Below are 66321 nucleotides of genomic sequence, written 5' to 3'. Positions count from 1 at the left end.
TCACAGAAAACCCTAAAGAATCCATAAACACACAAAGAGCTAATGACTTCATCAAGGTTGCAAGATATAATATCAATATACCCAAATCAGTTGTATTTCTATACAGCAGCAATGAAATGAAAGTGAAATTAAGAAAATTCCATTTACAATAGCATCCCCAAAATTCTTAGGAATAAACAAAAGTGAAAAACTTACACTCTGAAAACTACAAAACACCTAAATAGAGACATCCCATGTTCATGAATTGAAAGACATACTATTGTGAAGATAGCAATACTAACCAAGTTGATCTGCAGATTCAGTGTAATCCTCGTAAAAGCTACCTTTTTTGCTGGAATTGACAAACATTCTAAAATCTGTATGGAAATACAAGGGACTCAGAATAGTCAAAACAATCTTTAAAGCAAACATGATTGTACTAGTAAGGATACTTCTTTTTCTTTCTTTTTTGGCTGCATTTCGCGGCTTGTGGGATCTTAGTTCCCTTACCAGGGACTGAAACTGTGCCCTCTGCAGTGAAAGTGCAGAGTCCTAACCACTGGACCACCAGGGAATTCTCAAGGATAAATACCTTATACTGATCAAAGGAATAAAATAGTCCAGAAATAAAACCTTAAATTTATGGTCAATTGATTTTCAACAAGGGTCCCAAAACCAATGTAGGAAAGAATCTTTTTAAAAATGGCTCTGAGACAGCTGGGTATCTACATGTAAAAACGAAGTTGGACCCTTAACACTATATACAAAATAATTCAAAGTGGTTTCAAGATTTAAATATAAGATCTCAAATTCTTAGAAAAAAATACAGGTGTAAATCGTGACTGAATTAGGTAATAGTTTTTGGATATAACACCACAGGACAAGCAACAAGACCACAGGACAGGCCCACGTACCGCAAAAAAATAAAAAACAGACGACTTGGACTTCATCAAAATTTACAACTTTGTGCTTTAAAGGACACTTTTCTAGAAAGTGAAAAGACCCCAGAGAATGGGAGAAAATATCTGTTAATCTTGAGTATATACAGAAGTCTTAGAACTCAACAACACAAAAACCCCACTTAAAAACCGTAAAGAACCCAAGTAGACATTTCTCCAAAGAAATAAATGGCCAGTATCATAGGAAAAAATGCTTAACATCACTAGTCATTAGGAAAATGCAAATCAGAATTCATGATGCGATATTTCATACATACTAGCATGTCTATAATCAAGAAGGTGCACAATTACAAGTATTGGTGAGGAAGAAGAGAAATTGAAACCCTCATAGTGTTGATACGATGTAAAATGCTTATCTGTTGTGTAAAATTTTGGCAGTTCCTCAAAAGGTAGAAAATAGTGTCACCTAGCAATTCCACTCCCAGATGATGCGTATATCTGAGAGAAATCAAACATATGTCCACACAAGAACTTGTACACAGTTGTTCATACTAGCATTACTATAGCCAAAAGGAGGAAAGGACCCAAATAGCCATCAGTTGATGAATGGATAAACAAAATGTGGTATATCCAAATAATCAGATATTTGGCAATAAGGAATGAAGTACAATTACATGCTACATGTGGATAAGCCTTGAAAACAAGGTGAAAGAAGTCAGACACAGGATTTCATTTACATGAAAGATCTATAATTAGCAAATCAATAGGTTAGGGAACACTGGGCAGGGGTGGGGAGGGAGGAGGGAATGGAGAGGGAGTGCTATTGGGCATAGGGTTTCTGTTGGGCATGATGAAAGTGTTTACCATTAGATAATGGTGATGGTTGAACAGCTTTGTGAATATACTAAAAACTACTTAAGTGTATGTACACTTTAAAATGATGAATTTTATGATATATGAGATTACAAACTTTTTTTTTTGCTGTACGCGGGCCTCTCACTGTTGTGGCCTCTCCCGTTGCGGAGCACAGGCTCCGGACGCGCAGGCTCAGCGGCCATGGCTCCCGGGCCCAGCCGCTCCGCGGCACGTGGGATCCTCCCGGATCGGTGCACGAACCCGTGTACCCTGCATCGGCAGGCGGACTCTCAACCACTGCGCCACCAGGGAAGCCCGAATTTTATGATATATGACTATCTCAATTTTCAGTTTTCTTAAGCCTCAAATTTGTTTAAAGTTCTCTAAAAAGTAACATAAAATGTTTATTAAATACAAATTAAGATCTAGCTATCCCCTTATTATAGGGAAAGTATTCTTCCCCCACTTTGTTTTGCTACCAGCTGCTCATTTGTTTTTTAAATCCCATCACCCTATCAAATAGCCCTAGCTGGTGCGAGTTTGGGTGGGTAGCAGGAGGAATCTTCAGGAGCTTTAGATTGATAACATTTTGTAAATTGAGTTTACTCTCCTCTTAAGTTTCCCACTAAAATAAACCTAACACACATTAACCACAACTAGTAACCTTGGAGCTCACTTACTGGGTGATATTTTCAAAGATGTAATGAATGAATGGGGTTAACACGTGGTCCAGGGGTAGAGTTGGTAAAATGAAAAATTGCACACACTGGAGTCACTATAGATAGCTTGAAATGAGGAGAATCATGCAATTAGCCACTAACAAAACATTACCGGTTGTATTATACCTATGCCTATGTCAGCATATATACTGAGAACTATATATCTGAGATTGGAAAGGAACATTTTAAGTAACTTCCTCATACACTTCCAAAAGTATGTTCTAATTAAGCTCTGATTAATGCTTTCGGTGTGGAAGCTGTGAATGAGTTTATTCTACAGACCAAGGACTCTTAATTCTGGGTCCAGGAGTCCTATGAAACTGCAGTCTTTAGTATATTTTTCATAGCTTTCATCTGAATCTCAAAGGAGTTGTCAAAGTGCTTAAGAACCACTGCTGTTGACCATTAAAGTGAGGACTGGAGAGAGATGGGCTAACATTTATTAAGCACTTGAAAAGTATCTCTGATAAGCACTGTGCTACATTTATCTACATTCTCATATATCCTCCCAGTCACACTGTGAAATAAGTGTTTCTACTTTACAAATGCGGCTAGTTTGTAAGACAAGTGACACATCTAACAGCCACAGCTTCCAATGGAGAGAGTTGGTTTTAAATTCTTTAGTGTTTTCAGAAAAGAAAAAACAGAAGAGAAATAAAGTTTTTTAAAAAAAGAAAAATTCTTCAGTGTTTAAACAAAAGCTACAAATTCATAATAAAAATTTATTATAAACCTATATGAAAATAATTTGATAACTCAAAATCACCTTCTCCTAGACATAATTACTTTTAAGAGTTGAATGCATTATTTCTACGTTTTTTTGTTTTTTTTTTTTTTGGGCGCATCGTGCGGCTTGTGGGATGTTAGTTCCCCAACCAGTGATTGAACCCGAGCCCTTGGCAACGAAAGCACGGAGTCCTAACCACTGGACTGCCAGGAAATTCTCTTCGTATCTTTTTTCTATACATATAATACTTTTTTTGTTTTTGTTTTTGTTGTTTTTGCGGTACGCGGGCCTCTCACTGTTGCGGCCTCTCCCGTTGCGGAGCACAGGCTCCGGACGCGCAGGCTCAGCGGCCATGGCTCACGGGACCAGCCGCTCCGCGGCATGTGGGATCCTCCCGGACCGTGGCATGAACCTGTGTCCCCTGCGCCGGCAGGCGGACTCCCAACCACTGCGCCACCAGGGAAGCCCTATACATATAATACTTTAATGGTTATATCATTGTACAAATATACCAAAATCAACCAATTCTCCAGGAAGTTTTTAGTTACTGAAAGAAATGTTTTTAAAACATTGATGGCAACAGTTTTTGAAGGGGGCTAGAAATAAGTTAGCCTATTTAGAAAACTTGGGGAAAAGGTCCAGCTTTGTGTAAGAGCATGGACTAGTACTGATTGGCAGTGAAATGTTTTCAAGCCATTAATTTGTTAACATGTAATAACATGAGGGATAGGAAGTGATTTAGGGAAAATGTGAAGATTCTGGATGGCCCTGAATAGTATGTACATTTGAACTCTGTTCTATATATAGTCAGTGGTAAATACTGTAACACAAAGTTCCACTACCTATGACAAAATCATTATTAAGGTTTCTCCCTGAATCAGATTAGAATTATAGTATCCTATCCACCACCACCATTCAATGTTTACAACCACTCAGTAGTCCTGGGGATAAAAAGATGTCCTGTAACTGCAAACTACGATTACAGAGTGATTTTTAACTTCCTTTTGAGATTCTGTATTACCGTGTTTTAACAGACTAGAGATTCAGGACTTAGTAATAAATGACTAAACTGCATAAAAGTATTTTGATTCTTTTAATAATATTTCTGACTATAAAATACAGATATAACATCTAGAAGGTACAGAAAGTATAAATTAAAACACCTCGTTTGTCATCTGAACTCTCTGTGAAAAAGGGAAATCTATCCATTGGGTACAAGACTTTTGAATGAGCCAATTCCTCCAGTTTCAAGCAACCTAATCCAATTTTATGTGCCACATCTTTTATTCTTATAAGGGCATAAAATATAAAAACTACTTTAAACTTCCAAAGTCTATGTATTCAAACGACACTCAACGTCCTATTTTCCTTCCAATGGCATTTGGGCACCAATTACGCAGCTATACCTTGGTTAGGGTCTGCAGCCTGCACCTCACTCCCTACCTAAAAGAAGGTCTCGTTAAAAATCTCAAACTGGACTCGAATGTAAATCAAAACTTTAATTATCCTCACTAAGGCCATTCCATAATCACCTGAAATGCAAAGACACTAAATCAAACATCATCCAGCTCTGTCCAGCTTTTGTAAGCAGGACACAAATCTCCAGTTACAACGGGACCATCCTTCTCAATCTCTTAGTAACTCAAATCTACATTTGGAACACCAGATTTAACAAATCTTGAGTCTACACACTTTACCTCATCTTTATTCAGTCTGGTTGCCAAAGCATATGAATACATACTGAATACTCCTGAAATGACTAGTATTTCCAATGGCTCAGAAAAATTCTGGGTTGAGAGCTGCAAGAAACACTACCTAAACTTCACAACTAATTTGTATCCATTCTTAATACTGGGGAGACCGAGTCAATGATTTCCTCAGCCTTTTGACTTTCCTTTAATTTGCGACACACACAAAAGGGAAAGTAAAAAAGAAGTTAGCGACACCATTACAGACGACTTCAAAATTTGAACCTAAGGAACATGAAAGCGCAAAAGCAACCGCAGTGTCTCCCAGCAGAGTCCAAGACCACCGCCCCGTTGTCGAGCTACGCCGGAGCTTCAGCTGAGGCAGGAGGCTCATCCTCCTACCAATGATGATGCCCCAGCGACTGGAAAAGCAAAGGGAGACTTGGCAGCCAGTGACAGGCATACAGCAGCTCTCGGAAAAGCAGAACCTCCGCCCAAGACCAAAGGCCTCAGCTGGCACCGAGAGCCCCCAGGGAGCGGTGAAGCGTCCCATCGTGTCCTACCCCACCCTACCACTTCCCTCCCAACGGGACGACACTCGGCAATTGCTAGGCAAAGCCCACCCGGTCTCCAGAACGCGCTCCAGCAAGCTCATCAGGAGAGCCAAGGCCACCTCCTAGCCCCTGTGGGGAAAATGGCGCCTGTGAACCCTTCTCCCTCCCGGCTAGTCACAAGGACCAGCCTCCCTCCCTCGCTACAAAATGGCGCCTCCTGCTGGGGCCACAGACTCTGCATAATTCACTTGTCAGCGAGGCGGTGTCGCGCTGGGACGAGCCGTTCTGCCAACCAGTCAGAAGCAGAAAACTTTGTTCCGCACTTTGGGTAAGCCACTCAGGCGCTGGCTGTAAGGCCAGGCGAGGCTGACGTCAGGAAAAGGGGCGTGGATAAGGCGGTCTCCTTTCGCGTCGCCTAAATTTGAGCCAATGGCAAGCAGGAAGCGTCCAGTGAGTGACGTAATGAAAGCCCAATGGAGGCTGGGGGCGGGCTTCAGACCCACTATGCTGGTTGCGGGGCTGAGGGGCCGGGCGGCTGTTTCCTGTCCTGGTGCATGGTGGTCGGACGAAGGAATTGTTGGAAAATTTTCTCGGAGGTTCGTATATAAATGTGTTTTTACCCAGTGTGCATTATTCTCCGCCCGGCCGCCGCCCTCAGCGTGGCGGCGCGGGCCCGGTAGGGCCCGGGCTCGGACTCTGGCTCCTCAGCCTCAGCCGCAGGCCTTGCAGATCCTACGGCCGGCCGCGGTAGAGACGCCTGGGCAGAAGCGGAGTTTATTAATAACCCGCGGCCGCCACTCGGGCGGCGGAGCTTTTCTCACTGAGGACGCACCCCCCCCCCCGCCCTTGTCTCTGCGCACTGCGCCCCGCCTGTTCCCCTCAGGGGACTGCCGAGGGGAGGGAGTGAAGGAGGGGAGGGCGGAGCCCTTGGGAGCCCGGCGGCGCTTCTCGGCTTGACCTCCGCGCGGAGCGAGTCCCCTGGCGCCGCCGAGGCGAAGCTCCTCCGGCTGAGACGCTGGACCCCGGTCGGCACCAGGCCCTAGCTGGGGCGCCGGCGGCAGAACTGGCTGAGGGCCCGGTCGGCATCCCGCCTGTAGATCGCACCCAGAATTTCCTCCCACTCTGATCGTGCACAGATTTCTTGTTTCCCTCACTAAAAAAAAAAAAAAAAATTTTTATGGTCATTGAGGCCTAACAGCGAATATTAGAAATTGTCATTTTTATCATTCTCCTTTTTTCTCGGTTTTGGCCAAAGAGTATACGAATGCTTTGGTTGCTTTGTAACATTTTATTGTGGAACGTAAATCAATTTTTCTTCTCTCCCCTTTTGCTTTTTTTAACATTTAAGTTTACGCATTAAGGAAGTTAAATAAAAAGTAGATAAGAATACAATTGCTAAACTGATTATTTGTTTAAGATCAGTTTAAGCCTTTGGAAGTGTTTAATCAGCTGGTATAACCTAGTGGGGATGTGAAAAATTGTAGGTTCGAAGTTGTGGTCGGCTTTGTCCCGAACCTTACTAGAAGATACTTGTGTTTTGCTGTAGTTGACAAAAATCTGTGCAGTATTTAATATATTCTCTTGCTAAGTGCTTAGTTTCAATTCATTGTTGAGTGTTTAGTAAGAGAATAGGTAGTGAGATCATACAAAAAGCTCAGGTAAGACAGGTAACTAATTTATCCAGGTGTATTTTGATTACTTTGGAAATTATGTAGTGTACAAATACTTGAGTGCCTATTTTTTCCATAGCTGTCTTTTATTTTTAAAAAATAATGGCTTTATTGATATAATTTATATACCTTTACAATTCACCCATTTAAAGTATTATAATAATTAGGTAGGTTTAACGTATTCACAGAGTTGTGCCACCATCACCAAAATTTTAAAACATGTTCATCACCCCCCAAGAAACTCTGTACCCACTTAAGTTACTCCCCATTTCCCCATAACACTCCTTCTTCCCCAACCACTAATCTACAGATTTGTCTATTCCCAACATTTCATAAAAATGGAATCACACAGTATGTGGACTTCTGTGACTGGCTTCTTTTATTTAGCATGATATTTGCAAGGTTCATGCATGTTATAGCATATATGAGTACTTCATTTCTTTTTATTGCCAAATATTTTGCTGTATGAACGTAACACCTTTTATTTATGCATTCATCTGTTGATGGACATTTAGGTTGCTTCCACTTTTTTGTCTATGATGCATAATGCTGCCATGAACAGTTACGGAACAAGTTTTTGTGTGGACATTTGTTTTTATTTCTCTTGTGTGTATATATATACCTAGGAGTAGAATTTCTTGGTCATTTGGTCATACGGTAACTCTGTGTTCAATCTTTTGAGGAAGTGGCAAACTTTTCCAAAGTGCGTGTACCATTTTACATTCCTACCAGCAGTGTATGAGAGCTCCCATTTTCCATATCCTTGCCAACACTTGTTGTTATCAGTCTTTTTGATGGTAGCCATCCTAGTGGGTATGAAGTGGTATCTCTTGTGATTTTGATTTGCATTTTCCAATGGCTAATTGTGCTGAGCATTTTTTCATGTGCTTATTGGCCATTTGTATATTTTCTTTTTGGAAATGTCTATTTGGGTCTTTCCCCCATTTTAAAATTGGATTGTTTATCTGTTATTGAGTTCTAAGAGTTTCTTATATAAAGGTCCTTTATCAGATATATGATTTGCAAAATGTCCATTGCCTTTTGCTGCAGGTTGAGATATTGCTGTGAAGTAAGGATTTATCATATTCCTCATGGAAAGATGACCTAGCTGTTTTGGGGAATTGTGCCTCTACTATTACTTTAGCTGTTATTAAATATTTATAATGTAGGTACAGTTTATGATCATGGGAGGAGAACTTTCTGAGTCCTGATGTTCTCATCATTACTTAATTTTGAAGTTTTTATCTAGTTTTTGTTTTTGGTTTTTAATCTGAGGTTTTACCCAGTTCTGAGTCTTTTTGCTCCTGGCTTTATTTCAGGACATAGTGATTTTTTTTTTTTTTTTTTTTTTTGCGGTATGCGGGCCTCTCACTGTTGTGGCCTCTCCCGTTGCGGAGCACAGGCTCCGGACGCGCAGGCTCAGTGGCTGGCTCACGGGCCTAGCCGCTCTGCGGCATGTGGTATCTTCCCGGACTGGGGCACGAACCCGTGTCCCTTGCATTGGCAGGCGGACTCTCAACCACTGCGCCACCAGGGAAGCCCAGGACGTAGTGATTTTTTAAAGAGTTGGGTTGCTTGAGTCATTGCTCTTTGCTTAATTTGCATTTTAAGGGATGGCTTTTGTGAGACAGTGTTTTTTGTTTTTTAATTTATTTATTTTTGGCTGCATTGGGTCTTTGTTGCTTCCGCGGGCTTTCTCTAGTTGCAGCAAGTGGGGGCTACTCTTCATTGTGGTGCGTGGGCTTCTCAGTTCGGTGGCTTCTCTTGTTGCGGAGCATAGGCTCTAGGCGCGTGAGCTTCAGTAGTTGTGGTTCTTGGGTTCTAGAGTGAAGGCTCAGTAGTTGCAGCGCACGGCCTTGGTTGCTCCGCAGCATGTGGGATCTTCCCAGACCAGGGCTTGAACCCGTGTCCCCTGCATTGGCAGGCGGACTCCCAACCCTGCGCCACCAGGGAAGTCCCTGAGACAGTGTTTTAAACTTTACCATACTGTCAAAATCAAAGTGATTTTGTTTTAAAGATGGATTTAGACTGGACAGTGACAAAGGCTGTTCCCTGTGTCTGGACTGCCTTCTCTACTCTTCCTACCCCTAGGAAATGTTTACTTATCTTTCTTATGCCCATATTCACATGTAATCATCTTTGCATACCTGAGGCAGAGTTAGGTGCTCCTTACTTTATTAATGCTTCTGTTTATAGTAACTTTTTTTTTTAAAGTAACTAGTTTTAAAACCATGAAAATAATACATGGTAAATTTCTTTTTAACTTATGGAATGTATACGGTAGAAATTAAAAGGCCCGTCCCCAGTCCACCTTCATCTCCTAGTCCCATTTCTGGGAGGTAATGCTGTAAAAACTTATGTGTGTGGATAGCAAGAGTTAAAGAAGAAAACCAGGAAACGAAAAGATTTGATTTATTAAGCTAGTGGGAAATAATCTTATTAACAAATTTTTCTTACAATATTGTATGCAATGAAAATTCTACTGTTGTACAAGACAAAATAAGATAGTTGGCAGTGTTATTGGAATGGAAGGATGAGAGACTGGAGTAAAGAAAGCAGTAAAGAAGTTATTGCAGTAGTTATTAATATGTGAGGAGTTGGAAAAGAAAGGTTTTGAAGGATAAAAATCATGGAGTTGAAGGGAATGCCCTGGTGGTCCAGTGGGTAAGACTCCACACTCTCATTGCTGAGGGTCTGGGTTCAGTCCCCAGTCCGGGAACTAAGATCCCACAAGCTGGGCAGTGTGGCCAAAAAAAATTAAAAAGATGAAATGCTCTCTGTCATACCAAGTTCCCATATATATGGTTCCATTAAAAAAAAAAATCATGGAGTTGACAATTGCCCTGTTGTGAATTTAAGAATGAGGGTGGGCTTCTCTGGTGGCACAGTGGTTGAGCGTCCGCCTGCTCATGCAGGGGACACGGGTTCGTGCCCCGGTCCGGGAAGATCCCACATGCCATGGAGAGGCTAGGCCTGTGAGCAATGGCCGCAGGCCTGCACATCTGGAGCCTGTGCTCCGCAACGGGAGAGGCCACAACAGTGAGAGGCCCGCGTACTGCAAAAAAAAGAATGAGGGTTTAGTCAAGGATGACTTTTGATCATTTTAATCTGTTGTCTGGGTTTGGTGGAAATAGCCAAGTCCATATGGCAAATTGATTAGAGTGGAAAGATGAATTGGCAAACCTTAATGGTGTATATGGAATGTGTTGTGTTTAATTCAGACAGAAAACAAGATGTATTTTGATATAAAATGAATGACAGGGACTTCCCTGGTGGCACAGTGGTTAGGAATCCGCCTGCCAATGCAGGGGACATGGGTTCGAGCCCTGGTCTGGGAAAATCCCACATGCCGCGGAGCAACTAGGCCCATGTGCCAAAACTGCTGAGCTTATGCTCTAGAGCCTGTGAGCCACAACTGCTGAGCCCATGTGCCACAACTACTGAGGCTTGCACACCTAGAGCCCATGCTCCGCAACAAGAGAAGCCACCGCAATGAGAAGTATGCGCACTGCGGTGAAGAGTAGCCCCCGCTTGCCCCAACTAGAGAAAGCCTGCGTGCAGCAAAGAAGACCCAACAAAGCTAAAAATAAATAAAAATTAAAAAAAAAGAAAGAATGACAACGTGGTACATTCCTAGGAGACCTCCCCACCTACCTATTGGTTAGTGTCTTCCCTTCCCTCTGGCATTTGTCCTTTCAAACAGAAGTGCTGAGAGGAAAAAGAATCACTGGCAGACTTTTGGATGGGGCAGTTTGATTTGAGACCTAGGAATGTATGTAAATGTTTTTAGTTGATGGATTATAGATCTGTGTTTTTAAATGAGGAGTGCATGTTAGATTCAACTGGGGAGCTTTTTATAAGTGGACATGCTTATTGTTGAGAAGATAATATTTAAGGAAAATATACTAGGAGATAAATGTCTGTTATTAAAAGTCAATTATTCAGGGAATTCCCTGGTGGTGAAGTGGCTAGGACTCTGAGCTTCTACTGCAGGGGGCACGGGTTCGATCCCTGGTCAGGGAGCTAAGATCCCACATGTGGCAGCATGGCCAAAAATAAATAAAAATTTTTTAAAAAGTCAATTACTTAAAATCACCTTTATTTTATCTTATTTTAAACATAAATTTATTTGTTTAGTTTTGGCTGTGTTGGGTCTTTGTTGTTGCGTGCCGGCTTTCTCTAGTTGTGGTGAGCCGGGGCTACTCTTCGTTGTGGTACGCGGGTTTCTCATTGTGGTAGCTTCTCTTGTTTCAGAGCATGGGCTCTAGGCATGCGCCCTTCAGTAGTTGTGGCACGAGGGCTTAGTTGTGGCACGTGGGCTTAGTTGCTCCGCGGCATGTGGGATCTTCCTGGACCAGGGCTCGAACCCATGTCCCCTGCATTGGCAGGCAGATTCTTAACCACTGCGCCACCAGGGAAGTCCCTAAAATCACCTTTAGAAATTATTTTTTTTCTTCCTTTTTAGGGGAAAAAGACTTTCAGAAGGAAAAGGAGATTTTTTTTTTTTTACCTTTTTAAAATTGAAGTATAGTTGATTTACATTATTATTCTTTTAAGGTGTACAACATAGTGATTCATTATTTTTATGGATTAAAATTTTTTTTTTAGTTTTTAGTTTTTATTCTTTTATGGAGAAACCTTGAAAACATTATGTATAAGTGAAAGAAGGCAGTCACAAAAGACCACATACTATGATTCCATTTACATGAAGTGTCCAGAATAAGCAAATCTATAGAAATAGAAAGTAGATTAGTGGTTGCCTAGGGCTTTGGAAAGGGGGAGGTAGGGTTTTCTTTTGAAGGGTGATAAAAATATTGTGAATTCAGGTTGTGGTGATGTTTGTACAACTCTGAATATACTAAAGTCATTGAATTGTACACCTTAAATGGGTACATTTTATGATATGTGAATTACATCTCAGTAAAGATATTTTCAAAAAGGAAAAGCATGAACAAGAGGAAAGTTCCTCTTGAATAACACATCTCTGAAACTTTTTTTTTGTCTTCTTTCTCCTCTGGCAATACCCTTTTACAGTAGTAGGAGAAAATAGTGAATAAGACAAGAGATAGAGCTGTACAGTCTCTTCTCATTTAGCTTTAAACTACTGATAAGCATTAATAGCAAACATATATATAATGCCATGTGCTGTTACAAGTGCTTTGTATTTAACACAGATACCTCACAATACCCTCTGTGAAGTACCCTCCTTTTACAGATAGGGAAGCTGTGGCACAGCATGGTTAAGTAACTTGCCCAAGGTCACATAGATAATATGTGGTAAAATGAGATTTTGAAGCAGGCTGTTTTGCTCCAGAGTCCTTATTCTTAAGTATAGTGTTATACTACCGCTCATAAGCATTCCTTCCTAAGTATAACCCATACTTTCCAATCTATCTATAGGGGAATCCTCCTTAGATATGTTTTAGTAGCTGGTTACTGTAAATATACTGCTTCCAGTCTGGAGAAAAACAGGTAATTAAAGTATACTGTGCTAAGTGTTATTATAAGAGTATGGACAGAGTATCTTGGGAAATATATCTAAAGCATTCTGACCCAATTTGGGGAGTCCAGATAAAACTTTCTGGTGGAATCTGAAGAATTTAGCCAAGTAAAGAGAGGAGGAAGAGTATGCTAGAGGGTATGAATAGCAGTGTTCAGAGCCCAGATGCAGGAGACACCTTGGGCTGTTCTGGGAGTGGCAAATAATCCAGCAGCTCATGTAAAAGTTGTTGAGCCAGATGGTTAGAAGGTTGACTTTGCCACTTAGGTTGTGAAGTTAAGGACATCATTTAACCTTTGTGAGCTTCACTTTCTTGGTCTGCAAAATTGTGATAAAATGGTACTTAATTCATAGGATTGCTAGAAGGATTAAATGAATTAGTAGTAATGCCTGGCATATAGTATTTTGGAAGGGTTAGTTATCATTATAATCATTTTTATTTATTAGTATTATTAACATTTTAATTAATATTATTATTAAATGATACCAGTATTATTAACTACTAGAATTTTAAACAGTATTGCTGGAGTGTAGAATGTGAGGTTGTGCTAGAACAAGACTGGAAGATAGAGTGACCAACTTGTCTTGATTTGCCCAAGACTATCCCAGTTTTAAAAGAAAGTGTCCCCCCACCACCAAAAAAAAAAAAAAAAAAGGACTGAGAGTCCCATGACCCGGGAAGCTTCTCAGTCTTGGGCAACGCAGGATGATTGTCCGTCTTATTGGAGAAGTTAGTAGAATCCAGATCATGATATTTGGACTATATGGGGAAATGGGAAAGTTTTGAAGGTTTTGAGACAGAGAAATGCTCTGATTGGATTTGAAAGCACTTGGACTGTGCTATGGAGATTAGATTGGAGGAGGGTAGGAGTGGATTTTAGGAGGCCGATGTAGTAACCCAAGCGGTGATGGTACCCTGAATTAAGACAACCTAATAAGAGAAGCAAATGGATTTGACAGATATTTAGGAGGTAGAGTGATAGTTCTCAGTGATCGGTTGGAGAGTAAGGGGGATTTGACTACTGGGTAGGTGACTGCGTTTATCACTGAGGGAGAAAATACTAAAGTAGAATTTTGTGGCAAACTGTTTTGAGATGGAGGTGACTGTGGACCATGAAGGTCACCAAGGCCAGTAAGCAGCTAGATATATAGATCAGGAGCCCTTAAGAGAAAGGACTAGAGAGATTTTAAAGAGCTTATAAATTCCAGAGATCTTTGAAGCCAACGGAATGGATATGATATTCCAAGAGGAAAAGTGCATAAAATGAAAAAACAAACTAGGATGGAAACTTGTGCGTTCTCAATATTTAGGAACCCATAGGAGAAACGGAAAAGGATTAGCTAGGAAGTTGGAAAAAACCAGGAGCGTGTGGAAGTCACAGAAGCCAAGGTAAGAGAATGTTCTAAGAAGGAGATAAAGGTCAATGATATCAAACCCAATATAAGACAGAAAAGTATCCATCACATTTTTTTTTTCTTTAGCTGCGTTGGGTCTTCGTTGCTGAGTGAGGTCTTTCTGTAGTTGTGGCGAGCGGGGGCTACTCTTCATTGCGGTGAGCGGGCTTCTCATTGCAGTGGCTTCTCTTGTTGCGGAGTACCGGCTCTTGGTGCGCGGGCTTCACTAGTTGTAGCAGGTGGACTCAGTAGTTGCAGCACGCGGGCCCTAGAGTGTGTGTGCTTCAATAGTTGTAGCGCGAAGGCTCTAGGATGAACGGGTTTCAGTAGTTGTGGCGCTCCGCGGCATGTGGGATCTTCCCAGGCCAGGGCTCGATCCCACGTCCCCTGCATTGGCAGGCGGATTCTCAACCACTGCACCACCAGGGAAGCCCCTATCACAGCTTTTTAATCTGTTTTATGATGGACATTTGAGTTCATTCCAGTTTGGAACTATTATGGATAAAGTTGCTATGGACATTCTTGTGTAAGTCTTTTTGTGGATGAATATTTTCATCTCTCATTCATAGGAATGGCCATCGAACTTCATGTTAAAGTGGAGATTAGTGACCAGCCAAAGCAGTTTCAGTACTTAGGGACAGAAACCAGATGGATAGCAGTGGGAAATCAGGAAATAGTCTTAGTAACAACTGTTAGAGAAATCTAGCTGTGATAAGGAGGGAAAGAGAGACTAGTAGCTGAGTCAGAGGCAAGATTTTGTTTTTTAAAATATTTATTATTTTTATTTGGCTGCACGGGGTCTTAGTTGCCATGTGAGGGATCTTCATTGCGGCATGCAGGATCTTTTAGTTGCAGCACGTGGGCTCTTAGTTGCAACATGAGGGATCTAGTTCCCTGACCCCTTGCATCGGGAGCATGGAGTCTTAACCACTGGACCACCAGGGAAGTCCCTGTTTTTGTGTTTTTTTAAGTTATTGATGGGAAAGAGCTGGGAGAGAGAGGGAAATTTTTTACAGGAGAGATCCCTGAGATCCCTAAGGAGGAAAGACAGAGGAAATGCAGAGGACAGGTTGGAAGGATTAGTCTTACCTTGTAGGAAGGTAATATTGTAGGAGAGAAGGAAGAAATGTGTGGAAATGCAGTGAAGTGAGGTTTGTTGGCAGAGAATTCCTCTGGTGACTTCTATATTTTCCGTGAAGTTGGGAGCTGATTAATTTGCTGAAAATGAAGTGGTGAAGGAGACGGGGTGGGAGGATAGCAGGAGAGGGAGTGGGGTAGAAGGTTTGAGGTAAATGGAAAATATTTTAAATAGTCACCATGAAGAAATAAAGACATGTAAGTTTGCTGGACTGCTTTGGGGGTTCAGAAGAGGTTGGAAGAGCCCAAGAACTTTTATGGCCCTTCAGGACTATTCCATCAAATAAGTTATTAGATCTGAAAAATGCTTCGTAAATATGACCTATACAAACAGTTTTTTCTGACTAGAGGTATATGTTTTAACTATCCATGTTTAGTGTCCTATTCAATATACTTTTTTGGACAAAGGATCTATTTTGTTATAGTGTTGTGTTTCAGGAGTGCCGTCTCTCATTTTCAAAATTGTCTCACAATGCTTTGCTTCCCTTACCTATGACAAGATGAGCAATTTGGGTAATAAAATATTAACATACACAGTGTTTATCTTGAGGGAAATAAAGTACAATCTAGCATCATAGTTTTTTTTTTTTGTGGCATCAACATTTTGAAACGACTTTATGCTTTTTTTAATAGAACAGTGTCAGAAGTTGAGTTTGAATATATCAGAACCTTTCTCTTTCTCCTGATGCTTCCTCAGACTCCCTAGTCTCAGTGAAAGCAAGCCAGGGCATGCTTAGCAAACTGAGCTATGCAGGTGTGCCCTTATCACACCCTGTTTTTTGTTTTTTGTTTTTTGTTTTGCGGTATGCGAGCCTCTCACCGTTGTGGCCTCTCCTGCCACGGAGCACAGGCTCCGGACGCGCAGGCTCAGCGTGGCTCACGGACCCAGCCGCTCCGCGGCATGTGGGATCTTCCCGGACTGGGGCATGAACCCGTGTCCCCTGCATTGGCAGGCGGACTCTCAACCACTGTGCCACCAGGGAAGCCCTCAAGCTCTGTTTTTAATGCTACACTGTTGAGGTTTGAGAGAGATTTTTTTTGGTTCTTTTTCACATCAGTGGTTCAGTTAAGAACAAACCATCACCAAAATTGACATTCCTGATGACTAGACCTAGGTGTCCATTTCTCAATTCTTGTCTCTCCTCACCTCTTTTTCTCACAGGTATTTTAGTTTCAGGTCTCCTAGGCCTCATCTCAACTACCTGCCAGTCAGTTTCAAATATTCTATTTCTGAATGGTCCTGGAACTTGGCAAAAAGTTTGAAAGCCTTCAATTTCCAACATTTCACCCATCTGATAGAATATTCTACTTCTTTAAAATAGGTAGTATAAACTCTATCCCTCAGTTTTACCCTTTAGCATTCTGTAGAGCCTATGAAAACTCTACATCATTCACCAGCACATTCTAACTACTCTGTACTTAACTGAATTACATTTCATCAGTGGAACATGCTTATTCCCTGGGTGTATTTAAATAAAATAGAAGGGATTTAAAGATAGTTTTCCACAAATGTTAATCAAAGCAGTGTTACTGGATCAGCATACTGCAAAGGTACAGGATAGCCTGCTTTTTTTTTTTTTGGCGGTACGCGGGCCTCTCACTGATGTGGCCTCTCCCATTGCGGAGCACAGGCTCCGGATGTGCAGACTCAGCGGCCATGGCTCACAGGCCTAGGCGCCCCGCAGCATGTGGGATCTTCCCGGACCTGGGCACGAATCCATGTCCCCAGCATCGGCAGGCGGACTCTCAATCACTGCGCCACCAGGGAAGCCCCTAGCCTGCTATTTTTATGTTGCTGTACCAAGGAACTTCCTCATTCCAGGTTAGGAGATGTCATAAAATGCAGCACAAATGACCATGCTTAAATGGAGAAACACTTTGTATAGTAGTAAATTTATGACGAAAATTTGGAATTGAGACCAGGTAATAGAATGGCATAGCTTCTCTGTTAAGTGTTGAGGTGAAACCAGCCTGAGGTTAGGATCTGAGGTTGACAATTTCTGAAGGCCTGGCTTCTGTGGCTTCATGCAAAAAGACCTCTAAGATTTGTTAATCTAGATTTCTTTTTGTATCATTTCTTACCACAATAAAGGTTACTTGTAGTTGGAGTTCTTTATACCTGGACCATTAGATTTATATTTTCATAATAATTTGTGGTAATAATTGTATCTAACAAATTAGACCAAACTTGAAATATCTAAGGGCTTCACATTTTAAAATATTCGTCTGATGTAGATTCATACCACTGAGGAAACACTGATTCTTTTTTTTAAGGGATGAAGTCAGCTAGTATTTAGTTACTAATTTTAACCATCAATTTTCAGACATTTTTTTCTTCCTGCCAATAATTTTGGATATTTTTCACTTTTAAAATTATGAAATCTATCAAATATAAGGAGGAGTACCTGTATAAGTAATTGAATAAAAGCTTATGTATCCACTTGGTTTTTAACAGATCCTAACATTTTTCCATATGTGTTCAGACCTTTTTCTAAAAATTATGGTTAAAGACCCACAACATAAAATTTACAGTCATAACCATTTTTAAGTGTAGGGTACAGTAGTGTTAACTATATGGACATTGTTGTGTGATAGATCTCTAGAACTTTTTCATCTTGCAAAACTGAAACTATAATCATCAAACAACTCCCCTAGTACTTGTAACTACCATTCTACTTTCTAATTCTAAGAGTTTGACTACTTTAGATAGCTCATATAAGTGGAATCATGCAGTATTTGTCTTTTTTTGACTGGCTTATTTCACTTAGAATAATGTCCTCAGGGTTCATCCATGTTGTAACATATGACAGTATTTCCTTCTTTTTTAAGACTAATATTCCATTCTGTATATATAAATTGCATTTTATTTATCCATTCATCCGTTGATGGACATTTAGGTTGCTTCCACCTCTTGGCTATTGTGAATAATGCTGCAGTGAAGAGGTGTGCAAATCTTTCTTTGAGATTCTGTTTTTAATCCTTTTGGATATGTACCCAGAAGTGGAATTGCTGGATCATATGGTAATTCTATTTGTAATTTTTTGAGGAATCTCCATACTGTTTTTGTTTTATTTTTATTTATTTATTTGGCCGTGCCACGCAGCTTGCAGGATCTTAGTTCCCGGACCAGGGATCAAACCTGGGCCCCCTGCAGTAGAAGTGCAGAGTCTTAACCACTTAGCCAGGGAAGTCCCAATAGTGGGCATTCTAACAGGTGTGAGGTGATATCTCATTATGGTTTTGATTTGCATTTCCTTGACAGTTAGTTATATTGAGCATATTTTCATATGTTTGTTTGGCATTTGTTTATCTTCCTTGGAGAAATTTCTATTCAAGTCCTTTGTCCAATTTTTAATTGGGTTATTAGTTTTTTGATGTTGTGTTGTAGAATTTCTTTATATATTCTGGATATAACATTTGCTACATTTCATAAGTGTGTTTATTCTCTTATGCTAATATCCATCATTATCTTCCAGAAAGGCAGGAACTTTATTTATTACACAGATGTATTCATTTGAGATTCCTGTTGCGCCCCCATGACAGCCTCCTCTGTGTCTGATTTTGGCCCATGATTCATTATTAAAGCACAGGAAGCTGACTACCTTTTGCAAGGTGGCCCTTTCCAAAGGTGTCATGTGTATCTTACATACTTATTTTCACACAACCTGAAAATGTTGGTGTCAGAAATAATCAAGACATGATGGTGGATATGGTATGGGCAACTATAGAGTGTTTGATCTCTAGCTTATTTATTTCATCTATTCATTATCATATTTTCCCCAGTTGATCATTTTCTAACAAAGGGCATTAATTGTATCACAGAGCCTTTTTGAGAATAAGATGGGCTGTGTACTTGCCATCACTTATTATCTCTGGTAATTGTAGTGCCCATATGATCTCTTCTGATTCCTTCACCACCCCATGTATTTGCCAGCAGTTTGTGTCCAGGAATCAGCTGTCTCTTCAAGATGTTTCAGTTAGTGTAGATTTTTTTCCCTTAGGATAGATACTATAGGTCCTGAAGCCTTCCTAAAGAAAGTTAACACTTGACCAGCTTTCAGACAAGAAATAACTTTTATTTATTGCAGATATATCAGTTACCTGTTGATGTAGTTATTTGGAGATTTATAGATAATTCAATGAAAAGGACAGATGCTTGAATTATGGTCAAACCATAGGCATTTCTTAACATCATGACCCAAATTAACTTGTAATCTGCCTTTTTCAAAATTCGTCTTCTAGACGAATGCTGTAAAAATCATAGAGTGCTTTCTACATTTTTATAGGTGTTTTCCCTTCCATTTCCTTGTCTTATTTCTGTTATATAGTGACAGTACTTGTTCTGAAAATTAGCCTGTCCCAATCCTGTACTCATCAGGGGACTTAACAGCAGAGTACCAGTTTTACTTTGAGGCTTCTCTGTTAGCCCTTAGATGTAGCAAGGAAGTATTGAAGTTTCAGTCTGCTTTATGAACAGTTATAGATTAGAAATATTTCAGGAATCCCTGAAAAGTCAGCCCGTGATTGACTTTTATCACAGCACTGATACCTTTCAGCGTCTAAACCATAGTCCCTGGCTTTAATCCAAAGAGGGTGTAGTTTATAGTGTTTATAAAACAAAAATCTTCAAGTAGTCCTAACATAAATATAATTGCAAATTATTACTACTATCTGCATATTGCTCTTTTAAATATTGACACTGAAATCAGATCTTTAGACCTGGAAAGGTCCTCAAGAGATGCTCTGGTATCCAGTTCCCTGGCTCAAGGCAGCTAAATTATCCCAACTCATGTTTGAGACAACTCAAGGCCTACAGAGGTAATGGGACCCGGAGATAGGAAAAGGGAGGAAGGGGGTTGTGGTGATGATTGGTAAAAGAGCCATTCATCCATTTATTCTGCACCAGTTGTGTGTCTGTTGTGTGCCAAGTACTTTTTAGGCACTTTAGTCAGCAATGAGCAAACATAAAAACACCTGTCCATTCTATTTGAGGGAGAAATAGATAAGAAAAAAAACAAGTAAATACATGTAATATGTCAATTTATTAGTACTATGCCAAAATATAAAGGAGGGAAGAGGGCTGGAGTATATCATCATTGTGGGGTTGGAGGTACAGTTTGCAATGAGGTGAATAAGGAAGCTCTCGTTGAGGTGCCATTGAACAAAGACTGGAAGAAGATGAGGGCGTAATAATGAAGATACCAGGAAGAATGTTTCAAGCAGAAGGAACATCAAATGTAAAGGTCCTGAGGCAGCAGAACATCCAGTATGTTTGAGGGAAAGCAAGGGCACCAGTGTGGCTGAAATGGAACGAATGAGACGGAGAGTAGTAGAAATGGGGGCAAGATCATTGGCCTCATAGGCTAGTGTAAGGACTTTTGGCTTTACTCTGATGAGAAATCATCAAAGGGTTTTGAGCAGAAGAGAGATGTGATCTAACTTTTTCATTCAAAAGGACAATCTGACTGTTGTGTTGAGAGGAGATGAGGGAAGTCACAGTAGAAGCAAGGAGACCAGTTAGGATGCTATTGCAGTAACATCTCAGGGTGAGAGATGGTAGTGGCTTGGATCAGGGAGGTAATGGCGAAGCTTGTGAGAAGTGGCCAGGTTCAGCATAGATTTCTGAAGATTGAGTCAACAGGATTAACTCAATCCATTCATGGATTCTAAGTGGGAATCTTCAACCATGTTAAACCCAAAGAACACAAATTATGGGAATTTCAGACATGGTACAGAACTGATGGGCAAGACTTGGGTGTGCTCAGTAGTTTACTGATGAATTATTAAAAGCATGCTCTGGACTTTGGGCAAATACTTTTACCCTGCATATTAAGTGAAATTTCAGCTTATTTCAAACTCTGTTCACTTCCGTAGCAATTTTTTATGGTTCATAAATATTGTTTGTAGATTTTATTTCATATACATCGTTCTTTGTTCTCAATGCCTACATTTTTTTCAAGGTAGAAAATGTTGTTAGCCCAGATAAATCGAGATTCTCAGGGAATGACAGAGTTTCCTGGAGGAGGAATGGAGGCTCAGCATGTTACCTTGTGCCTGACAGAGGCAGTAACTGTGGCAGGTGAGCAATCTTATTTGAAGGGATCATGTGGGTTTGGAAATATTTATCTTAAGGGAGAATGAAAACTTACAATACTGTTTACTTTGTTCCTCCTCCTTTAGCTAAAGGCAACACAAAGCTAAGCCTTTTTATGAGCATTTTTACCCTGGTATGGATGCTGGTATTGTAGGGTGTAGAAATATTTTTTGTAAATGCTATAAGAAATCCCATTTGAGTCTAAGTTAAGCAATCTGCCTTTTGACTAAATTTTATTTTTTAAAAAATTAAACAGCACACACATATGATAGTTACCTAAAGAAAATAACTTTTTTTTTTATAATAGATGGTGACAATTTAGAAAATATGGAAGGCGTAAGCCTGCAAGCAGTAACACTTGCAGATGGTTCTACTGCTTATATACAACACAATTCTAAAGGTATGTGCCTCATATACAGCCCACTGGTTATTACCAGCAATTCATAACCTCAGAGTTGGAACACCTAGCAGTTATACCACTTCCCAATCCCTTCTACAGACACTGTACTACATATGGTAGTAATTTCAGTTTAACTTAAATTTTGTTTTGATAATTTGAGGACACCTTTTGAGATATTTGGAAGATACTCTGGGGTATCAGAATTAGTGAGGAAGAGGGGAGGGGGTAGTGTCCCTGACCTATTTTTAGTAAGACCTTTCTCACTTTTTCCCTTTAAATTATTATTTAATGTTTTTACAAAATATGCGTAAAAGTAGACATTTGGTTTTGCTTTTATAACATTGTTTCTAAATCAGTGTTTACTTTGCTCCAAGAAATAGCCCAGTTCTCAAATTCCTTGCTTTTTTGGAAAGCTACTGAGCATATGTATACATAGTCAAAGGACTTGTAGCCCCCAGGGATGAGAATGACAGCTGGCCTCATGTGCACTGATACATCTTTCTATCTTCCCAGTTTCAGCTTCGCTGGGGTCAGGGTCACGATTCCTAAGTGGCTCTGAAAGGTATATAGAGGTTTGACCCATGTAGCTTGCTCAGATGAGCCACTCTTCCTCTTGAACTTGTCTAATTGAAAATCGGAGGGGAGAAAGGATGGCTGAGGGAGGATTTTCTGCTTTCTGTAGGATCACTGGATGTGTTATTGAATTGCCTCAGAACATTGAGGGAAGAATCAAGATGAACATGATCTTAAGTAGTGTATGTTTTTATAGTTGATATCATTTTGAAATTGTATAAAGTTTAAAATTTTTGCTTGTGCTAATTTATTGGCTTAAATTGTTTGTTCTAGATGGGAAACTCATAGATGGTCAGGTCATTCAGTTGGAGGATGGTTCTGCTGCCTATGTTCAACATGTACCCATACCTAAAAGTAGTAAGTATTTGATATTTACTTACCCTTCTGATTTTCATACTTCAGTATTTGCTGCCTCCAACTGCCTCTTACTACTTAAACTTAGTCCTGATCTCTAGGTCTCCTTCTGAAAGGGGAGATAGGTAGATGTCAAAGAGAGGATCTAAAGACCATTTTAACTTAATTGAGATTTTCTCTCGGAGTTAATGGAAAAGAAATTACTAGACTTTACTCTGGAGATAAATGGGCAAGAGTTCTAAGTGAATATTTCTATTATTTGAGATAAATCCTACACGCCTTCTCATTTTCTTTTTTTTCTTTCTTTCAATTCTCCTATCCCCTGGTAAATATTCCTAAAACAGGTATTCTAATATCTTTTTACCTTTAAACACTTATTCAGAGCAGCTTTGCTGAAATTATTTAAATGTTGAAGGATCCATAAAGGAAGTGTAGGTTTGTATGATGTGTTTAATGGTTTATTGACTCTGTTGTTGTTGAGTTATCAGAATATGCTTGGAAAATATGGGATCTAAATGTAAACGTTGTTCTTGAGCAGGGGACAGTTTGCGTTTAGAGGATGGGCAAGCAGTGCAGTTAGAAGATGGAACTACAGCATTTATTCACCATACCTCCAAAGGTAAATTAGCTTTGAACATTTGAATAAAATAAGGGGGAGGTAGGGTGTGGGAAAAATAAGACCTGCCTTTAGTTGCAGAAATGCTGTTGTCATGTAAAAGAAGGATTGTGCTTGTTCTCTCAAATATAAGATGGTAGATTTTGGCACAGTCTAAGGGAAAACTTTCTAACAATTTGAGTTGTCCAGTAACAGGTTGAAATAGCAAACCCCTGGTCTCTGAAAGACTTTAACTAGAGGCTGCCTTTAAAATATGAAATTAAACACTTGAAAGTTAAATTGTTGATTTTTTTCTTCCTTTTAAATATAATGTCTTTAGCAAGGTCCTTTGCCCCTTGTGTTGGTCTTTAAAACTAAATAAAAATTTTAAAACTATCTGAAGCAAACATGGCAAAATGTTCATGTTTATTAGCTTTGTGTAGGGAGGACCAGGGGTTTGAGGTGGAATGCATAGGAGCAATGAGCACAGCTCTGTAGCCAGACTATCTGGGTTCAAATCTGGGTCTGCTGTCTTTTAGCTGTGTGCCCCTGAGCAAATTATTTAACCTTTTTGTGCTTCAATTTCATCATCTGAAATGAGGATTATGATAAGTATCCACATCATAGGGTAGTTGTGAAGACAAAATGTACAAACATGTAGAGCACTTGGAACAATATTTGTCACATAGTAAATGCTCAATAAATATTAGCTATTGTTATTACTTTATAAAATACTTTATTATAGAATGACTGTAAATGTTTTAAGAGACTATATTTAGTTGTGAAACCAAAGGAAGAAATTTTTAAAAATATAGAATATTTGAATTTGTAAATAAATTTATTTAAAGTTGAGAAAAGTAAACTCTGAAAATTTTTTTTCCTTAGCAGTGGGAGTTGATCACAGGTTCACTGTAATTGGCTAGATTTATTATTTCACAATGCTGTATGTTTCTTAGTATGGTTATTTAGAAGGGGGAAAAAACCATGGAGTCATACTGACATGAGTTCAGATCCTGGTTTCTCTGCATACTGATTTTTTTTTTTTTAGTACTCCTTTTTTATTTAAATAAATTTATTGATTGATTGATTTCTGCATTGGGTCTTCATTGCTGCATGTGGGCTTTCTCTAGTTTTGGAGAGCGGGAGTACTCTTTGTTGCAGTGCACGGGCTTCTCATTGTGGTGTCTTCTCTTGTTGCGGAGCACGGGCTCTAGGCGCGCAGGCTTCAGTAGTTGTGGCACACGGGCCTCAGTAGTTGTGGCTCACGGGCCCTAGAGCGCAGGCTTAGTAGTTGTGGCGCACGGGCTTAGTTGCTCTGTGGCATGTGGGATCTTCTTGGACCAGGGCTCAAACCCATGTCCTCTGCATTTGCAGGTGGATTCTTAACCACTGCGCCACCAGGGAAGCCCTGCATACTGATATTTAACTGTTAATTGTTAGTTTTTTTTATTTCCTGGGTCCTAAGGAAAGTGACTTTACTTCCTCAAGCCTCAGTTTCCCATTCGTACAATAAGGTGGTAAATATACCTGCCTCACAGAATCATTGTGAAGATTGAATGAAATAACATATGTAAAGCACATGGGCCCTGCTCATAGTAAATATTCGATAAAAGTTCATTCCCTTCTTCCTTTAAATATGTAACTGTTTATCAGACTACCTTTAATTTAATGCCATTCTCTTCTACTCCCTCAGATAGTTATGACCAGAGTGCATTACAGGCAGTTCAGCTGGAAGACGGCACCACAGCTTACATCCATCATGCAGTGCAAGTCCCACAGTCTGACACCATTTTGGCAATTCAGGCTGATGGGACAGTGGCAGGTCTACACACTGGGGATGCCACGATTGATCCCGACACCATCAGTGCTTTGGAACAGTATGCAGCAAAGGTACAGCATTTTACAATGTGAAGAACATCCCAGATACAGCTTCTTTATCTTTCACTAAAAGAAAAGAAAGCAAAAAAAAAACAAGAAACTAGGAATTCAGAGTCAAAATCAGACAGCATCAAGGAGAAGATCAGCATTTATCTTAAAAGAAGTGAAGGGTAGAAAGAAACATTTGAAGACAAAAAAAGGAATGGAGTAAAAGCTTATAGAAGAGAAATGGGTGGCAGGTAATTCACACAAAGATATACTCAAGTATGAGTGCCATAAAAGAAACAATGAGGTATAGATGGAACTGCTTATGAATTATAAAGTAGAAACTAGAGTTTGGAAAAGGTGAAGGAAAATCTCAATTAAGTTTTTTTTTTTTTTGCGGTACACGGGCCTCTCACTGTTGTGGCCTCTCCTGCTGCGGAGCACAGGCTCCGGACGCGCAGGCTCAGCGGCCATGGCTCACGGGCCCAGCCGCTCCGCGGCATGTGGGATCTTCCCGGACCGGGGCACGAACCTGTGTCCCCTGCATCGGCAGGTGGACTCTCAACCACTGCGCCACCGGAGAAGCCCCTCAAATCGGCAGGTGGACTCTCAACCACTGCGCCATCGGAGAAGCCCCTCAATTAAGTTTTACCTCAAAAGGGCTGTGTTTTTTTCCCTGCATTGAAATTATATCATTTATATAATTTAAAAGGTTTTTCCCCCATTTTTTATAATGGAAATTTTCAAACACACACAGAAATAAATGATAATGTACCCATGTACTTATCTCCCAGCCTAAACAGTTATCAATATGTGAAAATTTTTTTAAGCTTTATTTTATTCCTGTAGGTGTCCATTGATGGAAGTGAAAGCGTGACAGGTTCAGGAATGATTGGAGAAAATGAGCAAGAGAAAAAAATGCAGGTATGTAAGGCTACTTTTTTATATTAGAATCTCTTTCTCTTAGCATTTCTGAGCCCTTCTAGGGATGAAAGCAAGAACTCACTACCTCCCTAGGAATATCTTACCAATTCAGAAAAACAGTGTATGCATTAGGCAGCAGCTTTCTCAGATTACCTCCTCAGGTCTCAGAATTCATTATATGGATGAAAGTGGCACTAAAGAAATAGAAATATCACAGAGATCCAGATGAAGCTTGTGTTCTGGAGTCCAAAGCAGTTTTGGAGACCAGGCGGTCTTCTGTCTGCCCCACCCTCGGCAGCTTGTGGATCCTTTTTCTGGGCCTTCACCCTTACTGTGACTGACTAACCCTTGCTACTTTGTTTTGTATATGTTTTTGTTTCTTCTGTTTACAACTGATTCCCTCCATACTTTCCTTTTCAACTTCTGGAGAGAAGGTCCAGTCTAGCTAATTGTCATTGTTCCTTCTGGGCAAAGCTGTTTTTACTGCTTCTACCAGACTCCTTCCTGGGCTGCAGATGGCCACGGGTTCGCTGCCCTTGATTCAGATGCTCACCTTGGGTCCAGTCCTTGGCTATCCCTTACCCAAATAACAGCCTAGAGCTGCAGAGCCTCGCCAAGGTTTGTAGTTAAGTACAGAGTAGTCACAGATGCATTCTGGGAGATCTACAAGTCAAATTTCAAGACTCTGTTATGAATTATGTGTTTTTGTGTTTGTTTGAGGGGTTGGTGTTTGTGTGGGTGGATGTTCTTGGAGCTTATATAATCACTGTAGTATATTACTGCTTTAATGCTGCTCCTTTTTTTCTCAGCAATTATCTCTAGTATTTGGCTGACTGCTCCCTCATAGTTTTTTGCAGTCTTCCAAGTGTTTTATCATTTTTAACTCCTAAAGTTATTGCTTCAGGCAATACTTTTTAACTTGAGCATTAGCATCACCACTTAATGCCATTGAGTAGTACTGTTGGGGGTTATCAAGAAGATTTTATATTTATAATAATAATAAATAATAAAAGAGGGCTTCCCTGGTGGCACAGTGGTTGAGAGTCCGCCTGCCGATGCAAGAGACGCGGGTTCGTGCCCCGGTCCGGGAAGATCCCACATGCCGCGGAGCGCCTAGGCCCATAAGCCATGGTCACTGAGCCTGCGTGTCCGGAGCCTGTGCTCCACAACGGGAGAGGCCACAACAGTGAGAGGCCCGCGTACTGCAAAAAATAAATAAATAAAATAATAATAAAAGAAATCACTGGTAAAAATTTGATGCTTTTAAACATTGCTGGATAGCCAGTATTTCTATTTATCACTGAAGTGATGCCATGAAGTAGCAGTAATATAAACACAGTTTGTAAATCATTAAGCCCACCAGCTTTGAAACTACATGATTCTTGGCAAAATTTTCAAGTCTGAATTCATAAAATGAGACTTTAATATTTTTTATACTGCAGTATGTCAAATCTATCAAAGTCAAACTCTACTAAAATGCAAACACAGTGTAAATATATACAAGAGATGTAGGTCAGTGCCTTGGAGTGGCCCAATAGGGTTCTGTCTCTTATTGGTGACTAACAATTAAGTTTTTAAATAATAGAATATTTTTAAAGAAAGACAGTTGTAACTACACTTGTAATAAACTAGAATAGGTCTTACAAAAAATGAGTGAATTTACCATTGGTCCGTATTATAACATTATACTATTAGCATAAAATTCTATTACGATCAGTAATTAATTTCTGCACCCAGAAACATACTAGGAATTCAGAACTGCTGAAACAGAATGTCGTAAAAAGCACGCTTACTCTTTATCTGCAGATATATAACCATTTGGTGTTTGTGCCAATAGACAAAGAAAATGAAGAAAGTTGAATAGGATTTTTGTTCTGACTGTAGCTTTTTCTCCTTTTCCTTGTACCTCTCCTTACAGACTAGATCTATGCTGTCCAAAATGTTGTCGCTACTGAGCACTTGAAATGTGACTAGTCAGAATTGGCATGTGCCGTGAGTGTAAAATACATACCAGAGTTAAAAGACTTACAATGAAAATAAGAATGTAGGGCTTCCCTGGTGGCACAGTGGTTGAGAGTCCACCTGCCGATGCAGGGGACGCGGGTTTGTGCCCTGGTACGGGAAGATCCCACATGCCACGGAGCGGCTGCGCCTGTGAGGCATGGCCGCTGAGCCTGCGCATCCAGAGCCTATGCTCCGCAACGGGAGAGGCCACAACAGTGAGAGGCCCGCATACAGCAAAAAAAAAAAAAAAAAAAAAAAAAAGAATGTAAAATATCTCATTAATAATGTCTCCTGTTGATTACATGTTGAAATGATAATATTTTGGACATACTAGGTAAAATAAAATAATTACTAAAATTAATTTCACCTGTTTCTTTTTCCTTTTAAAATGTAGTTACTAGAACATTTTAAATTATATATGTGGGGACTTCCCTGGTGGTGCAGTGGTTAACAATCTGCCTGCCGGTGCAGGGGACACAGGTTCCATCCCTGGGAAGATCCCGCATGCCACGGAGCAGCTAAGCCCGTGCACAACTACTAAAGCCTGCGTGCCTAGAGCTCGCGAGCCACAACAAGAGAAACCACCTCAATGAGAAGGCTGCGCACCGCAACGAAGAGTAGCCGCTGCTCGCCGCAGCTAGAGAAAGCCTGTGCGCAGCAACGAAGACCCACCACGGCCAAAAAAAAAAATTATATATGTGGCTTGTATTTGTGACTCATATTTCTCTTCATTAAGTGCTAGACCAGAAGTTTCTGAATCTTCTATCCTCCAAAACAATTGAGTACCATAGTTGAGGTTGAGGACCCAATACATGGTATTAAAAAGTCAAAATATCCCAGAAGAACTGCTGCAAATAAGCAGGACCTGTAACATCTTGGTTTGTCTCTTAGTACTCATCCTACTTCTGCCAGAGTTGCTTAAGAAGTTGTAACTCTGTGTCTGGCTGAACTTTGAAGTAAGGAGGTCTATACCTAATGCGATAGATTTTTTTTACAGTCTTGTTTCAAAGCTTTAGATTTTTTTTTCATTGTGATGCTTACAGTTTAGAGCTTTTTCTTTCATCTATAACATAAGCATACTAGTTGTGCTGCTGAGCTGATCTCTTACTTGAAACCAGATTTCATAGAACAAGAAAGACCTAGAGTATCTAAAACTTAATGCGCTCGTGGGAAGGCAGTTTTGCCCCCTGGGGGACATTTGGCAGTGTCTGAAGACAAGTTTGGTCGTCACAATTGGGGACATATTCTGGGTAGATGTCCTGCAAGGCATAGAACAGCCCCACTACAACAAAGAATTATTCTGTTCAAAATGTCAGCAGTACCGAATTTGTTTTGTTTTGTTTTGTTTTTTTGGTGGTACGCGGGCCTCTCACTGTTGTGGCCTCTCCCGTTGCGGAGCACAGGCTCTGGACATGCAGGCTCAGCGGCCATGGCTCACGGGCCCAGCTGCTCCGCGGCATGTGGGATCTTCCCGGACCGGGGCACAAACCTGTGTCACCTGCATCGGCAGGTGGACTCTCAACCACTGCGCCACCAGGGAAGCCCCAGTAGTACCGAATTTGAAAACACTCATCTGAAGTAGTCTGTTTAAGGTTGCCCATGTGTTCAGTTGTAAGAACCATAAGGATGATGGGATATGTGTGTTTCAGGGAGGCTATGACTGTTGTCATTGCCCTTCAGCTACACCACCCTTAGTTAAGCAGAACAGCGTGCTATTAAAGTAACATGTAATTTGTAATAAAAACATCTCAGTCGAGCTTCCATTCTGCTATGTAGTATCTGTGTGACTGTGGGCAAATTACTTAATTTCTCTGGATCTGAGACTTATTAACTAAATGAGAACAATAATCTTTGCCTTACCCATCTCGTGGGGCTATGAAAACCAAATGAGAGTTTCATTTGATTAATATTTTAGGTAACACATGAGAATGTAATTTGTAAACGTGTTAGCATCATGCAGCATTGTTGATGCTTTACATGTTCTGTTAGAATCCAAGGTCCTTTTTCATGGTTTCCATTAGTTTTGACTTCATTAAAAACTAATTTTATTTACATTGGAGATCAAAGTCCTTTGGCTTGGCAGTTTTTTTAAACAATTTATTTTTATTTATTTATTTTTGGCTGCATTGGGTCTTCGTTGCTGCGCAGGCTTTCTCTACTTGTGGTGAGCGGGTGCTACCCTTGGTCGCAGTGCACGTGCTTCTCATTGTGGTGGCTTCTCTTATTGTGGAGCATGGGCTCTAGGTGCATGGGCTCAGTAGTTGTGGCTCACGGCTCTAGAGCTCAGGCTCAGTAGTTGTGGTGCACAGGCTTAGTTGCTCCACGGCATGTGGGATCTTCCTGGACCAGGGCTCGAACCCGTGTCCCCTGCATTGGCAGGCGGATTTTTAACCACTGCGCCACCAGCGAAGTCCCAGAGTCATTTTTGAGCCAAGTATGACAATCTGCACAGATAGGATGTGGCAGCACCATCACCACATGCCCACAGAGTAGAAAGTTATTCTTCAATTTTCATGGTACCTCAATTTCTAAAATAGGTTATAATCTTTAAAAAACCTCTAACATCAGTGCAGTTGTTTAAAGTCTTGTGTTGAGTTCCAGAGAAGTGATCTTCTACTTAACACTATGTAAGTATAGACTAGGATCATATGGATCGTAATGTCTCCCACAGGCGACTCAAATGACCTAACCCCCTCTTTTCCTTTGCTTTTGAAATTGATTTTTACATTGTTTAGAACATATGTCCTAAAATACATATATACATTATAAATATATATATATATACATATACATATATATATATATATATACACACACACACACTTAATTCCCTGGAGTATGTCAAGGAACATCTGCATATAATGCATTGATGGATGCTCCCTGGCTTGACTTTTCTAGAGTGGGAATCGACCTGTGAGCGCTGACTATGCCCCCTTGTGGATCTCCTTTTGACTTCTTCCAGAGCTGCTGACTTCAGCCATGGAACAGAATTAACCTAACTGGCTCAGCATGATAGAATCTTCATAAAATGATGACCTGAGTCTGGAAAACCACATTACAGTTTTATCTTTTTTATCCTGAAAATTGTAATTTCATCTACTTTATTTCTGTATAAATAATTTAAATCATACTTTTCGTTTCATCTAGATTGTCTTACAAGGACATGCAACAAGAGTAACTGCTAAGTCTCAACAGAGTGGAGAGAAGGCCTTTCGATGTGGCTATGACGGATGTGGAAAATTATATACAACAGCTCATCATCTTAAGGTATATATGAAGGAAAGGCTGTGTCTAGTTATGAGAATAGGGCATTAAATGCCAATATAATGTGTTTGTAGTATTCAAACACCATTGTTCTCCCCCACTTATCAAGATACAAATACACTCATACAAAAGCCTCTGCAGATTTTAGAAACTGAACTCTTTGAGGGCTTGGACTATGCTTTTTTCATCTCTGGCTCCCTCAGGTCCAGCATACTATGTGACACATGATAGGGGTACTCTACATATTTGAATACATTTTTCTCAAATGTAAAATTTATGTAATTACATGGGAGATATATGTGTAATCATTCCGTTAACAGTGATTTGCTGAAACGTAGTGAAAGTTGGTGTTAATTTGTCCTGTCTGTCAAATACATAGGCCAGGTATTTTGATTGCAGCTAAACACAACATACCATGACCCATAAAAATAATAGCTAACATTTATTGAATAACTCACAATGTGTCAGGAAGTGTGCATTTAGCATATTTGGAATAACATCCCTAGAGCCCATCTCCACTACTTATCAGTGTTTACATGTTACTTGACCTCTTAAGTACCTCATTTTCCTTATCTATAATATTGGATGATAAAAGTACCTCCCTCAATGAGTGGTTGTGAGAATTAAGTTATTTAATTCCGTACATGTAAAGTACTGAAGAGAATGGCCTGGCATGTGGTAAAGGTTCAGTAAATGTTGGCCATTGTCATGAGTATTCATTTGTCACAGCAGCCCTCTATCGTAGGTACTATTATGTCCCCACTTTACAGAGGGGACTTTGAGGCTGAGAGAAGGCAAGTGCCATGGCCACACCACTAGTCAGCAGTGAAGCCCTGCCTCAGATTGAGGCCCCTCTGCCAGCAGCCTCCACACTCTTAGCCTTATGTTGTGTAGCGTCTCCTTGTACTCCTGCGTCTCACCAGGTACATGTTCCATTCAAACACCTTTGACCACTCTAGAAAAACTCGAACCTCTTATTTTTTAATTTATATATATATATATTTTTTATTTTTGGCTGCGTTGGGTCTCCGTTGCTGCACACAGGCTTTCTCTAGTTGTGGCGAGTGGGCTTCTCATTGTGGTGGCTTCTCTTGTTATGGAGCATGGGCTCTAGGCACGTGGGCTTCGGTAGTTGCAGCATGCGGGCTCAGCAGTTGTGGCACGCAGGCTTCAGTAGTTGTGGCTCACGGGCTCTAGAGTGCAGGCTCAGTAGTTGTGGTGCACGGGCTTAGTTGCTTTGTGTCGTGTGGGATCTTCCCGGACCAGGGATGGAAGCCGTGTCCCCTGCATTGGCAGGCGGATTCTTAACCACTGTGCCACCAGGGAAGTCCCCTGTTCCTTATTTAAAATGAGTACTTCTTAACGTACAACATTTGGTCTATATTGAGAATTATTGACCTGTAGTTTTTGAGAAAAGAAGTTATCTTTTGTTTTTCAAAAATAACATACAAGCAACAACATAATTCAGCAGTGGGGAAATAAAAAAGGTCTCTGTGGAGACCATCCACCTGTGGAGTGCCTCAAGGAAATAAACTCATGCCCGTGTTTTAATAACAGGTGCATGAGCGATCACACACAGGAGACCGGCCTTATCAGTGTGAGCATGCAGGCTGTGGGAAAGCATTTGCAACAGGTAAACACATGATTTTTCTTTGTTTCTTGGTTCCACTTGGGGGTCAAGCAGAGACGGGTCAGAGGCAGGAACTGACCCCTTGCCTTGGTCTGAATTCGTGGGCACACAGTGACTAGTTTTCCAATCTCTCCCTTACTGCATTTTGTCCTGCTTGCTCTGTTCTCTCTCTGTGTTCTCATTTTGCTCCTCAGACCTGTTTCTGCCTACTGTGTTTGTTATTTCACTCCACACTCTGCTTTCTTTTAGCAGGAAAAACAAAAGTCGAGCATTAAAGCTGACACAGAGTTTAACATTAGGACAGACCTTAGGGGGAACCATGGGAAACAGGGGCTTAGCAGTGGGACGGGTTCCTCCCAGGTACACATCCAAGAGGGCCAGGACCGTTGCCAGGCCTCCTGACTTCACCCTATTCCTCATTCCATGTCACGATTCTTTTTGGTTTTGTTTCTCAGGATTTTTTCTTTTTTATTATGAAAATTTACAAACATTTATATAAATGAAAAATGTTAGAGTATACCACCATAAACAGTTCAGCATGCATATCAATATTTGTTTACATTTCTTATTTGAGGTAAAATTTACATACAGTTTACTGTACAAATATTAATTGTAACATTCTATAAGTTTTTTTCCTGTATTCATCCATTTATTCATTTATTTTTAAAAAAATTTTATTGGAGTATAGTTGATTTACAGTGTTGTGATAGTTTCAGGTGTACAGCAAATGAATCAGTTATACATATTCATATATCCATTCTCCCCTTTTTTTTTTTAGATTCTTTTCCCATATAGGCCATTACAGAGTATTGAGTAGAGTTCCCTATGCTATGCAACAGGTTCTTATTAGTTATTTTATATATAGTAGTGTGTATATGTCATTCTGAGTCTCCCAATTTATCCCTCCCACCCCCCACTTATCCCCTGGTGACCGTAAGTTTGTTTTCTACATCGTGACTCTACTTCTGTTTTGTAAATAAGTTCATTTGTACCTTTTTTTTTAGATTCCACATATAAGTGATATCATATGATATCTGTCTTTCTGTGTCTGACTTACTTCACTCAGTATGGCAATCTCTAGGTCCATCCATGTTCCTGCAGATGGCATTATTTTGTTCTTTTTTATGGTTGAGTAATATTCCATTGTATATATGTACATATCTTCTTTATCCATTCCTCTGTTGATGGACGTTTAGGTTGCTTCCATATCCTGGCTATTGTAAATAGTGCTGCAGTGAACATTGGGGTGCATGTATCTTTTTGAATTATGGTTTTCTCCGGGTATCATGTCTTGATTCTACTTCAAGATTTTGGGGTATGAGTTGTAAACATCTAATAAGATTGGGGCACTTTAAAAAAAGAAGCACACAATCTCTTCTAGACAGAGATGAAACTATTGAATTTTCAGCAGGACAGTCCTGAGTTGTCATACTCTTGTACCTTTTTAATAGTTATTCTGTTGTGTTTGCCTAGTATTATATCCTTGGTGTTTACTATATTTTTCAATAACTTAATCTCAATGGGCATGCTTAGAGGGGTCTTGTGTAATTACATTTCTTTTAAATTTTTCTTAAAGGTTATGGATTAAAAAGTCATGTCAGAACTCATACAGGAGAAAAGCCATATCGGTGTTCAGAAGATAATTGTACTAAATCTTTCAAAACTTCAGGAGATCTACAAAAACATATCAGAACTCATACAGGTACTGGTGTGAAGAAATGTCATATCTAGGCCAGGAGTTCTTAATCTGCAGGAAGGGACTTGGGGAAGTAGTTTCTGGAAGCGTTTCAGGGAGTCAACGTCAAGGGCTTCTCTTAAACTCCCAAAACTCCATGCAATTTGCCATTCGTGCATGTGTGCTTCTTTCCAGGATGAGGGCCTGTAACGCTGTTAGATTCTCAAAAGGGTTCATGTTCCAAGAGATTAACAATGGCCCTAGACCACCAACCCTCTCAGTTTTCAGGAATTATCTGAGCAACAGTCTTATTTACCTAGGATTATACATCTACTTAGTAGCCCAACAGAGACCAGAACCTAAGGCACCCAATTACTTCTCAGTTTAGTACTGCTTCTTCTGCATTAAGCTGCTTCTAAAAAAAGTGTCTGAACCCCCTCACAGCCCCACAGAAAGAAAGGCTTGTTACTTCCTTGTGATCATCTCCCCTGTCCTTAAATTCCTTCTCTGCTTTTCCTAAAGGGTACTTTGTTCTTATCTTCCCTCCCCTCCCCTCCTTGTACTTGATTATTTGCAGATTGGTAATATAAAGGTAATTATTTGCTTTGGATCAGAGCTCGAAGAGTTCCAGAAACTGTTGATAAGAGATGCTATTATAAGCTGTTGACTAAGTAGTATAGCATAAGGTCCTTTACTTGGAGATTTTACTGCAGATGTTTTAAACATAGTGTTATCACTTTGTCCCCAAATACTTCTAAGTATTCTGAGATAGTTTAGCAGATTTTCATGGAGGATTCTTCCAGTCATTAAAGTTTAACTTTTAGTTCAAATATGATCCCAAATTGGCTTTACTTTACAGTGTTCAGGAACAAAGCTGTACGTCCCTGCTTCTATTTCATTCGTGCTCTTAGTTTTATCTGTTATATCAGAGGCAAGCGTCTCCAAGCTCCTGAGAATAGTAATATATTCAGCAAGTATTTTTGATTCATATTATGCGTTAGACACTAGATTTTAAAAGGACCAAAAATTCTTTTTCTTCAAGTATTATAGAATAAAGTAGGAGGTAAGCTTTTAGGGGATTCTAGGGTTGTTCTAACTTAATCCTTATTCCAGACTCTATTTTTCTTTTGTATTTCTTTATGATATGTATTTCTTTGTCTTCTTTTCTTAGCTCATTTTTTAATATGCCTTTCTGGGTAATTCCATTTTGGGAAGTCATGTAATCAGTGATGAGTTTTGAATACTATTCATATTTTCCTATGTAAATTTAAGTTTGGAGTAGATGATGCTGTTGACAGAAAAAAAGAGAAAAAAACTCAAAGGGAAGTTCAATACAAAAAGGCTAGAGTCTGAGCATGAATGATCCTAAGCAGAATTGAAGGATAAGACATTTCAATTTTCTGTGTATTTTTGCACCATTTAATGTATTTCCCTTTGTGTTTTCAGGAGAAAGGCCCTTTAAATGTCACTTTGAAGGCTGTGGTCGGTCTTTCACAACATCGAATATCAGAAAAGTGCATATTAGGACACACACAGGAGAAAGACCTTATTACTGCACAGAACCAGGATGTGGGAGGGCATTTGCCAGTGCAACCAATTATAAAAACCATGTGAGGATACACACAGGTAACAGTCTCTAGTTCTTGGTCTTCTGTCTTTCAAGGCTCAATTGAATTCCTGCCTCTCCTATAAACCATTTACAAGTAATCTCTTCCCTCCTTCCTGCCACTTGGCATGGTAGAAATGGATTATGCAACTTGAAAAAACTTCACCTTAGCTTTTTTTTTTTTTTTTTTGCGGTATGCGGGCCTCTCACTGTTGTGGCCTCTCCTGTTGCAGAGCACAGGCTCTGGACATGCAGGCTCAGCGGCCATGCCTCACGGGCCTAGCCGCTCCGCGGCATGTGGGATCTTCCTGGACCGGGGCACGAACCCGTGTCCCCTGCATTGGCAGGCGGACTCTCAACCACTGCGCCCCCAGGGAAGCCCCACCTTAGCATTTTTACATTTATTTATTCAACAATTATTGACCATCTGCTCTTTGTTCCCCTGCCAGGCACCAGAAATACAGAGACAGACAAGATATTTTCCAGGACAGTTGATTTAGGGAGGCATAGTAGACATAATTATTGCAGAGTGTCTATGGATATATATATATATATTTTTTTTTTTGGATATATATTTTTTAACAGCTTTATTGAGATATAATTCACGAACTGTACAATTCATCCATTTAAAGTGTATGATTCAGTGTTTTTTATTATATTCACAGGGTTGTACAACCATCACCAAAATCCAATTTTAGAACATTTTCATCTCACCTGAAAGAAACTCCATACTTGTTAGCAGTCTTCTCCTACCCTACCCCCCAGCCATAAGCAATTATGGATTTTCCCATTCTGAATATTTCATATAGATGTACAGTATATGGTGTTTATTGTCTGGTTTCTTTCCCTTAGCATAATAGTACTGAGGTTCAGCCATGTCATATCAATAGTTCTTTCCTTTTTAATTACTGACTAGTATTCCTTTATATGAATGCATCAAATTTTATTTATCAATTTACCAGTTATTTTCACTTTTTGGCTATTATGAATAATGCTGCTGGAGTATTCATGTACAATTTTTTGTCTGGATGTGTGGTGTTTTTATTTTGGCTGTACCACACAGCTCTTGGGATCTTAGTTCCCTTGCCAGGGATTGAACCTGGGCCCTTGGCAGTGAGAATGCAGAGTCCTAACCACTGGACCACCAGGGAATTCCCTTTTTTTCTTTTTTTTTTTGGATATATGTTTTTATTCCTCTTGGGTATACACCTAGGAGTGGAGTTATTGGATCTTACGATAACTTTGTTTAACATTTTGAGGAACTGCCAAGTTGTTTTCCAAAGTGGCTGCAACATTTTACATTCTCACCAGCAATGTATGAGGGTTCCAATTTCTCCACATCCTAGCAAACAGTTGTTGTTATCTCTCTTTTTGATTATAGCCATCATAGTGTGTGTGAAGTGGTATCTACCTCATTGTGCTTTTGATTTGTATTTTCCTAGTTTGCTAATGATGTTGAGCATCTTTTTATGTGATTATTGGCCATTTGTATGTATTTTGGGGGGAAATGTCTGTTCAGATTCTTAGCCCATTTTTTAAATTGGGTTGTCTTTTTTTTTGTTGGGTTATAAGAATTCTTTATTATATTCTGCATACAAGTCCCTTGTTAGGTATGTGATTTACAGACATTTTTTCCTGTTTTTGTGGGTTTTTTGTTTTCGTTTTTTTTTCAATTTCTTGATGGTGTCATTTGCAGCTCAAAAGTTTTTAATTTTTTTTTTTTTGGCCACGCTTCATGGTTTGCAGGATTCCTCGTTCCCCAACCAGGGATCATACCCGGCCCCCTGCAGTGAAAGCGCCGAGTCCTAACCACTGGACTGCTGGGGAATTACCCAAAACTTTTTAATTTTTTTTTAATTGGAGTATAATTGTTTTACAATGTTGTGTTAGTTTCTGCTGTACAATGAAGTGAATCAGCTATATGTATACCTATATCCCCTCCCTCTTGGACCTCCCTCCCACCCTCCCTCATCCCACCCATCTAGGTCGCCACAGAGCACCGAGCTGAGCTTCCTGTCCTTTATAGCATGTTCCTGCTAGCTATCTGTTTTACGCATGGTAGTGTATATATATCAATCCTAGTCTCCCAGTTTGTCCCACCCTCCTCTTAAAACGTTTTAATTTCAATTCTCCACTTTGTGGTTGTATTTTTTTTATTTGAAGTATGGTTGATTTATAATATTGTGTTAGTTTCAGATGGTTGTTTTTTTTGTTTTTTTTTGCGGTACGCGGGCCTCTCACTCTTGTGGCTTCTCCCATTGCGGAGCACAGGCTCCGGATGCGCAGGCTCAGTGGCCATGGCTCACGGGCCTAGCCGCTCCGCGGCATGTGGGATCTTCCCAGACCAGGGCACGAACCCGTGTCCCCTGCATCGGCAGGCGAACTCTCAACCACTGCACCACCAGGGAAGCCCAGATGGTTGTATTTTTGATGTGAGTGGAAAGGTGAATGAGAGGGAGATTTTTAATATATTGTTTTTATTACTGATATTAAGAGTAAACTTGTGATAATTCAAAATGAAAAGACATTTTTGAAGAATGGAACTTTAGTTGCATAAGTTAGTCTGCATTCTGCAGACCCCTGGATATCTCTGGAAATGTTTTCAGGCATTTACAACAATCCCTTTCCTTTGAAACTGGTACATTAACAAGTTTTGAATACTGCTATGGACAGAGGGGAAGCCTTAAGAGGATTTAAAGAAAATTTGTTTTTTTAGGAAAAAAATCACTCTGTCAATACCATAGAAAGAAGTTAAAGGGAGATGAGACCATAAGCAAGGAGACTGATTAAGAGCCGTTCGAATATTTGAAGTGAGTGAGATGGAGAAGGATAAAAATGAAAGACATTGAAGAGGTATCAGCAAAGGACCTGGTGACCAAGTTAGTCATGAGGAAGGATGTGGAGAAGAGAAAATCCTATTGCACTGTTGGTGGGAATGTAAATTGGTACAGCCACTATGGAAAACAGTATGGAGGTTCCTCAAAAAATTAAAAATAGAACTACCATATGATCCAGCAATTACACTTCTGGGTGTTTTAATGAAGAAAACAAAAACACTAATTCAAAAAGATATATACACCCTTGTGTTCATTGCAGCATTATTTACAGTAGCCGAGATATGGAAGCAACCTAAGTATCCATTGATAGATGAATGGATAAAGATGTGATACACATAGGGACTTCCCTGGTGGTCCAGTGGCTAAGACTCCATGCTCCCAATGCAGGGGGCCCGGGTTCAATCCCTGGTCAGGGAACTAGATCCCACATGCCTCAACTAAGAGTTTGCATGCCGCAATTAAAGATCCTGCATGCCACAACTAAAAGATTGTGCATGCTGCAACTAAAGATCCCACATGCTGCAACTAAAAGATCCCGCATGCCACAACTAAGACCCAGTGCAGCCAAATAAATAAATATTAAAAAAAAAAAGATGTGATACACATACAATGGAATATTAGCCATAAAAAAGAATGAAATCTTGCCATTTGTGACAACATGGATACCTAGAGGATATTAAGCTAAGTGAAATAAGTCAGACAGAGAAAGACAAATACCATATAATTTCACTTATGTGGAGCTTAAAAATAAAACAGACAAACATAAAACAAAAACAGACACATGGATAGAGAAAACAAACCTGGTAGTTGCCAGAGGGGAGGGGCTTGGGGGATGAGTGAAATAGGCGTGGGAGATTAAGAGGTACAAGCTTCCAGGTATAAAATAAATGAGTCATGGGATATACAGCATAGGGAATATAATCAATAATATTGTAATAACTTGGTACGTTGATAAATGGTAACTAGACTTATTGTGGTGATCATTTTGTAATGTATAAAAATATTGAATCAGTATGCTATATACACCTGAAACTAATATTGTAAGTCAATTATACTTCAATTTAAAAAAGTATAATTTCAAGACAAAATCACAAAACCCCCCTCCCACCAAAAATACAAATTCATTTCCATCTTGACTGTGGTTTGGTGCCACCTAGTGGCAGTTTCTCCTCCAGCCTAAATATGAATAGGACTGGTTCTCTGAGTTGGAATTGCCTGACATTTCCCTGCCTGGCCTTGCCCTTGTCATATCTCCCCCACAACCATTCCCCAAGATAAGAACTTTAACCTGCCCTGCTTTGAGAATGCAGGCTGGGCAAAGGACGGAAGCAATCTCAATTACTAATGTCTAAGACATATATTACAGATTACATTAGTGATTTTATATTTGTGGTTGGTTTTACTGGTTCAGAACCATGGAAAAAGATGGAGTTAACCCAAGAAAGGTGTAAAATGAGAACAAACTGGGATATGCATATGTATACACACATAAACACATTTTAGAGAGTATATGAGTTCACACTAGTACATCCAATTCCAGCTCATCTTACAGAGCTCTTTTCTTCCCTCATTCCGTATTTGTATGTCCCTTCTTCCATAGTAAGTGCTCTAGCTTCCAACAACATTGACACATTTATTCATTGCTTAATCCTTTATTACACCTAAAATAGTTTCAGAGTTGTTTTGCCCATAGCACTACAATAAACAAGCCTACCAAGAAGAACTGAAGATTTGTTTGCAGTTTTCCCCACTCCAGCCTAGTCCAAGACTGAGAGCATTAGTCAAATACTGTGTATATGAGTTACTTTAATTAGTTTATTCTCCCCCTGCTACCCCCCACCCTGGCCCTGGCCCCCATACCCCTTCTAAGTGGTTACAAGTATTCATTTAAACTAAGGTTAGGGGGACTTCGCTGGTGGCGCAGTGGTTAAGAATCTGCCTGCCAATGCAGGGGACACAGGTTTCAACCCTGGTCCTGGAAGATGCCACATGCCACAGAGCAACTAAGCCCGTGCGCCACAACTACTGAGCCTGGGATCTAGAGCCCGTGCTGCGCAGCAAGAGAAGCCACCGCAATGAGAAGCCCACACACCACAACGAAGAGTAGCCCCCACTCACTGCAGCTAGAGAAAGCCCAAGCACGCAACGAAGACCCAATGCAGCCAAAAATAAATAAATTTATAAAAGAAAAAAAAACTACAGTTAGGTTAATTTGTTCCAGTTTGCTCTCAGTGTTAGATTCCCCCCACTACATATTAACAGTGTCTAGATATTTTATGATATTAAATAATTATTGTTAATTTTGTTATTTAAGAACATCCATCTTTTATACAATCTGAAATTTATAGATGAGATAGAATGCTATCTGGAGCTGTTTTAGAATAATCCAGGGTGGGAATAGGGGGCAGAAATGTGAATAAATGAAACTATATTGGCCATAAATTGATAGTTGAAGCTAGATGATTGGTACATGGGGGTTTATTGCACTGTTTCTCTATACTTTTGTGTATGTTTGAAATTTTCTATAATGAAAAGTTCTAAAAATATATGTACTGCCTACATTGTTCTCAGACTGTTTCATGGAAAAAGAATTACTTTGTATTGAGTTGTTTTTAGTGAATATTTAATAGCTTTTGATTGGATGCAAGAAGTCGACTGAAGTTAATATAAAATGTGTGTCCTTTTAGATTTACTGAAGTGTCCAAACTATGTCTCATAGACTTTTTAGAAAATCTTTGTTTATTATCCTTATAAAACCCTTAGGGTGGGATTTCCCTGGTGGCACAGTGGTTAAGACCCTGCGCTCCCAGTGCAGGGGGCCTGGTTTCAATCCCTGGTCAGGGAACTAGATCCCACATGCATGCCACAACTAAGAGTTCACATGCCACAGCTAAGGAGCCTGCCTGCCGCAACTAAGGAGCCCTTCTGCCGCAACTAAGGAGCCCATGTGCCACAACTAAGACCCGGTGTAAATAAATAAATATATATATATTTGGGGACTTCCCTGGTAGTGCAGTGGATAAGACTGCGCTCCCAATGCAGGGGGCCTGGGTTCAATCCCTGGTCAGGGAACTAGGTCCCACATGCATGCTGCAGCTAAAAGTTCGCATGCCACACAACTAAGGAGCCCACCTGCTGCAACTAAGGAGCCTTGGAGCCCCAACTAAGGAACCCGCCTTCCACAACTAAGACTTGGCGCAACCAAATAAATAAATAAAAATTTTTAGAAAATAAATAAATATATTTTAAAAAACCCTTAGGGTAAGCTACATTAGTTATACTAATAATTGCATTTATTATTGCCATTATTAGTAAAGTATCACTAATGATATCTAGATTATCTAGTTACAGGTAACAATAACAGTTTCACCAAATCTTAGAGTTAACTGGGCAATAAACATCTCCATCCTTATTTTTCAAATCCCTTGTAATTAAGGGGAAAGTAGTATTCAGGCATGGGATGAGACTCAGGGTGCAGACCACCTTTTGATCCAAGATGAAACCATAGTTAAGGAGTCTTTTCTTGTTCACTGCCTCCTAGCAGGATAGAAAGGGATTTGACAGCTATTTATTTTTGCCACTAGAGGTTCCCTCTCTCTGCCCCCTCCCCCACCCCCCTCCCCCCTCCCCCCACCAGAAGGTATGGAATGATTATGCCTTCGTAGGTAAAAGTTGATTTTTTTGTATGTGTGTGCTGTTCTTAGGGGAAAAGCCATATGTTTGTACAGTCCCTGGGTGTGACAAAAGGTTCACAGAATATTCCAGTTTGTACAAACATCATGTTGTTCACACTCACTCCAAACCGTACAACTGTAACCACTGTGGGAAGACATACAAGCAGATCTCCACGCTGGCCATGCACAAACGGACAGCTCACAATGACACTGAGCCCATCGAGGAGGAGCAGGAAGCCTTCTTTGAGCCTCCCCCAGGTAAGGGTTTTTTCCAGTATGTCTATGTCTGTGTTTGAAAATCAACAGTTATGAACGTAATTTATGACTTAAAGCATTTTCTCAAATCATAAAGTTTTTCAAACAGTCACACAAACATATCATTTACAGCTGTGATAATTGCTATCAAAGAAAGGCGCTTAATGCTCTGGGATATAAGAGGGGAAGTTAGTCTAGTCTCGTAGGTCAGAGAAGGCTCCCCTGAGGAAGTGATTTTTGGAGAGATCTACAGGGTGAATAAGGGTTAACTTGGTGTAGAGTCAGGGATGTGGGGGGGTTGGGGGGGTGGTAAACAGGGAGCAAAGGCAAGAGAACGATCCAAATAGAGGGATTGGCACAAGCGAAAAGCCCTGAGGTGGGAGAGAGCAAAGTAAATCGGAGAGACTGAAAGAAGCCTGGCCAGCATGGCACTTCTGCTTGGGAAGGTGGTATGAAATGAGACTGCACAGCAAAGCAGGGGCAGCCTAGACTATTTGGGTGTATTAAGATGTTGGTCTTAATCGTAAGAGCGGTGAAGCACTCCCAGATAACTCTTAGTTGATTCATGTGCTATTCAGTAGTGTTGTTGTAGACAAAAACACTCATTTCAATAAGGATAAACTCTTGGAAAAAATATTTTAGAGAATTAGATTCTATGATTTCAGTTAAATAAATCAGCATAGTTAAATAGGTAAAATGAAGTAGGTTTTTCTAAAACAAACAAATAAAAAGAAACATATGTTGTCCTGTTTCATTGAGTACCTCCTAAATGGAGTAAATTTGAAAACTAAAACATCTCTACCCATTCTTAACAACTAGGATTGAAGTGTTGAAAAACATTTAGGTAGGAAAAAAATGGTTGGAGAATAAGGAAAAGAACAGATCATTCACTGTCTACTCAGATAATTCCCTGGAGTTCTAATTTGTCTTTTCAGATGTCAGTCATGTGATAGTAAGAAAATAACAATTCCTTCACTCTTCTATTTTTTAGTTTTTTTATTTTTGGCCATGCCACATGGCTTGTGGGATCTTAGTTTCCTGACCAGGGATTGAACCCGGGTCCCTGTTAGTGAAAGTGCCTAACCACTGGACCACCAGGGAATTCCCCCAAATTCCTTCACTCTTGAATGCTATGCTGTTTTCTAGCCAAAGCAGTGTAAGTGTGCATTGTTAGATATCACAACAGCTGCTAAATCGTTGCAATTAGAAAGCAGACTTTCATGATGTCAAACTTAGGTTTAAGACTGTTCCTCTTTTAAGCTTCCTCAGTCTCTTCCTTAAATGTTGATATTTCAGATTGTCAGAATTTCTTGTGTTCTAGAAGATAATCTATAATAATATACATTTTGTTAAAAAGTAAAGTAAGATTGTTTTTCCAAGAATAAGGATGGGTTTATGTTCCTTTTCTCCCATATGGTCCCCTAGGTTTTGAACCCATTGGAATAATGGTATAATAATAAATATAATAAATAGCCATGGAACAGAACAAAAAGAAATGAAGTAATGAGTGTCATAGAGATTACACCATGATGACTATAGCTGTATGAGTGTAGGCATCAACCATAACTTTGAGAAGTACTCATAAATTAGCATATAAGGTCCTTCTTTGAAGGAAAAAAAAATATTTACCCTTTTTCTGGCATCATGAGAGGTGGAAAGCAATAGAAGAGAGGGATCGATAATCTTCCTGGTTGCCAAGTATGGCAGTAATTGACTATTGCTGTTTACTTGCTGGTTCTTTGTGAAATAAAGAAGTGGAGGGGGGCTCCTGTTCTGTTACTTACTAAATGGTTAACCTTAACCCAGATAATATACCATTACGTTGTCTTTACACAATGATGTCACTGTGTACTGATGACTTATAATCAGTCACTTGTGTTAAAAGAGTAAGTAACTTAGTGTTAGTACGTTGTGTTTACATACCATTCTGGTTTTGTGGTTAATGTTTATGAAGGTTGTCTTATCATTTTTAGCAGCTTCTTAAGTGACTGCAAGGACTTAGTGCATACTTGCCATGTTGGAAGGGTTATTTGCCAGTTAGTCTCCCTGTACAGTTCCCCCACTCCCTGCCCCAGCACACATGCATGGTATCACATAATTACTCCAAATAAGAGAATAAGCAAGGTCTCTCAAAATTAAAACAGTTACACTTTATGTGGAAAAGTTTGGTTTGGTCTGCTTTGATTTGGTTTAGCTTTGCAAAAGAGGAGGTGGAGAGATTGGCAGGAGGTGCTGGAAGCCATTTTCATGGTTTAGAATTTAGGGACTTCCCTGGTGGTCCAGTGGTTAAGACTGCACTTCCAATGCAAGGGCCTCGGGTTCAATCCCTAGTCAGGGAACTAAGATGCCACATGGCCAAAGAAAAAAACCATGATGTAGAATTTAATACACATGCCATTTAACTTTTGTCAGTTTTCTCTGTAATATTTAAAATCTCCTCTGTTTTCTAAACAGCTTGGTTGTTTGATCAAATAAATAATTCATTTGTTTTAAACAGGTCAAAGTGAAGATGTTCTTAAAGGGTCCCAGATCACGTATGTTACAGGTGTAGAAGGGGACGATGTTGTGTCTACACAAGTAGCCACAGTAACCCAGTCTGGGTTGAGTCAACAGGTTACACTCATATCCCAGGACGGGACTCAGCATGTAAGTACCCACCAAAAGTCAAACAAGTTAAATAATATTTCTCTGAGCCTGGGCTTGAAAGGCAGGTTGGGTCCCAATTGAGGAAAGCCTTGAATTGGGGCACAGAGTTTGGAGTTTAGCTTGTAGGCAGTGCTGGATCTCCTGGAGGCTTTCTAGTAGCCTGTTGAAAGCGACTACCTGCAGGGAGATTAGTAAAGAGAGAAGGTTTGTGACTCTGTAGAATTCAAATGGTGTTATGGGTATTGTTCAAATGTGAGGTGGTGAAGGTCAGAACCACAGTGAAATTGAGGGCTTAAAAAGTAATAGATCAATATGAAACCCAATTCAGAGAAGGGATAGGATTGAGAAGTCGGCAGAGGTTTGGCTGAGGTGACGAGGACATCATTAAAAGATCCTGGCAAGTCAGTGATGGGCACATCTGTAAAATTTCCAGAGTGTGACTCTCTCCCTACCTGGAATCATGGGAGTTCACTTAACTAGCTTCACAGAATTAATAGAAGAGGTATCTTGATTTCCCCAGGAAAAGCAATATAATGGCTGTTGTTCAATAGTCAAACTTGTCATTGTTTTCTAGATGCCACTAGCATAAAATAATTGACTTGATTTCATTTTTAAGCTCTAGCTAAGGTTGTCTTAATAACTGGTGGAAATAGACATATGGGGTTCTTTATCCTTCTATATCTACCTCTTCCATGGAGAACTCTCTTCTTACCTGTCTCTCTCGGACCTTTACCTCCCATGATTAATTTGCCCTTTGTGTTGATAACTGTTAATGTGCTGATGTTAGCTAGAAGGCAGAACGTATTCAGGATAGGAAAATAAAAAGCACTTGTACCATCCCATTCATTCCTCTTCCCCTTACTTTTGACATCACTAATTCTACACAACACTCTTTGTCTACTGATTGGCATATAAGATTTAACATATTTACTAACACAATTTTAATTCAGCGTCAACCCTAAGCCTTTTTTAAAAATTAGGTCATCACAGATAGGCTCTGTGGATGTCATTTGATCTAACCTCCTTCCCTTCCTATACTGGAGAAATTCCCTCTACAGCAGCCCCCATATAGATGAGGCAGTTTCTCTCTGAAGAGATAGTCTGTTCCATTGCTGGATAATTTGAGGGTTTATCAGACTGGAACTTACCACTGTGTCATCCACTCATGGCTTTTCTCTGACCATATAGAATGAGTCTAATCCCTCTTCATATGTTTTAAAGCAGCTATTTTCCCCATCCCAAAGTTGTATTTTCTCTAGATATAACCTTCCCATTTCCTTTAGGGATTTCTATTCCATTCCTTTGGTCAATTAAAAAACAAACATTTATTGAACCCAATGACAGATATTTTGGTAAAGTTAGTGTGGGGAGTACTGGAAGGGGGGGTATCGTAGTCTAGTAGGAGAGGGATGTTCCTAAAATGAAAAATAATTTCTCGTAATGATGGGTATGTAATCGACAGGTATGTAAAGTGTTGTGGCAACCTGGAGGAAGGGGTAAATGATGCTTCCTGAAGGAATCTTGGAGGCCCTTGTAGAGAATGGCCATTCAGCTGGATCTTGAAGAATTTTTATGAGTTAGCCAGGCAGAGAGTGAAGGAAAGGGCAAAGTCACAAAAATATAACAGAATATGACATTCCCGGGGATGCAAATGATCTGTTGTGGCTGGAGTGCCAGATTTGTGTGCTGGTTTGGAAGTAGTGAAAGATGAGTCTGGAGAAGCTGTTTAAGGCCAGATGATGAAAGGTCATGAGTGCCATGTAAGAAGTCTGAACTGTAGTGATGGGGAGTCACTGGGGATTTGAGCAGGGAGCATAATGAAATTTGTTTGTTTTTTAGAAAGGTGACAAGGTAGAGGATGATTAGGGACGGGTTAGACTAGATATTTGGAAAGACATTGTATTGCAGAAAATTAGATGAGAGAAAAATAGGGGTCTAAATTGGCAGTAGAGATGGAGAGGAGTAAATGCATTTAAGGAATATTCAGTTTTTCCAATAAAGATATTAAAAAAAAAAAGGAATATGCAGTTTTTCTGATGACCTCTTTCCATTGTAAAATGCTTATCTGCTTCCAGAGTAGACTTATACAAGGATTAGGCCTAGCCCTTAATAAAGACTGCCAGATAAAACAAGAAACATTGCCTGATTGTAAAATGCATTGTATTGCAGGTGAACATATCTCAAGCTGACATGCAGGCCATTGGCAATACCATCACAATGGTAACACAGGACGGAACGCCCATCACAGTACCTGCTCATGATGCAGTCATCTCCTCAGCAGGAACACACTCTGTTGCTATGGTTACCGCCGAGGGTACAGAAGGGCAGCAGGTAATTGCTTTTTTCTTTTATATCAGTCAATACGTATGTCAATATCAAAACCGTTACATAGATGTACAGTGTGATATAGTGGTTAAGCACACAAACCTCAGATTGAATCCCAGTTTTACAACTTCTTAGCTACATAACCCTCTGAGTCTCAGTTTTTCCTCATCTGTAAAATAGGAGTGATTATTGCATCTACCCCATGAGGTTAATAGAAGGATTAAGCAAGATAATGCATATAAAGTAGTCAGCCCAAGTATATATTAAGTGTTCATTAGTGGTTGCTCTTCCTATCATCATTATCATCATCAGAGGCTTAGAAAAAAATTCATGTGCAAAAGTTAATCTTTTGAATATGTAATATCTTCACATAATTCAAAAGTCAAAAAGTATATACAGATAGGCAGTGAAAAGTCTTCTTTCCACCCCTGCCCCCGTAGAGAGAATCCACTTTTATCAGTTTCTTGCATAATTTTCCCAACAACTCATTAAGCATATACAAACAAATACAAATAAATAGTCATCTTCCCCTCCTTCCCTTTTTATGATAGTAAATTCTATACTCGTCTTCACCTTTTTTTTTTTTAACCTTAATAATACATCTAGGAAATCTTTCTATTTCATTTTATAGAGAGTTTCCTCTTTTTTTTTTTTTTTTCCTGCCATGCAGCATGGCTTGAGGGATCTTAGTTATCATAGTTCTCCAACCAAGGATTGAACCCGGGCCCCGGCAGAGAAAGCACCGAGTCCTAACCACTGGACTACCAGGGAATTCCCTCCTCATTCTTTTTTTAAGCTATATCATATTCCACTATATTGGACATGCCATAATTTATTTAAAGTCTTTTGCTGTTTCAAACAACACATAACCTTGTGCACATGTGATTTTGCATGTGTGTGAGTACATCTGCTACTAGATAAATCCCTAGAGTGGAATTGCTGGGTGAAAAAACATATGCATTGGTAATTGTGATAGATATTCCCAGACTTCCTTTCTAGGGTTATACCCATCTACATTCCTAGCTGCAGCCTTTGAGAGTGCCTCCTCCCCTTCTGACAGTCAATATAGTGGTAAAACCTTTGGATTTTTGCCAATCTAATGTATCTCTTTGTAGTTTAATTTTTCATTTCTTTTAAAATAAATGATATTGGTTAATAACATTTAAAAACCCTTCTTGTGCTATGCTGAAGGCAGTGCGGGGTTTCACTGCAGCTATCTTACCCTGTTCAGTGAAAAATTCTGTCAGTTAGTAGCTGTCATTCTTCCTAAATTCGGTTATAGATTCAATACCATCACAATAAAAATTCTAGCAGGAATTTTTGAAGATACAGATAATCTGATTCTAAAATTTACATGAAAATACAAAGGACCTAAAACAGCCAAAACAGTTCTGAAAAAACGAACAAAATTGAAGGTTTTCTACACCTTGAATTAGAAAACTCAGAATCATAAAGCTTCTAGAAGAAAAGTGAATGTTTTTGCAACCTTAAGGTAAAGATTTCTTGGACAGGATACAAAATGCACTAATAATAAATTTTTTTCTTTTCTGATAAATTGGACTTCTTCAAAATTAGTTCTGCTCACCAAAGACAATGTGTAGTAAAAGATTAGATAAGCCCCAAACTGGGAAAAAAATATTCACACTATATCTGACAGTGGACTTGTATTGAAAATATATGACAAACTTCTATAAGTCAATAATAAAAAGGTGAATAACCCATTAAAAATGAGCAAATCAGGGGCTTCCCTGGTGGCGCAGTGGTTGAGAGTCCGCCTGCCGATGCAGGGGACACAGGTTCGTGCCCCAGTCTGGGAAGATCCCACATGCTGCGGAGCGGCTGGGCCTGTGAGCCATGGCCGCTGAGCCTGCGTGTCCGGAGCCTGTGCTCCGCAACAGGAGAGCCCACAACAGTGAGAGGCCCGCATACCGCAAAAAAAAAAAAGATCAAATCATCTGATTGCTTATTTGAACGGACCCCTCACAAAAAAAAGCTACATGAAAGGCAATAACACAAAAAAGTGCTCAACATCTTTAATCATCAAAGAAATGCAAGTTAAAATCACAAAGAGACACCATTTCAGACACAGGGAAATGGCTAAAATAAAAAAGACAAACAAAACCAAATGTTGGCAAAGAAATGAAGCAACTAGGACATTGAACACACTAGTGAGAGTATAGAATGTTACAACCATTTTGAAGAACTGTTTGGCAGTTTCTTATGAAGTTGAACATACCTCTACTCTATGACTCAGCAATTCCTTCTAGAATATATACCATATGATTCCACTTACACGAAATCCAAGAACAGACAAGACGATCCATGGCGATAGAAATCAGAAAGTGCTGCTTGGCTGGGGAGGAAATTGATGGAATGAAATATGAAGGAACTATTCTACATCTTGTTTTAAGTGGTGGTTTCACAGTTGTATCTAACTGTCAAAACTCAACAGAACACCTAAGATCCATGCATTTTTATTGTTTCTAATTTTACCTTATGCCAAAACAAACAAAAAACGCAGCCACTAGCTTTCAGGCTGTCTTATGGAATGGTCCCACCTAACCAGTTTGCAGTCATTTCCGTGGCTCTGGGATTCCTGGATGGGTTTATAGCCCAGCTTGGGTAAATACACCTTGTACAGTTGCAGGTCTGGAAAGATAGTGACCCTAAAGCACACATTCTTATGTAGCTTATCTGTAGCCTGTGAGCTAGAAAAGTTCTCAAGAGAGAAGGCTTTGAGGGCTAGAATGAAGCCAGGCAGCTTCCAGCAACTAGGGATATCACAACAGGGATGGGGTTTCACTTAAGGACCTGCTGCTGCTACTGTTCCTTCTGCTGTTAACTACATGTAGGCCATCGGGCAAAAGTTGGCTATCCACTGGGGTGTTTGGGCCCCACCTGTGAATTATCTGTAACACTTAAATTGGTTGTAACCATTTCTTTACATGCATGGGAAGAAAGTAGTCAGTCCTTCCCTAAGTCTTTTTTTTTGTTTTTTGGTTGTTAAGGTAATTGCATTTCTGAGACTCATTTTTCCAGGTGCCTTTGGAAGCCTAGTTAGCAGGTATAGACTAAAGAGTCAGTGCTTTCCATCTATTTTAGTTAGTTAATTTCAGATTACAAAAGTAATACATATTCCCAATGGAATAAAATAGAGAATCTGGAAATAAACCCTCACATATATAGTCAACTAAATTTTGACAGTCAGAATTTGATCTTTCAGTGGGAAAGGGCTTTTCATTTGTCTTTTCAACAAGTGGTGCCGGGAAACCTGTATATCCACATGAGAAAAAATAAAGTTGGACCCTTATCTTATACCATATATAAAAATTAGCTCAAGATGGATTAAAGACCTAAACTTAAGAGCTAAAACTATGAAACTCTTAGAATAAAACATAGGTGAAAATCTTCATGATCTTATTGCTTATGTATGATACCAAATGCACAGGCAGTGAAAGAAAAAATAGATAAATTGGATTAGGAGATTATTTCTTACATATGACACCAAAATGATAAGTGATGAAAGAAAAAAATTAATTGAACTTCTTCAAAACTAAAAACACTTGGAAGTTCCCTGGTGGCCTAGTGGTTAGGATTCCAGGCTTTCACTGCCATTGCCCTGGTTCAATCCATGGTCGGGGAACTGAAATCCCACAAGCCACGGGGAACGGCTAAAAAAAAAAAATTAAAAACACTTGTGCATCAAAAGCCACTACCAAGAAAGTGAAAAGACAATCTACAAAATGAGGGAAAATATTTGCAAATCATACATCTAATAAGGGATTAATATCTAGAATATATATATATATATATATTTTTTTTTTAGGATTTTTTTGATGTAGACCATTTTTAAAGTCTTTATTGAACTTGTTACAATATTGCTTCTGTTTTCTGTTTTGGTTTTTTGGCTGAGAGGACCGTGGGCTCTTAGCTCCCCGACCAGGGATCGAACCCTCACCCTCTGCATTGGAAGGCGAAGTCTTAACCACTGGACTGCCATGGAAGTCCCTAGAATATATTTTAAAATAATAAAATAAAATAATAATATTATGAGGGGGAAAATATCTAGACTATATAAAGAATTCCTATAACTCAACAAGAAAAAAGCAAGCAAACGAATTTAAAAATGAGTGAAGGGGACTTCCCTGGTGGCGCAGTGGTTAAGAATCCGCCTGCCAATGCAGGGAACACAGGTTCGAGCCCTGGGCCAGGAAGATCCCACATGCCGCGGAGCAACTAAGCCCATGCACCACAACTACTGAGCCTGTGCTCTAGAGCCCGCAAGCCACAACTACTGAGCCCGTGTGCCACAACTACTGAAGCCCGCACGCCTACAGCCTGTGCTCAACAACAAGAGAAGCCACCACAATGAGAAGCCCACACACTGCAACGAAGAGTAGCCCCTGCTCGCCGCAACTAGAAAAAGCCCACGCGCAGCAACAAAGACCCAACACAGCCAAAAATAAGTAAATTTTTTAAAAAAATGAGTGAAGGACTTGAATAGACATTTCTCCAAGAAGATTTACAGATGGTCAATTAGCACATGAAAAGATATTCAACATCATTATCATTAGGGAAATACAAATAAAAACCACAATGAGATCCCACTTCACCTACATTAGGATGACCGTTATCCAGAAAACAGAAAATAACAAGTTTTGGGGATGATGTGGAGAAATTGGAACTCTTGTGCATTGCTCATGGGAATGTGAAATGGTGCAGCTGCTGTGGAAAACAGTGTGGCAGTTCCTTAAAAACTTGAACATAGAATTACATATGATCCAGTAATTCCACTTAAAGGTATCTACCCAAGAGAATTTGAAACTAGAGACTCAAACTAAAAGTCAGCTATTTACCTTGATGTTAAAATAACCAGTCTCAACATTTAAGACTATTTACTTCATCTTTTTTTCTGTGTGTATGCATATGTGAACAAAGTTAGGATTATAATACAATTTTGTATGCTTGTCATCCACTTAACACTACATCCTGAGTACTTTCTCATACCAATTAAGTGTTCTTTTTTTAATATTTTATTTATTTATTTGGTTGTGCTGGGTCTTAGTTGCGGCAGGTGGGCTCCTTAGTTGCAGCTCGCCTTTTCCTTAGTTGGTCTCACAGGCTTCTTAGTTGTGGCATGCATGTGGGATCTAGTTCCCTGACCAAGGGTTGAACCCGGGCCCCCTGCATTGGGAGCTTGGAGTCTTAACCACTGTGACATCAGGGAAGTCCCTAAACATTCTTTTAAAAGGATTTTTAATATTTACAAAATAAACCATAAAATGGATATACATAACATTAACTCATTCCACATTCATAAATTGTTCTGCAAGCCCCTTGATTATTTTCATAGGAAACAAATTCTAGACATGGAATTATTAGAGTAATGGTATGAACTATTTTAAGCTTCTTGCTACATATTGCCAAATTATTTTCTGGAAAGTTTTAGCAATCATGCCATGGATCTAAAAGTGTTCTTGTTTTCACTGTATTCTCACTAGCATTAGGATTTTTTTAATATATTTGCATAATTCACAAGCCAAGGATAAATTATATTTTTACTTTCATTTGTTGGGTGAGGTTGAACATGTTTTTCATATTAGCCTGAAATCTGTTTTTTCTTCATTGAGGTAAAATTTACATACAGTGAAACGCACGGGTTTTTTGTTTGTTTGTTTGTTTGTTGGGTTTTTTTGGCCACAGCACGCTGTTTGTGCGATCTTAGTTTCCCAACCAAGGATTAAATCCGGGCCCCTGACAGTGGAAGCACAGAGTCCTAACCCCTGGACTGCCAGGGAATTCCCTGCACAGATCTTAAATTTACAGTTCAGTGAGTTATTAAACATACACACCCATCCCATCCCAAACAGGATCTAGAACATTTCTGTCACCCCAGAAAGTTCTCTTGAGACCCCTTCCAGTCAGTCTCCACCTAGTTATTCTGATTGTATTATTTTGTTTGTTCTTAAACTTTGCATAGTGGAGCCAGAGTATGAACTCTTCTGTTTTGGGGTTTTTTCTTTTAACATAATATTTTGGAGATTTATCCATGTTCTTCTTTATAACATCAGTTCATTGTTTTTTATTGCTGAGCAGTATTCTGTGGTAGGAATATATCACAATTTGTTGATAGATTCTCCCCTTGATGAACATTTGGGATGCTTCCAATCTTTGATTATTGTGAATAAGGTGGCGGTGAAAATTCTAGTACAAGTATATTTGTACACATATGGTCTCATTCTCTTAGCTAAATACCTGTTAGTGGAATTGCTGGGCCATGGGGTAGAGGTATATTTAACTTTATGTGAAAGTGCCAAACAGTCCTCCACAGTGGTTTGACCATCATACACTCCCACTAGCAATGTATAAGATTTCTGTTTGTTTCACAGCATCAACATTTTGTGTTGTTACTTTAAAAAATTTTAGCCATTCTAGTGGATGTGAAATGATATAACATTGTGGTTTTAATTTGCATGTAGGTTGCTTAATTTCTTAATATCTGGTACTTCTCTAGATACCTGTTGTTCTTTTTTTTTTATAAGGAAATGTGTTTTCTTTTTTTTTTTTAAATAAATTTATTTTATTTTTGGCTGCATTGGGTCTTCATTGCTGTACACGGGCTCTTTAGTTGTGGAGAGCGGGGACTACTCTTCCTTGGGGTGCGCAGGCTTCTCATTGTGGTGGCTTTTCTTGGTGCGGAGCACAGGCTCTAGGCACGCAGGCTTCAGTAGTTGTGGCACGCAGGCTTAGTAGTTGTGGCTAGTGGGCTTAGTTGCACTGCGGCACGTGGGATCTTCCCAGATCAGGGCTCAAACCCGTGTTCCCTGCTTTGGCAGGCGGATTCCTAACCACTGTGCCACCAGAGAAGTCCAAGATACCTGTTGTTCTTGATTTTTAATTTAAATCTGTTATGGTCAGAGAACATATTCTGTAAGATTTCATTATTTTGAAATTTGAGACTTGTTTTCCCTGTGTCTTTCATTGATTTCCCATTATATTCCATATGTATTTGAAAAGAATGTGTGTTCTGCACTTGTTGGGTGTAGCATACTACACATTAGGTTAAGGTGGTTGATAGTGTTGTTCAAATATTCTATAACCTTATTAATCATTTCTGTATTTGTTCTACTAGTTACTAAGAAAAAGGAATTAATACCTCCAACTATGATTGTGGATTTGTATTTCCCTTTTAGTTGTTAGGGGTTTTTTTACTTCCAGTATTTTAAACCTCTGTTATTAGGTGCATACATATTTCATTTTAATTCCTCAAATAACTTCCTAATTATACCCTTCTGTGTTACTTTTTTGTGGCTGCTCCAGGGATTAAAATGTGCATCCTTAAGGTATTGAAGTCTACTTAGACTTAACATTGTACTACTTTACATAAAATCTAAGAACCTTGCAACAGTATATTTTCATTCATGCCCCTACTCTTTGTGCTGCTGTAATATATTTTACATTTACATGTTATAACCCCGGCAATGCAACATTATATTTTAGCATTAAACAGTTAATCTTTTAAGTAAGTTATAGGACGACAGGAAACATAATATTTTATACTTACCCACTAATTTATCATTTCCAGTGCCTTTTATTCCTTTCTGTAGATTTGAGTTTCCATATGGAATCATCCCTTTGGCCTGAAGGATATGCTTCAGCATTATTTGTAGTGCAGATCTACAGTGACAAATTTCTGTTTTTGTTTATTTGAAAATATATTATTTCACCGTTCTTTTTGAAACATTTTTGTTTTGAAGGATATTTTTGCTAGATATGGAATTTTTGGTTGGCAGTTAATTTTTTTCTTTCAGCACTTTAAATTGTCTCTGTCCTTCATTGTTTCTGATGAGAAATCTGCCATCTTCATATCATTGTTCCCCTGTATATAATATATCAGTTTTTCTCTGGCTATTTTCTAGATTTTTTTAGCAATGTGATTATGGTGTGATTTTCTTTGTATTTATCTACTAGGTTTCTTTTATATAATTATAAGACAATATATATAATATTATAAAACATTATATAATATTTTGTGGGGTATTTGTTTTTTTACCAGATTTAGGAAAAGTCTGGCCATAATTTCATCAAAAGATTTTATTCTGCCTCATTTGTTTCTCTTTTCCTTCTCGGTCTCTAATTATATGTATATTAACTTGGTATTGTCCCACAAGTTGTTGGGGAGCCATTCTTTTTTTTTTTAATCTTTTTTTCTTGGTTCTTCAGATGGATAATTCCTATTGATCTTAGAGTTCACTGACCTTTTTTTTGACATCATCATCTTCTATTAGGCCCATTCAGATAATTTTAGATGTTCTCATTTTTGATTGTAGAATTTACTTTTTTTTTATAGTTTTCATTTATTTACTGAGATTTCCTCTTGTATGCATTCCATAAGCCTTTTAACATATTTATAATAACTGTGTTAAAGTCCCTGTTTACTAATTCTAATGTTTTGGTCATCTCATGGTCTGTTTCTACTGACTTCATTTTCTCTTGACTCTGGGTTACATTTTCCTCTTCTTATGTGTTGTAATTTTTTTATTGTATTCTGGACATTATGGATGATACATTATAGAGATTCTTAATTTTGTTATCTTTCTCTGAAGAATGTTCATTTTGCTTTGTCAGGTAGTTAAGTTACTTGTAGAGGCTGGGTTTTATACTTTATTAAAGTAGTTCTGTTTTAGTTTTGCCATTTAGTCTCAGGGTGAATCTTCAGTCCTGGGATACAATCTTTACTCCTAAAGTGTGGCTCTTAGGGTTTCAATGGAAAGCCTGAGGTATTTTCCAAACCCTTCTAACTTGGTGGGATTGAAATTCTAAATCCTGTCTGTCCTGTGGTATCGCTGAAATCTCTTCTCAGCTTTTCAGCCTTCTAGCTGCTGCTTTCTACCAGATTTATTGGAACCCCCCCCCAACATGTTTGCAGTTCTGAGGTCTTAAAGAATTGAGGGGAGTTTATACACAGGTTTGGGAGCCCCTCTCCCTCTGGTTTTCTCCTTTCTAGGATATCCCTCTCAATACATAGCCATTCTGGCAGCCATAGACTCCATTATCTCTGATAGCTTAAGTTGCCCTGTGCTGCTCAGACTGGTGAGTGCGCTCAATGGAAAAGCTGTTTAAACATAGATGTGACCCAGTGTGGTTCCCTTCTTTTAAGAATCCCCTCCATTTCCTGCCTGCTTTTCATCATTCACCACTGCCTTCAAATGGTTGCTTTTTTATATTTTTTTCCACACTTTATGATTGTTATCTGCAGGAAGGGTTAGTCCAATATAAGCTATTCCCCCACTGCCATACTGAAATCTGTTGCTGGACTATGGAACATTACTGGAATTGATCCAAGCTGAATATCTATTAGCTCTAAAATCTAGCATTTTTAATGGATTAATGGCCAAGTAAAATAGTAGTTTCAGTTTTTAACTTATTCTTTCTCTGAGTTTGGCTGGACAAAATTCTTAAATATATAACAGAAGTAATTGATGCCATTTTCTTTGGTATCCACATAGCAAAAGCTATATTTGTGGTTTAAGAGCCACAAAAGCACTTTTAACCACTTTGACTAGATGCTTCAGGAACAAGATGGAAAGATTGCATGGAATCTAAAAGAGGAAGTGAGTATAACAAGATGTGTTGCTTCGAATTCCCTGGCGGTCCAGTGGTTAGGACTCTGCGCTTCCACTGCAGGGGTCATGGGTTCCATCCCTGGTCAGAACTAAGATCCCTCAGGCCATGGTGAGCCCCACCCCCAAAAAAAGATAGTTGCTATTTTGTCAGTAATGGTACTGGTACTTTGTTTTCCTAGTTAATGGAAATCTTTTTTTTGTTGTTTTTTTTGGCAGCACCATGCAGCTTGCCGGGATCTTAGTTCCCTGACCAGGGATCGAAACTGGGCCCTTGGCAGTGAAAGCACCGAGTCCTAACCACTGGACCGCCAGGGAATTCCCAGTGGAAATCTAACTTTATTTTTAATTCTTTTGTCTTATTTTTTAGTTTTAAAATTTTTAATTGTTTTTTATTTTTTTAATTTTTAATTTTTTTATGGAAATCTAATTTTAAATGCAACAGATAAACAGGAGAAAATAGTATATCTACCAATGATCCAAACTCGGGAATAAATAGACATATGAGGTGTGAATTAGTCCACGTGTGTAACTTCCCAGGCAGCCTCTTAGGGATAATAGAATCTAGGCACAGTCATGTCTCTCCTGGTTAATGGAGACTGACATAGCGAATCCACTTTTTCAGTGTCCTCTACCCTGTTTTGCCATTGGCTCACTTTATAACCTTAGATACGTCCCGTCTATCTGAGCCTCAACTTGTTCAAATAAAAAAGAGGAGTCCATGGGAATTCCCTCGTGGTCCAGTGGTTAGGACTGCTGCTTCTCACTGCCAAGGGCCTGAGTTCAATCCCCGGTCAGGGAACTAAAATCCCACAAGCTGCGTGGCACAGCCAAAAAAAAAAAGAGTCCAGAATAGACAATATGTAAGGTCTTTTCCAGCTTTAGGCTTCTACAAGTGTATGGTCAGAAGGGAGGTTTTCCTTTTGAATTTGAAGACAGTCCCTTGTGTTAAATGGATTTTAACTTATTTAAATCATAGTTTTAATTTTTCTGTGTATTTTTTAAGGTTGCAATTGTGGCTCAGGACTTGGCAGCATTCCATACTGCATCATCAGAAATGGGGCACCAACAGCATAGCCATCACTTAGTAACCACAGAAACCAGACCTTTGACCTTAGTGGCAACATCCAACGGCACCCAGATTGCAGTTCAGGTGGGTACAATGGCAACTGTCCTCCATTGACAGCAGTGCTGCTCAGCTCTCAGCCTTGTACTCTCTGCTTTATGCGTAACCTTCACAGAGGCAGGGCACAGAATCATCTGTATTACTTAGCCACATTAAGGAAATTGCTGCGTTTGAAGTAGACTCAGACTAAAACTTTGTTTTCTACCATCCTTGTATATTCTAGGGGAATTTATAACAAGAAAAATAAAGATCCTGGTATATATATATATACCTGTGTGTACCTGGCCAGCTATCTTTACTCTCAGAATAAAAGTCTAATTAGGCAGGATTTTATAAAGCACTTAAGAGTTATTCCTTGGAAATGGACCTCCTGTAAACATAGACCCCAAGTTAGTCCTCTGAGAATCACTGCACAGCTGTATTTTATGGTGGGAAATGTCAGAAGACTGTGAAGAACACATTCTCTGGGAAGTCACTGCATTCAGGCAGAGAATCTAGAATGCTAGGTGTAGATTACCTTTCCTTGGGAAGATTTTTTTTTAAATGTATTTACTTGGAAAAGGGTTAGAACATACTCAGGAAAATGTCAGCTATTGGTTTTAATTTAGTTTATGGGCATAAAAGCTAAAGGCTCAGGAAGCTCTCTATCTCCACTGGAAAAGATGAGCATCTTTTGTTCCTTGCATGCGTGAAGGTTTATCAAAATCCTAAATAAAGAAACTGCATCCCCAGCAGGAATTTGTTTTTATGTTTTGTGGATCAGCAGTAGTACCTTAACAAGCCCAGGTGTCAGAGTTACAGAGAGAAATTTTACTTCTGGTATGTTATATTTCTTTGGCATCTTGACTGTGGTTTTGTGTATGTTCCTGTTTCAGCTTGGAGAACAGCCATCTCTGGAAGAAGCCATCAGAATAGCATCCAGGATCCAACAAGGAGAAACGCCAGGGTTGGATGATTAATCCTCAGAACAATGGAGCAATAAAGCAAGAGGAGCCTTTCATCTTCAGGCAGCAGAGATCCATGAAGCCCGGGCCCAGGAAAATTAGAAATTTTTCATTCCTGAAACACTGTACACATTTTTATGCAAGAGTGGAGAACAGTTTATTCTTGACACTTTTGTGTATATAACCCTTGGAAAAGATTTCCCAAACTGATTCATTGTGTACAAGGAAGTATGAAGTTAGGGTAATATAGTAAATTTTTATGTTACTCTTTTATCAGATTGCAAAATCCTAGAGTCTACATGCAAGACCAGTGAAGTCTTATGGAGACTTATGATGGATTTTTAACTTACTGTGAAAAATTAAAGGCTGTATCTAAAATGTCAAAGGTTCTATACATCAAACAATCATAATTCCAAAAGCCATCATGGATAATAAAGGATGTAAAGCCTTCACATATTTCCCTCAGCTAGTAGAGTGTCTGCAGTTTTTGTTCTACTGTATACTTGTCCATTTTTATTTGTATCTTACGGTTTGAAGACTATTCATTATAGTTTTCCATCCCTGTTAACTAACAGCTCTTCAAGCTGAAGTGCTAACTGTATTAGCATTACATTGGATTATATATAAAATTACAAAGTTTGGTTATTTAAAATTAAAAAGTTAAATCCAGTACTTTGGTTTTGTTAAAGATTTTCCTTAGCGTTCAGTTTCTTGTTACTGTTTTTTAAAAATAATAAACTATCAAAGTTTGACCACAGGCTGGAGCCCGGGATAATAGTGCTGTAATTGGAAATGGCTTTACTCTGAAAATTAGGTTAGTGGGTTGGTGTAAATTATTTATTTTTGCTTATGTACTTTTGTTTTAAAGCTTATTTACCCTAAAGTTTATTATTAATTTTGAATACAGCAATTTTTTAAATGTTACCTTTATATTTGTTTCATTAAATTGGTATGGAGGTGGGGGGAAGTGTTGTAGAAAATATCACGAACATAATAAAATACAACACATATATTGTGTATCAAGCACAAAATAAGTACTTTTCCATACATTTTTATCTACTCATAACAATTTTGTGAGATATGTGGGATTTACTACTCCTGTTTGTACATAAGGAAGCTGAAGGTCCAAAGAGGTTAAGTGTCTACCCAGGCCTTACAGCTGTGGTGAGGCAGGGCAAAGACTTAAGAACCCAGACTTTCTGACTCCCAAGTCCAGGGTGTTTTTTCACCACACCACAACTACCTTCTCAGATGATAACCTGTGGCAGAAATTATCAAGATGAGCTTTGGTGATCTCGATTGCCCAATGACCTGAGCACCTGAAAAACCATCTCTAATGTTGGAAAATCAGTGTGGGGTCTACCAAGGTCCAAAAAAAGGGGGGGAGGGTGTGTGAGGGTTGTCCTGCAACAATCACTTCTTTGCTGTTGTTCACCATGCTTTGTTTGCCAGGGGGCTGAAACGTGGCTGTTTTTCATTTCAAGCCTTACAGTAAAAAGGAAAAAATGTTGTGCTGTTTTATTTAATATAAATGTTATCTTTGATCAGGTTCTTTGAAGTCTTGCTAAAAAGGGTCATGATTTAGTCATTTGAAATGGGAAACCCTTCAGGGTTGGGCAGGGGGATTGGCTGCTTTCCCTTCAAAGCTCTTCATAGATAGATAACATTAGAAAAGGTCTCAGTCACCCACCGTCTCAGTCTCCATTCTTTTTTTTTTTTTTTTTTTTTTTTTTTGCGGTATGCGGGCCTCTCACTGCTGTGGCCTCTCCCGTTGCGGAGCACAGGCTCCGGACGCGCAGGCTCAGCGGCCATGGCTCCTGGGCCCAGCCGCTCCGCGGCATGTGGGATCATCCCGGACCGGGGCACAAACCCATGTCCCCTGCATTGGCAAGTGGACTCTCAACCACTGCGCCACCAGGGAAGCCCGAGGAGGAGCTTTTTATTCCGAAGCTGACTGTTCCTTATTCATACTATATGTTTTCTGACTAAGGACCTGCTCATTCGGAGGAAGAAGAGCCTGTTTCTAGCTCCACCTCTGAGACTAGGAAGTTAGAACTTAGTCTAATGCACTCAATCACTAGGAAAAATTTTCAAGTTTTCCTAAACAACTCTTCAATCAGTGACAGACCAAAACTAAATTATAGACTAGTTTTAAGTACACAGCAATGAGAATGTATGATCTTCAACTGCATGTAAAAGTATGAATGATCCTCATAAATATAACGTTCAGCAAAGGAAGCTGGACCTAAGAGTGCGGGCCAAACTACTCTCATTATCTGAAGTCAGGACAGTGGATACTATTGGTAGGGAGGGGAGCTGGGGGTGAGAAGGAAGCCCAGAGGGAGGCTGAAGCCCTAGCATCATGGGCATGTCCATAGGGCCCTGCACTTAGAAAGGCCCCACTGGTGGTTTAATGCTCTGCTGTCACCATCTTAAAGTTCTTAATAAAACTGGAACATTGCATTTTCATTTCTCATTGGACCCTGTAAACTGTGTAGCTGTAATGTTCTATATCTTAATCTGAGTGTTGAATTTGTGAATATTCACCAAAGTGTACATATTTTGATATGTTTGCTCTTCTGTATGTATATACCTCAACATGAAGTTTAAAAAAGTTGAATTATAGATTATTTTAAAAATAAGTCAATTGGGCTTCCCTGGTGGCGCAGTGGTTGGGAGTCCGCCTGCCAATGCAGGGGACACGGGTTCGTGCCCCGGTCCGGGAGGATCCCACATGCCGCGGAGTGGCTGGGCCCGTGAGCCATGGCCTCTGAGCCTGAGCGTCCGGAGCCTGTGCTCCGCAGCGGGAGAGGCCACAACAGTGAGAGGCCTGCGTAACGCAAAAAAAAAAAAAAAAAAAGTCAATGAAACATTACTTATGGAATGCAGCCAAAGTTGTATTCACAAGAAAATTCATGACCTTAAACACTTTTACTGCTGAATAAGAAAAAATAAAAGTTCATTAACAAAGCAGACAATGCAGGAAATTAGAAGAGGAAAAAAAGTCACAGCAAAGCAAAATTTAAAGAAAGCAAAAGGAAGGAATTAATAGAAAAGCAAAATGAATTATTTTAATATCAGAAAAACAACTGATTAATTAAGATCTAGTTCTTTGGGGTGGGAGGAAAGCAAACAGTAAAACTGATAAACCACTAGCTAACATGATAAAAAAAAAAAGACAAAACAAATATACAATGAGAAAGGGCTTATAACCATGGGTACAGAGGAAATGATGAGAAATACAAGTGAAAACTTTGCTCAGTCCTATGCTATTACAATTTAAAATCTGAATGAAATGGATAATACTCAAGGAAATATAAATTACCAACAGGGACACAAAGACAGTAGAAAATCTAAACAGATAAATAAACCATGGACAAAAGCTGTCAAAAGCAATACCTCAAAAAAAAAAAAATCTGAACCTAGACACATTAAGAGCAACATCTTTCAGACTTTCACATAATCAATCATTCTCATACTATTAAAGCTGCTCTAAAGCACAGAGAAAGAAGCAAACATTCCAGTGTTTTAGTCCTATAAAGATTGTACAACAGAAAAACTATGGCCCAGTTCCATTTATAAATATAGATGCAAAATGACTAAATGAAATACATGAACATAATTTTGCAGTATGTTCTGAAAACGACTACGGTTTATTTCAGGAAGAATAGAGTGGCATAATAGAAGGAAAATCTATCATCTAATTCACCACATAAATAATTAAAAGGAGGAAAAAGCAGAATAATGAAGAGAAATGCTAAAATGTGATAGAATTGAATATTCATTCCTCATAAATATTCTGACAAAACAAAAGAATACTTCCCTAATATAACAGATATAAATGATGTCCACATGCACACATACACATAATCGCATCTTATCAACCAATATTATTTTTTTCCAATATTATTATTATGTTTTTTAATAAATTTTATTTATTTGGCTGCGTTGGGTCTTCGTTTCTGTGCGAGGGCTTTCTCTAGTTGCGGCGAGTGGGAGCCACTCTTCATCGCGGTGCACGGGCCTCTCACTGTCGCGGCCTCTCCTGCTGCGGAGCACAGGCTCCAGATGCGCAGGCTCAGTAGTTGTGGCTCACGGGCCCAGTTGCTCCGCGGCATGTGGGATCTTCCCAAATCAGGGCTCGAACCCGTGTCCCCTGCATTGGCAGGCAGATTCTCAACCACTGCGTCACCAGGGAAGCCGTCCAATATTATTCTTAATATCCCCATTGAAGTCAGGAGCAAGACAGGAATGCTCTCTACCTCTCCTATAATTAGTACCATGTTCTAACCAACTGAGCTAACGAGCCATTGAACACCTCTCCTCTTATTTAATGTTGTTCTGGAAGTGCTAGCTAATGCAATTAGACAACAGAACAAAGTAAGAGTCATAAATACCAGGAAGAAGGACAGAATTATCAATTATATGATTGCCTACCTAGAAATCCAAAATAATCAACTGAAAAATTGTTAGAAGTAATCCAGGAGCACAGAACATGTTTTGTGTCTTTATTTCATCCTCGCCATTTTTCTGTGTTCTTGTTGTTTCTAACCACTGGTTTACAAGCACACAGACACACAGGGCCCTGGAAATCAGCAGAGCTTGGTAGTGGTGGGTGGGAGTTGGGGTAGGCATCAAACAGAAGGCTGGGCTGCTTCAAGAGCCTTGAAGGCAAGGCAGGTGATCCAGTCAGAATTGTCAGGAGCGTGTGTGAGCAATCCTACGTCCCAAACTGAGCTCCTGGCTCAGTTAAGATTCTGAAGCTGGTAACCAGGGACAAAGCCTCTTATTCTGTGTTTAAAAGTGAGACTGTAATAAATCAGAGGGCTCCTGGAAGCCCTTTCCTTATCAGCACCTCACCACAGACTGCAGCCAGAGAACAGACCTGCAGGAAGACCAGTCCAGATGAAGTAACCAGGCTAAGAAAACAGAAGCACAGGCTCCTTTCCCAAGAGCAAAGCCAGGGGAGGGAGATAGGGAGGTGGGGAAGCGAGGAAAGGGAAGGAGGGATAGGGCATCAGTGACCAGAAAGAGAGGAGACCTCTAGTGTGTCAGAAAAGGCAGGGTATGGGTCTCTAGGACTTGTGCCATATTCCACCTTCCCCATCCTGTTTTAGAGCAATGATTCAGCCTTTCTCTTGGCTTTCTCTTTAGTTGGTACCTAGGCATTTTGGAAGTGAGATTTTTTGATAATTTTGTATATTTCTCCAAATGTCTTCCCTGTGGTAAATATATTTACTCTAGGTTAATTTTAAAAAATTGAATCATTATACAGTTTTGCAACCTTTTTTTCATATCTTAGATACCTTTTCATTTTGTACATATAGCTCTATTTCATTATTATGCAAACTGTGGTTACTTATTATTTAATGGACATTCGGATGGCTTCCAATTTTTGGTATTTTAAACAATGCCTACAACACAATTCCTCCAAATCTCCATTTGGCTGATTCCCTCACTTCATTCAGATTCCTGCTCAAATGCCACCTCCTCAGAAAGGCCTTCCTAGATCATCCTATTTAAAATAGCACCTCCCTCCAACCCTCTACCACTTCTTAATCCCTGACACCTCCCTTTTTCTTTTATAGCACTTATCACTACTTGATATTTTTTGTACCTTTGTTTAATTATATATTGTCTGTCTCTACCAGAGTTTTATGAAAGTAAGGACTTTGGTTTGTTTCACTGCTGTGTTCCTAGTGCCCAGAAGGGTGCCAAGCCCACAGGGGAATCTCATTAAGTATCTACTGAATGAATTAATACAATGATAAACATTCTTTTATATATTTTTGCAAACCTGTAGAAATGTTTACTAGCATTGCTGAGTCAAAGATTATAAATATTTAAATTGTAACAGAAATATTCAAAACAATCTTTTAGGGACTTCCCTGGTGGTGCAGTGGTTAAGAATCCACCTAGCAATGCAGGGGACACGGGTTCGATCCCTAGTCCAGGAAGATCCCACATGCCACGGAGGGACTAAGCCTGTGTGCCACAACTACTGAGCCTGCGCTCTAGAGCCCGCGAGCCACAACTGCTGAGCCCGTGTGCCACAACTACTGAAGCCCACGTGCCTAGAGCCTGTGCTCCACAACAAGAGAAGCCACCGCAATGAGAAGCCCACACAACGCAACCAAGAGTAGCCCCCCCTTGCCACAACTAGAGAAAGCCGGCGCACAGCAACGAAGACCCAACCCAGCCAAAAATAATTAATTTTTAAAAAATAATAACAAAACAATCTCTTAAAAGTGGTACCAATTTACACCCACCCCCACAGCAGACAAGAATGCATTTCTCCAAACCCTCTGCAACACAGCATAGTATCAGTCTTTATAATCTTTCCTCTTGATTTTAGAATTTAAAATACATGTGGATTTTATGGTATAACAAAAAGGTAGAGGTGCCAAGTCTGACTGTCTCTGATTCCCACTCCCCTCAATCACACCATGCAGGAAGTGTGCCCTGCGGTCCAGACTCTAGCAGCACACTGCACAACTAGTCTGGCCCATGGCTGGTTCCTGTGACACTGTCTTCATCAAGTCTCCCAGTGAGTTCTCACCCTCACCTTACCCCATTCCTGACAGGGTAAAAAGAGCTATTCTTTAAGTCAGTAGTAACACAGTCTCAGTAATGCTGGCTCTATGACTGTGTGATACAGGCATTTAACGTATCTGGGTTTCATTTTCTTCATCCGTAAAATGTGAATAAAAATACCTCTTGGAGGGTTCCTATAAAGATTAAGTAAGATAAATATGTAAAGCATCTGGCTCGGTGCCTACCATATAG

At 39.5% G+C, this 66321-nt stretch overlaps 1 protein-coding gene across 7 annotated transcripts; it reads left to right on the top strand.

Moving 5' to 3' along the window:
• The first annotated feature begins 5925 nt into the window (after positions 1-5925).
• On the top strand, positions 5926-60299 carry ZNF143 (zinc finger protein 143). 7 transcript variants are annotated; one of them, XM_022563180.2, is made up of 16 exons: positions 5926-6017; positions 21088-21202; positions 21525-21617; positions 22464-22547; positions 23083-23163; positions 24833-25029; positions 25852-25926; positions 31078-31197; positions 32752-32827; positions 34401-34526; positions 35946-36125; positions 42647-42874; positions 45369-45517; positions 47687-47848; positions 58472-58618; positions 59467-60299. In XM_022563180.2, exons 1-16 carry the CDS (start codon positions 5976-5978, stop codon positions 59548-59550), a joined length of 1959 nt encoding a protein of 652 aa, XP_022418888.1. In that variant the 5' UTR covers positions 5926-5975; the 3' UTR covers positions 59551-60299. The 7 variants fall into 7 exon arrangements, with proteins under 7 accessions (XP_022418888.1, XP_022418887.1, XP_089771305.1 ...); XM_022563179.2 differs by having other exon boundaries at positions 23080-23163; XM_089915179.1 differs by having other exon boundaries at positions 5926-6021; positions 23080-23163.
• Positions 60300-66321: the final 6022 nt, after the last annotated feature.

The sequence above is a fragment of the Delphinapterus leucas genome, chromosome 7 (assembly GCF_059928025.1).
Source record: "Delphinapterus leucas isolate spDelLeu-1000000601 "Yukka" chromosome 7, BTC_Dleu_Yukka2, whole genome shotgun sequence".
Taxonomy (NCBI): Eukaryota; Metazoa; Chordata; class Mammalia; order Artiodactyla; family Monodontidae; genus Delphinapterus; species Delphinapterus leucas.
This window is presented reverse-complemented; position numbering and strand designations above follow the sequence as displayed.

Excerpts from the sequence above, each read along its gene's own strand:
- ZNF143 (XM_089915179.1), top strand. The coding sequence starts at position 5,926 with ATGCTGGTTGCGGGGCTGAGGGGCCGGGCGGCTGTTTCCTGTCCTGGT. Across the intron at positions 21,618-22,463 it reads TATACAACACAATTCTAAAG|ATGGGAAACTCATAGATGGT; the intron begins GTATGTGCCTCA and ends TGTTTGTTCTAG. Across the intron at positions 22,548-23,079 it reads TGTACCCATACCTAAAAGTA|CAGGGGACAGTTTGCGTTTA; the intron begins GTAAGTATTTGA and ends GTTGTTCTTGAG.